The 72,089-nt window shown below is 40.2% G+C and overlaps 1 pseudogene; it reads right to left on the reverse strand.

Annotated features, from left to right (window-relative positions):
• Positions 1-21,765: 21,765 nt before the first annotated feature.
• On the reverse strand, positions 21,766-33,053 carry LOC139464633 (uncharacterized; annotated as a pseudogene).
• Positions 33,054-72,089: the final 39,036 nt, after the last annotated feature.

Here is a 72,089-nt window from a genome sequence, read left to right on the forward strand (position 1 = left end):
CAACCTTCCCCTAACAGGTCTTGGTTACTTCAATTACAGCGCATTAGCCAACAGGGCAACCTTCCCTTAACAGTTCCTGGTTAGTGGAATAACAGCGCATTAGTCAACAGGGCAATCTTTCCCTAACAGGTCATGGTTAGGGGAATTACAGTGCATTAGCCAACAGGGCAACCTTCCCCTAACCGGTCCTGGTTACTTCAATTACAGCGCATTAGCCAACAGGGCAACCTTCCCCTAACAGTTCCTAGTTAGTGGAATAACAGCGCATTTGTCAACAGGGCAATCTTCCCCTAACAGGTCCGAGTTAGGGGAATTACAGCGCATTAGTCAACAGGGCAATCTTCCCCTAAAAGGTCTAGGTTAGTTGGATTACAGCGCATTAGTTAATAGGGCAACCTTCCCCTCACAGGTCCTGGTTAGTGGAATAACAGCGCATTAGCCAACAGGGGAACCTTCCCCTAACAGGTCTTGGTTAGGGGAATTATAGCGCATTAGCTGACAGGGAACCTTCCCCTATCGGTCCTGGTTACTTCAATTGCAGCGCATTAGCCAACAGGGCAACCTTCCCCTAACAGTTCCTGGTTAGTGGGATAACAGCGCATTAGTCAACAGGGCAATCTTCCCCTAACAAGTCTTGGATAGGGGAATTACAGTGCATTATCCAACAGGGCAACCTTCCCCTAACCGGTCCTGCTTACTTCAATTACAGCGCATTAGCCAACAGGGCAACCTTCCCCTAACAGTTCCTGGTTAGTGGAATAACAGCGCATTAGTCAACAGGGCAATCTTCCCCTAACAGGTCTTGGTTAGGGGAATTACAGCGCATTAGCCAACAGGGCAACCTTCCCCTAACCGGTCCTGGTTACTTCAATTACAGCGCATTAGCCAACAGGGCAACCTTCCCCTAACAGTTCCTGGTTAGTGGAATAACAGCGCATTAGCCAACAGGGCAACCTTCCCCTAATCGAATGAATAGACTGCTTGAGATAGTGGTATCCAACTCAAATCCTAACGGGACCATGACTTAATTTAGAATGTGACCATATAATTTGATTATTGTTTCAACGTCATTTAAGCTCGTCTGCGATAGTGATTTCCGTTGCCATGAGTGACGACTGTAAGCGGGATAAACGTTGTTTTGTTCTGAAGAAGAGGGCTCCGTTGCAATTAATCAAATCAGTGGGGTTTTAAAAAAAGAAACATACCAGATGATCAATCTCAGTTTCGTGCGAGGATTTACTTTTTTTTACATCGATTCCCATCTCTTGATCGGCCCCAGCTTCTTTTTTTAAGATTAACAATTCTTAATATACTTATCACAGCCTCATGTCAAGTAATATGATTGTTCCTCCCGCTCCCCTCAGCTTCTACGAATCACGTCCAATAAGTGAGCCTTGCATAACAGAAACGTTGAATCTAGCTGTTAGCTCCGACACAGGTTAGGGATAAATGTCGCCATACCGAAATACCTCCTGTTATATCTATCTACCTTAAAGATGGGCATGACGCTAATGTGAATGATTCAGAAGTAAATAGCATGTCTAGTACCAGTCTGGAATTCCCGAATAGACGCATTCCCTATAATTCAGCAATGCCAACTAAAAGGCAGTCGCTTGTTCAAAGATTGTAAGATATTTCAGGATATGGTATCTCCGGACTATTACCCTATTAGACATGCGTACTTACTGTGTGGGATGGACCAGAGGCCTTTCAATAATCAACACTCCCTTTAAGTCGAGTAATACTCCAGCAGTTTACTTCACAACGCTGCGGTACAATCGAGCATGCTGTTTCTACGAAGATTTCAAAGAGCGCCATACGACTCTTGCTAAAAAAATGTTTATGTAAGGTTCCATAATTCTAGGCCTAAATACGTTTTCAATAAGTTTCATGTTGAAGGCATTTCCAAGTCATGACGCTTCAGACAGGGTAACAAGTACCATATTTTAACGTCTTTTGGAAAGTCGCGGCCCTTCTGCTCTCCGGGCGGACGCTCTTACACTAGACCACGGAGGCGGTCTGTGGTATAGTGTAGGGGGAAACCAGAAATATTGTAGGTCTTAAACGTTTACCATTTTGATGACACGAATACAGGCATTTCATCTCATTCGACATGGCCACTCGTGCCTTCTCTACCATTATGATCACGCATTCACTATTCCACATACATGTAACTGCAGTTCAAACTTTCGATGTCGGATAAAGAATTGATTCCTTAAAGTTCCAGACATACCCACACGCCTCCCGAAAGACCCGTGAAGATCCGGGCTAGAAAAGGTCTTCATGATCAGCAACCCATGCTTGCCGTAAAAGGCGACTATGATTGTCGTAAGAGACGACTAACGGAATCGGGTGGTCAGGCTCACTGACTTGGTTGATGCATGTCATCGATCCCAATTGCATGGTTGATGCATGTCAACGATCCCAACTGCGTGGATCGAGGCTCATGATGTTAATCACTGGATTGTCTGGTCCAGACTCGATTATTTACAGCCCGTTGTCATATAGATGGAATATTGCTGAGTGCGGCGTTAAACAACAAACCCAAACCAATTGCATGGATCGAAGCTCAGGATATCAATCACTGGATTGTCTGGTCCAGACTAGAAAGAAGAAAGTGTCATGGTAGGGGACACCAGAATTAAGGGGAAATGAACTTTGGCATTTTGACGTGACGAGCGAACAATAATGCTCCTCCTCCACAACAGAATTCATAGAACCAATTTCTGAACAACTCCAACACAAAAACCAAACTATAATGATTAGAACTGATGGTTATTGAATGGACCAACTAATAGCCTCACATTGAAGGAGACCTTTCAGACCAGTAGGTAAACATATGTTCGAACTCATACCATGCTTGTCGTAAGAGGCGACTAATGGGATCGCGGAGTCAGGCTCGCTGACTTGGTTCATGCATGGCAACGTATCCCAGTTGCGTAGATCGATGCTTATGATGCCAATCACTGGATTATCTGGTTCAGACAATCGTACTTTTTTTAAAGACCACCGTCTTATAGCTGGAATATTGCCGACAACAAAGAAACAAACAACATGTACATGAACTTAGTGAGATCTAAGTTAATCATTGGTCAAGGGCCATATTCATATTCATAAGATTTCTAAGATTAATCTCAAGTCGCCTCTTACAACAACAATGGGTTGCTGCAGGCCATTTCTAACCCGGATCTTCACGTGACTCGGGTGACAAGCACCCGAGTGTCTAAAAGAACCTAACTTTTCCATTATGACGTGGGTAGGTGACAACTCACTTATTTCACCCGAAGTTTGCCTTTTGTGTGAGTGTGTGTTTGTGTGTGGGTAATGTAGAAAGTATCAATGTATGTACTAATAAGATATAGACATATATGAAATGATTAATGTAATGACATATAGATGTATTGTAAATTATTCATAATATTATTCACTAAAACATGATTTTCCTGAATGAATCTAGAAGCAACCCACATCAAGGGGCACGGGTTGCCCAGTCGTCTAAGGCGCCGCGATTCGCTGTGCAGAGTTGCGTCCCTTGGGCACGCCAAAAACCTATGATTGTGGGTTCGAATCCCGGTTCGCCCCGATTATGTTTCTAGGTTTGTCAGCACCATACCCGTGCTCTTGGGTTTCACCGAAGTGGTAAACGTCTGAGACCTGCATCACTTCGGGCTTTCCTCCCACATTAAGCTGACACGCCGCGATATAACTGGAATACTGTTAAAAGCGGCGTTAAACCCAATTCACTCACTCACTCATGGGGAACCACGCTGATCGTCAAAGTTTAGAGAGGAGTGTTGATTGTAGCACACTGTCATACATGTACACTCCTACATCATTATTTTGTGACTGTCCATAGCCAAACACACACTGCAATTGTAAGTGAATTTATTACAAAGGCCATACATAAACACTGTGATAGTAGCCAGAAGTATGATGGTCATTTTGAAAAAAAAGAGAAAGGGATGTAGACAATTCAATTCACAAATTCAGGTTAGATATAACTGACGGCCAAAAGAAACGTTACCAACGAAATTTCTAGAATAAAATATGACCAACACAATTTGAAGCAGCAATAACAATTGTATTGTAGAAATTCATCATTCAGAACATTAAAATGCGAATTTACTAATTCAACAACAAAGTCCTTGACCTCCAACAGGGACATTTCTTGACAAGGGGTCATTCGTCCAGTATTCGATCAACAACATTGGTTACAACTTTAAGGTGACGACGGCCCAGACCGTTCTATACGGGATATGACCTCCATGAGCGGCAATGCATCTTCGAATGCGGCGTCGAACTGAGAAGACAAACGTCCTCACATCGACTGCAGGTATTCGATTCCATTCCTCACGGAGTGCAACGATCAACGCTTGTCTCGTTAAGGGAGGCTGTTGACGTTTCCGAAACCACGCCCCAACTGGTCCCAGAGATGTTCTATGGGTGACAGATCTGGTGATCGAGCTGGCCACGGCAGGACAGTCACGTTGTTGGCGTTGAGGAAGCCTCTAGTAATACGGGATTTATGGGCTGTGGCGTTATCTTGTTGGAACACCGTCCGTTTTCGACGCTGGATGAAAGGAAGAACCACTGGCCGTACGATATTGTCAATGTAGCGTTGTGCTGTCAGATTTCCTTCGATGATGACAAGTTCCGTCTTCTCGTCCACGCAAATGCCGCCCCAGACCATCACACTTCCGCCCCGTAAGGTTCCACCTCCTGGACACAACAAGGAGCCGTACGTTCACCACGTCGTCGATAAACTCGCGTCCGCCTAACAGGTTTGAAGATTTGGAACCTGCTACACAGCACTCGCCGCCATTCCCTTTGTTGCCATCGCTGAGTTTGCCTGCACCACTTCAATCTGGCACGTCGATGTTGATGGGTCAATGTCATGCCTTTTAAAGGGCGATAAGCCCGGAGACCATAATGTTGTAGTCGTCTGGTCACTGGATGTCCGGATGTCCTAAGTTGTTGGCAGCCGATGACGTCACAGTAAAAAATCTGTTCCTCAGATGAAGTACCCGTAAATAGCGGTTATCCTGCGGGGTCGTGACCTTTGGTCTGCCACTCCGTGGTCCGTCTGCGGTTCTGCCAGTCTGTCGGAGACGTGCGACCAGTCTGGTAATGGTCATCTTGGAGCAGTTCATGTTAATGGCAATCGCTCTCTGTGTCGCTCCCATCTGCAGCATACCCATTCCTCTCTCCCTCAGGACAGCGGTCAGTCTTGGTATGTTCATTGGTGTTAATCATCGCAACCAATGATAGGGAACAGATGCGTACGTAATTTATACCCGGAAATTGCACGATAATTTGGGAAAGAATGTTTTAAAAAATTGCTGAAAAACACCAATATCTCCCAAAATCCGCAAAGCAAGTGCAAAGAACGACAGAGAACATGACGGCTGTATTCGTGAGTTGTGTTCTTTACTGTTCTTGAACAGGTTGGTACTTTTGTTTCAAAGAGGCAAATCAGTTAATATTGGTAACGTTTCTTTTGGCCGTCAGTTTAGATGTTCCATTAAAACCTGATACAACGGGGCTCAGTGTGGCTCTTTGTCTTGATCAATGTAGGATCAATGCATGCTTCCTGCTTCTATGAGTGAGTGAGTTGTGTTTGACGCCGCTTTTAACAGTATTCCAGTTATATCACGGAGTGTCAGCTTCATGTGGGAGGTAAGCCCGAAGTGATGCGGATATCAGACGTTTACCACTTCGGTGAAACCTATGAGCACGGGTATGGAGCTGACACACCTAGAAACATAATCGAGATATTCAAAGATCAATAATGGTTAGGAACAGCAATTATAGCTACAGCGCTTGACCGATGCTATACAAACCTGCGGTTTCTGGGAGCAGAACAACGACAAGACATCGAAAACAAGATCATTGACTTGATGTCTACTCCTATGATTGAAACAAACAGAGGTTCAAGTCAAAGAAGATCCAGAGTCCCCTGCCAAGTTGTAAGTTCCAGTTGTGCGAGAATGGCAATGCCTTGCCATTCTTGCTTGGGGATGTCATCGAAATACACGACACCGCTGAAAGGAGCTCAAGTGACGAGTACCACGCCTTCCTCAGTGCGCCAAATAAATTGAAAGGTCCTTCAACAGTGAAATCTATGACGCTTGGATGGGGGAGTGAGAATGAGTATGCATTTCCACGACTTGCATCTCAAGCTAAACAACACCTATCCATACCTGGAACCAGCGTCCCATCTGAAAGGACTTTTCCTGTGCTGTCCTCACCATTTCAAAGGATCGAGCGTCGCTTGATCCGAATACAGGAGATGCAATTATATTTCTTAACAAAAACTTCCGAGGTCCTTTGAATTCACTGACCGTCATCCCCTATCACACAAGCCTCATGCTCAACTGCAGAAATCGCCGTCAAAACAGAACCAGAGCTGTCTACGTCGACGTCTACAAGCTTGTCTGATATGACAAGTGAATCACAGCTTCCACGTTTGCCTGAACTATGATTCTGCAGTATGATTTTGTTTCTTGGTTTGTTGTTTGACGCTGCACTCAGCAATTTAACAGCTATATGACGGCGGTCTGTAAATAATCGAGTCTGGACCAGTCAATCCAGTGATTAATATCATGAGCATCGATCCGCGCAATTGGGATCGATGACATGCATCAACCAAGTCAGCGAGCCTGACCACCCGATCCCGTTAGTCGCCTTTTACGACAAGCATAGTCACCTTTTACGGCAAACATGGGTTGCTGAAGACCTACAATTCTACCCCGGAATCTTCACGGGTCTCTATAGTATGATAATATAATTCCAACACATTATGACATTTTGTCTTATGACTGTCATTTCAAAACTTCTTTTGTGTTTTCGTCTCATGTTCGATAACGAGTTTAATTAAAACGTTATAAAACTATTAGTTTTTCTTTCACTCTTTTAGTTATTTGATATTTACCAGAATATGTTTCAGAAATAGGAAACAAACACCAATACCTTTAACTATATAATATAACCTGAAAATTAAGAGTTATTTCAGTCGAGAAATCCTCTGTGAAGATATTAAGTTTAAAGATAAATTTGTATAGGAATCGACTTTCACTAAGTTAATAGAAACGTGTCTTATGTAACTTTATCATGAGTAATCAATTAAATCAAATACAAGTGCCAATAGCTTTTGTTTCAAAACAATACACTTATTTACAACCATTTCATTAGGACCCGTGAAGATCCGGGGTGGAATAAATCTTCAGCAACCCATGCTTGCCGTAAAAGGCGACTATGCTTGTCGTAAAAGGCGACTAACGGGATCGGGTGGTCAGGCTCGCTGACTAGGTTGATGCATGTCATCGATCCCAATTGCGTGGGGCCCGTGAAGATCCGGGGGTAGAATAGGTCTTCAGCAACCCATGCTTGTCTTAAAAGGTGACTATGCTTGTCGTAAAAGGCGACTAACGGGATCGGATGGTCAGGCTCGCTGACTTGGTTGATGCACGGTCATCGATCTCAATTATTTTGATGCTATGTTCTGTAAATAATACATATTTTAGTATTGGTAGCGGAAAAATTGTTAACTGAGATTGTTTGTGGCTTTACCCTTGATGGGGGTTTAAGTAGTGTAAAATGATTGTCCCCCTGAGAGGGTATGTCAGACCACGTCATTCAAAGTAATGTTTTTTCACCACAATTTTAATCGTAGAATATATGTTCATTTATTCTGGCTACATTTGTCATTAATCGCCATCAGCGGAAGGGATGATGTAAATCCGGCTGGGGTCCATGCAGGTAGCAAAAGTACTGTAAGTCCCCATGGACCCTAGCATGGTGATCTACCTTCAGCTGCTGGCGATCTATAGCCCTTTTTTATATTGTACAGTTATATATATCTTTTATAGTTGTATGCTAGTTTTACATATTAATCTGTCATATTCTAGTAATTTTACTGTCCATCGTTGACAGCTTTTTATATTGTATACATTTCTGTATTATTACTGTACTTCTCGTCACGATATGGCTGAAATACTGCCGATGTGACGTTAAATGTTAACTCACTCACTCACTCAATTATGTGGATCGATGCTCATGATATCCATCACTGGATTGTCTGGTCCTGACTCGATTATTTACAGACCGCCGTCATATAGCTGGAATATTTCTGAGTGCGGCGTTAAACAACAAACCAACTTATTTCATTGAAGCTTCATCAAATCAGCATACATATTTCAAAGGAATTTTATTTGATACGCTATCACATAGGTTTTCTTAGTGATCTACGATGTCATTGTGACTCTTTCATTTTGTATGCGATAGGATAATTGCCAATTTTATTGAACAGATGTATAGTTGCGGGTGCTCGAGCACGAGCCGACTCGCACCCCTCGTGTACTCGAGTCCATATTTCTTTACCCGTTGAAGCCCTCGTTGCCACTTCCACCAGTGATGAAGTGAATATGGTGTTCACATTTATGTTTGTGAAACCACGCCTGAACATGAAATGATTATCACAGATCTCATGGCAATGAATAACATTTAGTCGTCACTTTCTTCACTTAGATATATTACAACGAGAAAACCCATATTCAAATCCATATTCATCAGAAAGCAGAATTTGTTTGCAATTCCGACAGTGATGATGCCAGGTGTTCGCGAAAAGGTGAGCGTATCCTTCCCCATATGATAGTTCCAAGGTGGCATATACCCATATTAGAATGGCTGTCATTTTCAAGGATTAGGGTCATGATTAAGTTACTAAAACTCCCCTTTGAAAACTTTTGGCATGAGAGTACTCTTAGTTCTAAAAGTGTTCATGGATGTGACTTCGATGTGACATTCAATTCTAAGAAAAAAAAATTTCCAAGAATCTTCTCAAGACTTCTTAATGTATTTATATGCACACGTACACAGGATTTTCTAAGTTCCGTTATAACAGGCATTTCTGACAAATATCTATTGGCGTTTAATACTGCTCGTTGTGGAGTGCTCACCTCTATTATAGGAAAGTGTGCACCTCTCCAGTACATTATGCCTTACATCAAAGGGAGCATTTGATAAGAAGCTTATTTCTGAGGGCATACTGGCTCATTGTTTCCTCTTGAGCCAGTTGCTGTCAAGCTTATTTCAGAAGAATAAATCTCAACACAGCTGTTTATGATTTGGAAAACAAAGGTTTCAAACCGTGCTAAAGATATCCTGTACACACGATGGGCATTGTGAAACGCCGGCAAGATTGCATCGTTGACGCGGCGGGGGTCACAGAAACGTATTTGACACATTGTACCCTTTCAGGGTAAAGAACTAGAGCGAACGCTTCAAGCACCAAGTCACTCCATCCATCTCTGATTACATACAAAGCCTTTAATTATGATAGGGTCCGAAAAACAAAGGTGTATAAACATCTTTCTGTCTGCTACTTTTAACTGCAGATGACCGTCATTGTTGAGGACATGGCTTCGGAAGTATTCACGAAAGGGTCAACAAACTTAATAACCTTAAAACAAATGACATACATATATTGCCACAGACAGGAAGGAACGGCAGAGATCCTCAATGTTAATCATCAAAGTTCGGGATAAAGTAATTTGCATATGAGGCTTCTCGGGTCTTGAATGGTCTGCCGAAGGTCAAAATCATACAAAACCTTTTGCAGACAGACCCAAAACTGGAGGATTCCCATAGGCAACAATTTGCAGATACAGGAAATGATTCCCCTGTTTGCCCCCCTGCTATGTTATTTAGTTCTTATTCACAGTGTCATATTCACTTTTTGTTTTTGTTTTGTTTTGTACATACTCTGTCAAAATTAATGTTTTATGTTATGTCGGAAAAATAGTTGTTAACAGCTATTGTTATAATTTTATCTCAGAAGTTGTCTAAATACTCTTGTTTTTTGTATCTAGTCTTTTGACATGATAATGAATCCTTCCTATGTGTATTGAATGTGATGCCCGCTGGATAGAAATGAATTATACGAATGTACAGCCTTAACAGCGTATATCACTTTCCAAGGAAATGTATCAGATTCCACACCTGTCTCCACACTGATATCAGATTCCACACCTGTCTCCACACTGATAAGACCCGTGAAGATTCCGGGGTAGAATAGGTCTTCAGCAACCCATGCTTTCTGTAAAAGATGACTATGCTTGTCGTAAAAGGCGACTAACGGGATCGGGTGGTCAGGTTCGCTGACTTGGTTGAAGCATGTCATCGATCCCAATTGCGTGGATCGATGCTCATGATATCAATCATTGGATTGTCTTGTCCAGACTCGATTATTTACAGACCGCCGTCATATAGTTGGAATATTGCTGAGTGCGGCGTTAAACAATAAACCAACCAACCAACCAACCAACCAACCACACTGATAACCAATCGATCGACTGGTATGCCACCGTAAAGCAACAGTGTAACCATATTCCTTGGAGACTTCCAAACACGTCAACGTAACCAATTCAAATTAGCTACTTATTAAATCGTGACGTTATTTCCTTATTCATTGATTTTCAGTGATCCATTTATATATTTAGTTCACACAATATTAACTTTTACGCCACATGGAATCGAGGTTAGTTATTCTTTGCCTATGATATAGTTATTCCAACATGACATTCAACACGCCAATCGTGTGTCCATTGGTACATTATACGCGCATAGATTCTGAAAGGGTCGAATGTGATTGAAACTTTTACGGAATGCCCCACAATGGCATATACACAAAAATGATACGGGAATACGGTGATTCAGTTAACCGATAATAAGGGCGGTCGGGTAGCCTAGTGGTTAAAGCGTTCGCTCGTCACGCCGAAGACCCGGGTTCCATTCCCCACATGGGTACAATGTGTGAAGCCCATTTCTGGTGTCCCCCGCCGTGATATTGCTGGAATATTGCTAATAGGGGCGAAAAACCTTAATCACACACTAACCGATAATAGGTTCAGTAAATATAAGAAAATTAATTACGTATTGCCATCTTAATTAACAGAATTGCAAATTTCGTCTTAACGGAAATATGTAGTCATTGATTTTCAGTGATCCATTCATATAATCTGAACCATTACTTTAACCTTTATGCCCAGTGGGATCTGTTTCGTTGGACAATGGAGACGATGACGGTTTATATATTTGAGCGTTGCTCTGTTGAACCAAAACGGAAACCAAACAAATAATAGAAAAAGTCAAATGAATGTTAAGTAAAAGCGACAAAACCCTTTCCATAATTAGAAATCTCCATTGGACAATTCTGACAACACCGTGAGCGTGTGTTTATGGTGAAATAGTCATGATACCAGGTGTTTGCGAAAAGGTTAGTGTATTCTGCCCAAACGGTGCCTCAAACACATGCAAAGGCAAGACAATAATTCACCTGAGAAATAACATAGAAAGATATGTCAAAAAAGGAATTGTACCGTCATTTTGTCACTGATGCGTATAATTTGGAAATCTGCCATAAAACTTTTTGAAAGCTTTGCTGAGGCCTTGAAAGTTGTAACCTTGATCAAACAACTTTTCAACAAGAGCCGTATGACGATTTTTGAGATCTGAATACACGTGATATAATGTTTTTTTTATGTTGATGGGGCGAGCAACGCTTGTGACAACATAAGAAAGCTAAGGTAATTACAAGTCAAGTACGTGGTACTTTAAGCCAAAATTCTTAATCCAATCCGTATGCAAAAAAAATAAAGATGAGTGAGATGTAAGGAAAAACTGTCTTCTTTCTTCGAACTGGGGAAGATTAACACGATACATATCTTGGTCCCAACGTCTTTTGTACAGAGGAGTAAGAACGTTAGTTTCACAGTTGCTGGCGTAACCCGATGGATTACATGCACACCACGAGAAATCAAGTTTCTCCTTCCACAGAAATGTGTGTGTGTGTGTTAATGTCTGCTTTGATAACGGTAAGGCATGAAGAGTCGACCTTCTACTTCTGTGAATATCTAACCATGCGGTGGTCTTTTATCTTGTAATTAAACACATAAAATATCAGAGCGCCTTAAAACAAAGCTTTGTCTCACTCCTCAAGGTCTTTTGAACGTCACTGATAGACTAGGACATGATGACCTGGTCGTCAATTCCTGGATGAAAACCTCATAACTACTTTAAATAAAACAAGAAGAAAGAAAAATGTCAGACTGAAGGCTTGTTCCTGTTAAAATGTCAATTGCTTCATTATTAAGGAATAGAAATGTTATACTTACTCATCCATTTAAACGTCATTGCTGAGTATTTTCTAATATTGGCTAATATTGTGCACAACCACCAGTAGCTAAAGTGATGACGTAAATCCTGCTGGGTATCATGCAGGAAGTAGAGGTACTGTAAGTCCCCATGATCCCCAGCGAGGTGGCCCAGCTTCGGTTGCTGGTGGCCTATAGCCCGTGTTTGGAAACTGTATACATGATATTGTTATGTTGAATTATGTTTCATAAATTGTTTCTGAATATATTATGTTGAAATATGTTCCATGAATTGTTTTTAAAAATAACTTTGCATAAAAAACTAAATAGTGAATATATGAATTTGGTGTCGTCACTATATGGCTGAAATAATGCCGATACTTCGTTAAATCTTTACTCACTCTAAAAACATTGATTCAGAGACTCAGTAAACTGCGTTTCTTTACCCAGTAGTTTCCAAAGAAAAGTGTTTTAAGTTTGAGGTTTTGAATGGGTATGTGCCTTCACACGAAGATCGGTTTTCATTGTTATTTTAAAAACTCAAGTGTTGCAAGTTCAGTCTGAGAGAGCAGGTTCCAAGCGTACATTGTTTGGACCCGGAAGCATATCAAATTGAGGGGAGGCCTGGAACCAAAGGAAATAAAAACAAGCATATGTGAAGTGGTGGCCAAACCTCGTTCAATATATCTTTCAGGGAACATTGTTCGTTTGTTGTTTAACACCGCACTCAGTAATATTCCAGCTTTATGACCGTGGTTTGTAAATAATCGAGTCTGGACCAGACAATCCAGTGATTGATATCATGAGCATCGATCCACGCAATTGAGATACGAAGACATGCATCAACCAAGTCAGCGAGCCTGACCACCCGATCCCTTTAGTCGCCTCTTAGAACAAGCATAGTCGCCTTCTACCCCAGATCTTCAGGGGTCGACAGGGTACGGAAGCGTAGTGGGGCCACGGTGATTTTGTTTGATTTCTTTTGTCTAAGTATCTCCTACGTAGGACTTAGTATCTCCTACGAAGGACTTACGATCTCTTACGTAGGACTTACTAAGGTCTAGAATCACTGTCTCCTGTGTAGGACTTAGTATCCTCCACGTAGGACTTAATATCTCTTATGTAGGACTTAATACTGATATAAAGTGTGTTCTACTCAAGCTTCATTGATGAGCTGCGGAATGGAGAAAGCAATTTCTTTGTATTTTTGCTGGGTTTAGGATACAATGAAATCCTGACGTGTCTAGCACATGTCAATGGAATCATTGTAAGCAAGAGAGAGATCCCTGAAAAGAATGAATCTATATCGCCGTGGGAAATATAGTCATATTGTTGACATTGCTCTGACGTGTCTAGCACATGTCAATGGAATCATTGTAAGCAAGAGAGAGAGATCCCTGAAAATAATGAATCTATATCGCCGTGGGAAATATAGTCAAATTGTTGACATTGCTCTGACGTGTCTAGCACATGTCAATGGAATCATTGTAAGCAAGAGAGAGAGAGAGATCCCTGAAAATAATGAATCTATATCGCCGTGGGAAATATAGTCATATTGTTGACATTGCTCTGACGTGTCTAGCACATGTCAATGGAATCATTGTAAGCAAGAGAGAGAGAGAGAGAGAGATCCCTGAAAATAATGAATCTATATCGCCGTGGGAAATATAGTCATATTGTTGACATTGCTCTGACGTGTCTAGCACATGTCAATGGAATCATTGTAAGCAAGAGAGAGAGAGAGAGAGATCCCTGAAAATAATGACTCTATATCGCCGTGGGAAATATAGTCATATTGTTGACATTGCTCTAACGTGTCTAGCACATGTAAATGGAATCAGTGTAAGAAAGAGAGAGAGAGATCCCTGAAAAGAATGAATCTATATCGCCGTGGGAAATATAGTCATATTGTTGACATTGCTCTGACGTGTCTAGCACATGTCAATGAAATCATTGTAAGCAAGAGAGAGAGAGAGAGATCCCTGAAAATAATGAATCTATATCGCCGTTGGAAATATAGTCATATTGTTGACATTGCTCTGACGTGTCTAGCACATGTCAATGGAATCATTGTAAGCAAGAGTGAGAGATCCCTGAAAAGAATGAATCTATATCGCCGTTGGAAATATAGTCATATTGTTGACATTGCTCTTTTTTTAAACGGAGCAACAGCAGGGTCGTGGGAAATGTTTGGGGTACAAAATGATGAATCTGAAATGTATACAGAATGGACTGATTGTTACTCAGGAGATTGAGAGACAGCTCATGCAATTCAACGATCTCCAAGGTGTTAAACTGCGACGTCGTCATCGTCTTCTGAATAGAGAATACTTCAACTATGGACCAAACTTTCTCTTGCATATGGACAGCTATGATAAACTCAATCCATAGGGGATATGCATCAACGACGCACTTGACGGTTTCTCTCGATCTATTGTTTGGTTAGAGGCTCACAAAACAAGCAGTGATCCTAGGCTAATTGCCGGATACATTTTGCAAGAAGTAAAAAGGCGATAGGTTGTCCAACTCGTATTAGAGCGGATAAAGGCACCGAAAATGGTCATGTCAAAGAAATGATGTCATTCGTACGACGCAACGATCAAGATCATTATGAAAATAATTGTTTCTTGGTTGGATCGAGCAATCACAATCAAAGAATTGAACAATGGTGGGGAACTCTTCGGAAGATGAATTTTCAACATTGGGTAGATACTTTTGGGATCTTATGGGATGGACCGATTTTCCAGCTAGCACACCTACATCGGGCCGACGTTGGCTTTACATCGGCTACCGCCGGCAATATCAGCGGTCCGCTGTCGGGCCAATGCTGGTGATTGGCACTGACACTATATTGAACCTGATAGATGATTTGATTTTGTTATGATAACATAAAAGATATAACACATTTGCCGATTACAGTGTGACAAACATTAGATCAAATATATTTACTAATAATACAAAAAAAATATTCGAACTCAAAATATTAACTTTTTTTTTAATTTTTAAATTAAGTACATCAAGCACTTTCACTGACCGTTTTGGCTGCACATATTCAACAGACAGAGAAGATACAGACTGGATTCGTCACATCTTACAATTCATCCAGCAAAATAAAAGATGTTGGCAAAAGATTGGAATATCGCGATCGGTTATGTTACGTTGGTCCAACGTTTTCACAACATGCTTCAAGGGAAGCTACTCTTGTAATAGAGGGCGCTGTTACTAACGCGCGTCTTTTCAAGCAGACGACGAAAGGATGATGCGTGGAGGGCTGAGGGAAAATCTATTTTGCGGCAAGTGTTTACTTAATTACTGTATTTACGAGGTGTTTATTTCATTTTCAAACGTTACAATTGAAACGAGAAACAGTGTTCATTCAAAAGTGTCAACTTGAGTAGAGAAATCTAAGCCTATGTGTTTTGGATGTTAGGCTTAGAGAAACACTCCTGTCAATGTATCCTGCCTATTTTACGTCAGTGACAAACTCCGTGGACTATGTCGTGACACTGCATCCTCACTATTTATATTTTTAAACACCATATACATATTTTTAACAAAACGCGGGGACAAGGGAAAATGCAAAACATGACAAGATATGTTTTATTTCCATGTAGATTCTGCGATGTTCAACCCACGAGTCGCAATCTCGGGGTGAGAGGATGACAGCGGCAAGCAAATGAATAGCCAAACAATTACTTACACTGGTACTTCTGAATGAACATTGCTTCATTTGTCATTGTCGCAGTCGTATTTGTTAAGTGTGGGGATGGATGAGGTTAGGAAATTAATTACAAACTCGAATTTACAAGTCAATTTGTGATTGCTGTCAGCACAAAGAGGGTGAACATGAAATTCATAACGAGGTTTTTGGAAACTTTCAGTGTGCATGTCATGCGGTCTAGCTAATATTCCTGCTGATCGATGAACGGAGCTACACTGCCGAGTTCGGTTTTCGATCATCAAACAGCTGAAATAAAAAATTGTTTTAAAATTGATGTTTTTTGTCAAAGTTACTTGCGAACATTTTCTGGATAAAGGGCGAAATGAAAGGACAGCTCTTCGGGATGTTTATTTGGCTAAATAAATAGGGTTATATGTCAGTTATAAAATCTTTTTTAATTGACATAAGAAACAGATTAGGGACCTACCATGCAATATTGGGAGGGGTATGTTATTTGCATATATAATTACACATAATTCAATTTACTTATTTACACATATCATAAACTTATCAATTTACTTACTGGGTTACCGATAATTCTAAGGTGGGGCCTTTTGCTTTTAGCCCCTACATTTGGAAAAGGCCCACATTTTCAAATACAATGGGGCATTTTAACATTGTGCTGTATGGGCAAGTGCGGGTGTACCTAGAGAATATATGAAATTGTCACTTAAAGGGCCCATGTCAGAAAATTCCTTGAGTGAACCCTGTATTTATTAACAGGTGTCAAGACTTAAAATAATATATACACACATATGTAAGGTGGTGCATGTGAACAGGGTATTACTTATTCTATTATTCCATTATGTTATCAATAACTTGTTTTAACACACTTGTGAAGTCCATTACTTGTAATTGTCAGAGTGCATGCAATGACTTATAATATGCACACTGACATTTTTTGCTATCGTTTGTAAACAGTAGCTGAGGAGGAAGCCTGCAGCTGGGCTCTTACAAGCCACTGACAAGTATATGGTGACCCGTGTAAAAGAATGGCTTCGAGTTCAAGGAGCAAGGCTGAGAAATGGCATAAGGAAAAGCGTACTGAAAAACAGAGGCGCAGATAGAGAATCTGCAAACAAAAGTGCTGAATTGCAACGGAACAAAGAAATCCAAAAAGACGGTGTTGACAACACATTTTTCACAGGGTTATGACCCTTGTTTTTGAACTTGGTACATATACTGCCAGGTTCTCTTGGACACTACTGAAGTTAATAAATGAAACTTTCCCTGCTTATCTAAGGTACAAACTCCAAAAGATGGTTATAAGAACTTATTTTGTATGGAGTTATGGCCTTTGCTTCGTGCTTTTCTAACTTGATGGAATGGGGGGGGGGGGGGGGGGGGGGGGGACAAGTTTGTCTATATGTAATATATGTTTCACATCCGCCTTGTTGCAGGTAGTAACACTGTTTTCTTGTAAATAATAATAAATAAATAATAAAGTTTATTATTTTATTTTGCTCTTTGTGTTTAATTGTAAGTATTAACTACACATGTATTAGGGTACATAAAAAATAGTACTGTAACTAGTGTAAGCATTTCGATTGTTTTGTTCAGCTAGAAGTATAGTTCATATACATATTACTAGAAGTATAGTATATTCATATTACTTACTGTTGGTTTTCAAAGTATTAACTATGATACAAAATTAGTATCTTATTAAAAATTCAGTATTTTTTAGTTTTAACTTTTATCGTTGTAACTTTAACATCAGAGCTAGCTGCAGCTTATAGAAATGTTTAGATTTATGTACCCTAACACTACACTTGGAAATGTTCTATTGTGGCATCATTTACATGAAATATTAAGATGAGATGTTGTCAGTAATGACTTCTGCAGGCAACTATACTTTAGATGACATCAGCCTATTTAAGATAATGGGAGATGAAAAAACTAACGAAGCATTAACAATTTTAGTTTGGATGTTTTTGACTATTTGTGGAGATATCAATAATTGTAAAGGATTATTGCAAATTGTTAGCCATTTGTTTCATATTTTATGTATTTATTTTGAAGAAAATCAAGAACTGCCATCAAATATTATAAAAGGTAAAAATACTGAACATCCCAACTGCCATTGTAAATGAGCAACGAAGAGAAAGGGTAATGAAGTCTGAATGACTAATGCTATGGCTGAAATATTGCCGACGTGACGTTAAACTTTAACTCACTCACTCACTCACTCACTCACTCTGTAATTACTGTCAGGCCAATGTCAACCCAATGCTGTGCCGATAATTATTGTCGACGTTGGGCCGCGATGTCCATCCGATGCTGATTCCATAACAGTTGCCTATGTCTGGCCGATGGCGGGCCAGATAAATATTTACAACGTTGGGCCGATGTCGATCCGAGCAAAACTTCATGAAGTTTGCCGACGTTGGGCCGATGCAGGGCCATTGATGGCATGCTACCTGGGTTGTTGGAGGCTTTCTCGATAAATCATTGATTCAGTTTTGTTTCACGGACTTGATATAGGTAATTTTATCCTAATATTATATGCGTGCGTGCGTGTGTGTGTGAGGACCATACTCTGATTACTTTAAAAGTAAAGTGTTTATGTGGCACGATTTTATATAATCCATTTCTATAGCACTGAAGTTCCATCTTGACATATGATTACTGATGCTTTTATATTCCCTCGATCAGCATATTTCTTTCTTAATTCCTTAGGGTTTATTTCAACATCTATAGGGGCTTAGAGATCGCATTTACATTTCAGCCACGTCCAGATGGTTTATCCATTTACAGCAGAGTGGACAGAGTTGAGTGACAGCTAGATTGCATGTTTTGTCGCAAAGAGGTGTTTTCATGTGTTTGTGTTTCAACCATCTGGTTATCATAGAGTGGATGCGTGGATTGGTTTTAATGCATTGGAGTGTGTAGTGCATTCAATGGGTAGTGGCAAAACTACATTTAAGTTGGTTTCTTAGTTTATCGACAGCCCTGTCACTGACGGGAATCGAATTCGGGATCTCTGGTCTTAACTTACGCCACAAGGTCTCATATCATTGTCAGAATATACTCCCAAGGTTGTGATCACGTCAAATATGAGTTAAATTAAAAACCTTTAGGCCAATCATCACCATGGGTTTTCATGATTGAATGGCATTTTCTTTTCATTTCAGTCTGAATAAGATGAGGTTGTGAAACTCTGGAACACACACACACAGAGGATAAGACCAACAAAACACCTCCAGGCCCGAGGTGGGAGACCAGTTCTCATGTATTCATGTAGTGGCTTGTATGATGCTCAAGTCTATCTGTGTGAAGTTTCAGATCAAGAAGTTGATTTTTGTTCGGAAGAAAGTTGCCAGAAAGGGCCGTTCGTTCTGCTGCGACGAGACCGTGTTTGTAATCTGTCAGTTATTAATGGAAGAACATAGACGACAAAACCCAACTTGCATGGATTGGTTGGTTGGTTTGTTGTTTAGCAATATTCCAGCTATATGACGGCGGTCGGTAAATAATCGAGTCTGGACCAGACAATCCAGTGATTAATATCATGAGCATCTATCCACGCAATTGGGCAACTTGCATGGAAGACGGAACCCTCTAACATCAAACGATATACTATACGAATTAGACTAAATGTAACGGCACAAACTGGATGCAATATTTGCACGATTACTGAATTGGCTGGTTGGTTGTTTTTTTGTTTAACGTCCCACTCAGCAATATTCCAGCTATATGACGGCGGTTTGTAAATAATCGAATTCCCAAAGACACAATCTATTGTGTTTCTAATTAAGGCATATACATTTCCAATAATATGGAGCCGTCATATAGCTGGAATCTTGTGCGGGTTTATGTTTGTTTGTTTGTTAATTTTTTAACGCTCACTTAGCAATATTCCAGCTACACAATCGAGTCTGGACCAGACAATCCAGTGATTAATATCATGAGCATCGATCCACGCAATTGAGATCGATGACATGCATCAACCAAGTCAGCGAGCCTGACCACCCGATCCCGTTAGTCGCCTTTCACGACAGGCATAGTCACCTTTTACGGCAAGCACTGGTTGCTGAAGACCTATTCTACTCCGGAATCGATTACGGAATTGTGTTCACAAGTATGGTTTTTTTTAATCACATTGATTAAACGATTTGACATGGGTAAAGCAACATTTTAGTGTCATTCACTGTATAAAATCAATGGTTTCTGGTTGTTGGAACCTACCCGAAACCTACTGGAAATTTACCCATCAGTATGCATCGGTATCCGGAACCAGTTATATGTATCGTAGCTGTTACCAAATTCCTGGATATAGATGGGTAAGTTGCCAGTTGGTACCCAGCACCCGGAAACCAATGATTTCATGTAGTGATTTTGCTGACCTCATTGGAACCATTTGGACATCATAAGACTTATTTATAAGCCTAAATGACATACTGTTTTCGTTAATTTGCACAAACTTTGTTGAAAGTATGAAGTTTGGTATGATGTGATATCACCGATGTGTGTGGTGAGGTGAAATGGGGTTTAACATCGCGTCCAAGATTATTGCATATAGCGACGTGCATGCACGTGTGTGTGTGTGTGTGTGTGTGTGTGTGTGTGTGTGTGTGTGTGTGGCTGCTTGTACTAGTCCGGACTGATGCCGATTTATAGTGCTAGTTCACTGAGATACCATGCCGCAGTTTAACATGAATACCCCACTCAGACACAGTATACTGACTCCGAGCCGACCAGTCCTTGTTTTAGCCCCTTAATGCCGAGCGCCAGACAGGGTAACAACAAGTACCATCTTTTAACGTCTTTTGGTATGACGTGGTCGGGGATCGAACCCCGAACCTTCCGCTCTCCGGGCGGACGCTCTACCACAAGACCACGGAGGCGGTCTCATCGATATGTAGCCCTTAAAGTTTCAACTGAGCAGATGTGTATGGTCGCACTGCTGCATTCCTTTCGACAACACCATATTTCAATCACAACTCCATGGGGAACATACGATCCAGTGTACTTTCTTTTGTATCCTATACCCAGTTATTACAAGCGTTAGCATTACAGCTGGGTGGACTCACAAGTGTTGATCCACGGAACATTCTACATACACTGTTTGAACGCTTTGTATCTAGTATCCAAATCAAACGGGAACCTAATACGTATTTTAAGTTACCTATGTTATTTGTTTCAAGAGTCAAGAGGAATGTCGAATGAATAACTTGCTATAACATTTTTAGGCCTATAGCAGCAGCTAAACAGTAAAAAACTTAACCATTTCTGTTTCAACTTTGATTCTTAAAAATAGTAAAATTAAAACAAAATTCTTCCCTCTAAACATACATAATGTTGCTTTCTTCACTTTGACCAGTTATGCATTATCCAAACGTTAAACTATTTAAAACATCATCATTGTAGAAAGAACTCTTGGTGACCTAAGTTCACAACTCTTTAAGACTATCCATACCAGTTATAAACATGCAATAGTTATGTGCCCTTGATCATTATGAAATGCATCAGTGTTTCCCCAAAACCAAAAAAGATACTTCAGCAATTCAGGCCAAATCTATATATCAACTTGTCTGTACCTGTCAGATTTGAATACTACAAATAAGAATAGTACGTTGATATAACAATGTTTATGTGGTATCAAACTAACTCTGTATTGTAATCCTTACAATCTCTTGAAAAAAGGAAGCTAGTTTTTATAAACAAACTGAATATCACCAACATCCGAAGCAAACCAACCGTTATCAGTTATTCTTTTTGTGTAATTTAATTCACAAGACTCTGTCAAAATGAATTAAATTAAAGTACATCCTATCTGATATAAGAACAAATCCAAATGGAATTAAGAATTGAGGTCAGTTGTTTGAGTATCAATTAGTCTCTGTAAACAGTTGCACATTATCACAAATGGCAAACAGAAATATCATTCAAGATTTAACCAAGATCCATAACCCAAATGTTACTATCTAGAACTCGGTCAAATTCGCTTCTAAACTTCATGAAGTTGTCGTAATGGTTTGCTACTTGAAGCACAGATCCACATATGTGTCCATTCGGCTGACGTTGAGCTGCTTCATGGACATCGTCTCGTCTGTAATTATATCAACTATATAGCAGGTCTGAGCCAGTACAGTACCGCAGGAACAGGCGAAGTTTGGCTTGGTCGAGTTCCTTCACATATCTTCTCCGGTACTTGGCAACATCAGTCTCCAGAGGACCTTTGGCTTCTGGAAAGATCAGGATCCTAGCAACTTATTTGTTGGTGGGAACTAGAGTATTGTACAACTTCTCAAGGTTCTCAGGTGAAATACAAATGTCCTGAAATTCTCTCCAACAATCACAGACAAACATTGGTGTGTGCAGTAACTCTTTGTGCGCGATTTCTAGCAGGACTGCAACGATGTTCTCTGTGTTAACACGTGTTCTGGATTCATGTGTGTCGAGACATTCAATGAGTTCTTCAGAGTCAACACTTTTGAAATCTTCAATTCTTCTCTGGAAGACATCTCTTGTCGACAGATGAGATGAAGTCGTTGAAGCTGCTCATCAGGTCAACACTGCATATGGATAGATCAGGAAAAAGGCAGTAACGAAGGAGATCTGTGATAAGAGGACAGGTCAGTATCCAAGTGTCATCCATCCATGGACGAGGACTCTTCCATTCTTGTGGACCAAAATCATGGTGAAGACATGGCACCTTTACCTTTGTCCCAACCGTGCACTGACTGTAGAAATTTTCCCAAAGCTCTTCAAGTGTGTCTTTTAATACACCACCTGTTTCCTTTGCTTGCTCAAATTCGCTGTTTGAAAGAACACGCACAATATTGATTATCTTTCCAAGGATTGTAGGATCTTTGAAATGTCCACATAGCTCAAGGAAAGCCATAGATCCACAATGAATCTTCATTACCACAGCTTCAGGCTTCGGACTGTTCTGCGTTGTTCTCTGTTCTGGATCAATTCCAAAATTTAAAATGAATTCTTCATCTGTGCAACGGGGAGAGTATACTCATCGCTATCGAATCCAGCAACTGCCGCAACAGCGTCACTCAGTATATCATTGTCACTGTGATCCGAATACTCAATGATATTTGTGACGTCAGAGGTCGAAGGTGTTGGATCCAAAGATCTTGTGTTAGCCATACTTTTGTTAATATCAAGAGATGGTGATGATCTATCAGACTGTATAGAGGTTGCTCGCTTTGTGTTCACGGACCTCATAGTGACTCTGTTCTGACTTGGACGAGTTGAAGGTGATACCATCTCTTCTCCATCAGTTTGCTGATCCACTGTGTGGAGATAGAACGTGATGATCCCCGTCTTGAATAGTTCATAACAATCTGCAACTGTGACAATATCAGGGATCGGGATTTCCTTAAAATCAAGAATGTCAAACAGGACATTCGGTTGTGCCTTTTGTGGAATTTCCATTTGAAAAAAAGAGATCTTTTCCAATTTTCAAAAGATCTCCCTTTATTGCATTCCAGCCAACGTGTAGTTTCCCAGTGCCGCCACCAAGTGGTTTAGTACTTGTTTTTTGTTGTGAATCCATCCAAATTTTATGCGCCTAGTCTTTTTCCGCTCATGTTTTCCATTTGAACGATTTGGAGATCGCTGAATCGTCCGTGTTTGAGCTCTTCACGCCATTATCCATTCTGCTTATTTTACATTTCAGCAGTTCAAATAGGTTTGACCTCTTTGTTGCCTTATGTCTTGAGTGCTGGTTTCGCGAGCAGAAGTTCCTTAAGGCAACACGGTCACCTAGCAACACGGTCACCTAGTCTTGGAATAAACCCTGCCAACTTGTCATCATCAATGCTTAGGACTGTCTCCATCAACCTGAAATAGAAGCAACGATGCATCAAAATGATCCAGCTGTAACAGAGACAAAACCTATCAGTACCTATCCTAACTCAGAAAATCATTCACAGTTTGGAATAATTAGTTTACTATAGAGCAATCATGGTGGGATTCGAACCCGAGTTGCCTACATTCTATCTATATATACGACAGAATCAGACAAAATGTTTAAAGTTTTCAGATCAATCGATGACGTCACGCGTTTTACCGGACGACTGTCTCAAGGAATGTACTGAATTTCCGAGATATCAATTGGGTTTTCATACGATACAGCGGCAGCAAAGAATAGTATAAATAAAATATTCGTCTTGTCTTGTCGAATACAGTGTTTATCTCATCTCGTGAAGTAGAAAAGTTTAATATTTACTTTCTTGGCTTCGCCACTCGCGAAAATATAAACATTTCTACTTCACTGCACGTGATAAACACGGTATTCGACAAGAAAAGACAAATATTCTCAATTTCTCAAGATGAAACTCATCCCTCAATAATCATTACTACAAAGTATCAGAAATAGCAAATATGAACATGGAATGTATTATAACCACAAGGTAATTACAACTTTTGACAAAAATATCAAAACGGACCCGAGGGCCAGCTTGCTGCTACATTATGGCCAACAAACGGTTTCTGTACCAGTTTCTATCTCACCTGGACCGTGCTTGATACCACGGCAACCATATTATAACCACAATTATTACATGCTAAGCGGTTAAAGATTTTTCTGATACAAAGAAAAGATTTTCACTGCAATGAAATATGACTTTTCTCTTCACTGCAGTGAATTCAATTGTGCAATGTCAACACTATGACAAGTCCAGTCACCGAAACATCACTGGCAACTGAAAAGACGTCATGACAGATGTCATTTGGAGAAAAGATTTGTCTGATGAGCATATATGAACATGTTATTATCATGATAAGGAGTTTCAGTTAAATATCACGTACCCTTCACTTCTTGACATGTAAAAGTTCATATTTTCTATATGAACTCTTCCAAGTCCCTCGATGAGACATACATGATATTTAACCATAAAGACGACATATCCTCTTTATAGCTTTGTGTTGGTAAATTTTGTTTTCGATTTGCTTTTTAAAGTGATACAAATCGGAAAACTTCGCATCAGTTCATTGGGCCCGTTTATCATTTCTTTAATGAAAGGGGCAGTTGTTCTGTTATCTTTTTAAAACAGTTATTCTACCATATCACCAATATACTGACATATCTTACACACTGACAGATCTGTAAATAAACAAATGATAACTTACCTTTTCTGTCCGTAATTTATAGAGAACATGTTCAGGCACACCTCGAGAATGAATGAATTCGACAATTTCATCAACACTCATAGTAATGCACCTGTAAAGCACACAAAGTACATCCTGAAAGAATTGGCACATGTACGAAGCATGCTGCACCAGCTATAAATCATGCCCAAGGAGATATTAAGTCCTACGTAGGAGATAATAAGTTCTACTTAGGGGATAGTAAGTCCTACGTAGGAGATACTAAGTCCTACGTAGAAAGTATTCAATTCAATTCAATTCGGTTTATTTCGTAAGTGTAGGCCATCGGCCCATAGTTACATTTGTATTACAATGGACGTGATGTACACAGCTGTTATTGTTGTGACAATAATGTACTACGAAGTGACATCGCTTGATAGATATAGATAGCTACACGTTCAATTAATTTACAATCAGTTGTAGACATAATGATATTAAATTGTTTGTATGGTCGGATATTCATAAAATGTTTGTGGTGAGTGATCCATGCGTAGCTTGTTATAACCGGAGCAAACTAACAAAAAATGATACTCGTCCTCCACATACCCAGCATTACAAACACAACATAGTCTTCTGTTACGTGGGATATCAGCATATCTCCCATTTTCAACACACAGCTGATGCGAAAAACATCTAAACCGAGCTAGCGCCACTCTCAATTTACTGACGGTCACACAGCTAAGATACAACTCTGTACCAAACGATACCTTGAATAGAGAATACGAGAAAGATTTACTACCCTTTACCAGAAGACTATGCCAATCCTGTTCGTAACTACATTTCAGACGCGACATAAATTCTGTCAAAAACGAATGAGGATGACTTATACACTGGTTTTCCCATACAGAGCCAAAACCCAAACGGAACAATAAAGATTTACATTTTGATACCCAATTAATTTTACCGTTACTTTCTGCCTGAAGCATCATATAATAACATTTCTTTGGAAAGCGACAATCGGACATACTCAGTAACCTTATCCAATAACCAATAACTATTTTGTATGCATAAATATATAATGGATACCGCTCACATTCACCTCGAACCATGTTGCTGGGTGTTGACGAATTGACACCTAGAAAGCGCTTGCATGCCAATGTATGTATAGTTTCCATTTCATCATTCTGGTGTAGACCCCAGACTTCGGAACCATAGAGTAAAATTGGGACTATTTTCATATCAAATATTTTAAAATATAAGTCATATCGAAGAGGATGTATTTTTATCAATGACTTTAAAATTCCAAACATTGCTTTTTTTCCCTGTAGATCAGCATTAGACAAATGACTTGACCAGGACAGGCTTCTCGTAAAAGTAACGCCCAAATATTTATAGGAGGACACACACTCCAACTTTAAACCTTTATAGTACCAAATCTCTTTTCTTGACAACACTCCGCCTTTCTTAAAAACAACCACCTTCGTTTTATCCAAATTGACATCTAGATCATAATCATTACAATATTTTTCTAGAACATCAATACGCTTCTGAAGTCCACCTATAGTATCTGCGATTAAAATAATATCGTCTGCAAATAATAACGGGAATATCTCTGTATTATCAGGATGAAGTTGTATTCCTGGTCCAGAATTCTGTTCAACTTCAGCAGCTGGTTCGTTAATAAACATCGAGGATAAAAGGGGGCTTAACACACAACCCGGACGTACTCCTCTTGGACACTGAAACATTTCAGAAAATGTATGTTTAATTTTAACACTGGCCTTAACAGCTGTATAAATAGACCGTATAGCTTTTATCATTTTGCCAGCGACACCTTTATTAGCTAGTACTGACCATAAGTTCATCCGGTTTACACTGTCGAAGGCTTTTGCAAAATCGACAAACAAACCATATACCCTACCCTTACGCTTACTAATATATCTCTGGATAATACACTGTAATATAAAGATATTATCTATGGTGGAGTAATCATGACGAAAACCAGCCTGGGACTCTGCAATTTAACCATAGACCTCACACCAAGACGTGACCCTTCTGTTCAAAATAGAAACATACAACTTACTCAGTGCACTAAGGACTGATATACCCCTATAGTTGGATGGGGAATGGATGTCTCCTCGCTTATGTATCGGAACAATAATTCCCAAAGACCAAGATTCAGGAAAGTATGCATTATCAAACAACTTATTAAACAACACTGTAAGATACGGGACAAAAATATCATTCGCATATTTAAAAAATTCTGAAATGAGGTGGTCATTTCCTCCGGATTTATCAATTTTCAAAGAGTTGATGGCACAAAGCACCTCCTCTTGTGAAATGGGGGAGTCCAGAATAAAGCTACTCATATCATCATGACTATCATTAATAGTCGTGTCGGTGTTAACCATATCTTCATCTCTCGGATTGTCAAACACATCTTTAAAATGATCGACCCATTGATCTAGTGATATGTTAGGTACACGAATGGCCGTACTCTGAGATAATCCTCTTATGGTAGACCAGAAACATTTACTATTTGGAAGACGAGATCAGAAACATTTACTATTTGGAAGACGAGATCAGAAACATTTACTATTTGGAAGAGGAGATAAAATCTTATTACGCATATATTCATTATAACTTTTCTTTTTATCACGTAATAAACTTGTATAAGTATTTCTTGATTTTAAATAACCAACTAAGGTGCTATCATTTTTAAGATGTCTATATATTCTGAGACACATATCTCTCTCCCACCTGTAGTACCGACACACGCTATCAAACCAGGGTTGTGTGTGACTGTCGCGAGACTTACAAGTCCTTTTCATGCACTGAGCAGCTTTACAAATGGCGTCCGTGAATGAGTTAATAGCACCATCTATATTATCTGGTAGTAACAGAGTACATTGTTCAAAACAATCAACCACATGTGGCAGTTCAAGATTATCCCTGAACTGTTGTAGTTTCGTCATGTCCCACATATAGTGGTAGTTTTCACGAGGTGCACGTGCGGCCCCTGCTGTCACAACGGGAATCTCCAGGTCACGTGCTTGAAATGAACAAGATAGTGGAAGGTGTTACAGTGGAAGAATGGACTGTTGGATACAATAATGTAGTCAATTACACTGGAGCCTGAGTGACCGATGTAAGTATGATCACCTATACCTAAATCCGTACCACAGCGACCATTTAGAACAGACATATCGAGAGCGGCACACATATGTTTTCAGGCATTGTTTATGATGTTATCACATGGCACTCTATCTATGTTGATACTATCGGACGTAACTGACATATTCTCGTCACCTAAAACCTCGGCGATATCATCATCAATATGATCAGACAGTGTCCCAGTCCGGGCGTTGAAATCCCTGCCTATGAGGATGTGTATATCTCTGTTTAGTGACCCAATAACTTCTATAAGTGAGTTGAAGTATAAAGTCAAATAGTTAGTCCTACGTAGAAGATACTAAGTCCTACGTAGGAGATACTAAGTCCTACGTAGGAGATAAAAAGTCCTACGTAGGAGATACTTAGACAAGAAAATTCACCGTGGCCCTACTACGCTTCCGTAACAGGCAACATTGAGGGATGCAATATTTTTTTTTTCATGGAACATTGAGGGACGCATGAAAACATCATCACTGTAAGGGTGAGTGAGTTAAAATGTAACAATGTACGCTTGGGCCCTGCTGACTCACACTGAACTTGCAAAACTTCAGGTTTTAAAATAACAATGAAAACCGATCTTCGTGTGAATGCACATGCCCATGCAAAACGTCAAACTCAAAACACGTTTCTTTGGAAACTACTAGGTTAAATGAAACGCAGTTTACGGAGCCTCTAAATCAATGTTTTTAGAGTGAGTGAGTTAAAATTTAACGGAACAAATATATTCTCACCAGTAGAAAGGACGATTGTGTTGCATGTTCATATACTTGGCCAAAGCTTTTGATAGCTGACAATTTTCTTGTATGTCCAGCACAGTTAAATACGAGTGTTGTATCATGTTAAACTCACTCTATGATAAAGGTCGAACATGGGTTACCAATCTTAAAGCTATTATATTTACATTTAGTTTTGGATATGTTGGTGTTGGTGATAACCACCTATATGTGCACGATTTTAAACTTCGTCATTGAGAAAATCAGAGTCATTCTCTTACAGCTACAAACATCATTTACTCACTTTCAAATGTAGATAGTTATGTTTCCGTACCTATACACCTTTGCTTGAGAGAGAACTCCGCCCCCATTTGAGGAAAGTTTATGAATTTATTTATTTTTAAATGAAATATGTTTAATCAACCTTATGTTCGTGACGCTAATACCAAACAAAACTTGACACATATATTTGCCAGAAGAAATGAAACGATTCAAACAAGTCTATGCTACTTTTCAAATGTGTAAATAAACTCAGGACATGTATCATTGAGTTTTCTTTCCTTACATATATTTTAAACACACTAAACATCACTTGTGGTCTTAGTATTGAATAAAAAACAGTCTGTCTGAAATGCTGTACACAAATGCGTGAAATATGGTAACCGGGGTTGTGTAATTCAAGCAATATTTGTATGGGTTTTACAACAAATGCAAACGTCCATCAGTCATAATATTGACGATAGTGTGCAACAGGCGTATCCCATATGAACAAATATTGCCCGAGGAGAGACTCCCTTTAAGATAATATTTGGGTGTGATATGTGTTGACGCTGTTAATTAATATTGTCCTCGCCTAGTTATTATGAATCAACCCATGCTTGCCGTAAAAAGCAACCATGCTTGTCGTAAGAGGCGACTAATGGGATCGGGTGGTCAGGCTCGCTGACTTAGTTGATGCATGTCATCGATCCCAATTGCGTGGATCAATGTCAATCAATAGTTTGTCAGACTCGATTATTTACAGACCGCCTTCATATAGCTGGAAGATTATTAGCGTTAAACAACAAACAACAAAGAGGCTGCCGTTTACAACGTTAGGTTAAGTCTATATAAATACTGCGTACGTGATGGAACACAACCATCTTTTTACAGTACACGATCGTACACACACAAAACAAGTCGTAATGTGGCGATGTCGTTTTGGCCACAGCAGATATACACATGAAGATTTATTGAAAGGTGAGGATCCTCCGTTTTGTATCCCTTGTGATGAGAGAATCACGGTCAAGCATGTCCTACTTGACTGTGTTGATTTTGCCATCACAAGGTATAAATATTTCAACTCTACATCTGTCAAGGATCTTTTTGATAATATTAGTTCTCTTTTAATCCTTGTTTTTTTAAAGAAATAGAATTGTTTGAACATTTTTTATTAATCTGTTTTGCACAATAAATACATGTTGTTTTCAATTTGGTAGGTAAAATAAGCAGTTGGGATTGTCAGTGGCTGTGTCCTCGTTGGGGGTAAAAGCACTGTAAACTTATTGTCCCCCAGAGAGGGTACGTAAGTCCCACATCACTCGAAGTAAATTTAGGCCCACCTCAATTTAAATGGTAGTATATTTGTTAGTTTTAATTAATAGCTAAACTTGCATACAGTCACCAGCGGCTGAAGGGATGGTGTAAATCCTGCTCGGGTCCATGTTGGAAGCAAAGGTACTATAAGTCCCCATGGTCCCCAGAATGGTGATCAACCTTCAGTTGCTGTTGATCTTAAGCCCGTTTTTACAATGTACTGTTCTGTTTAGTAATAGCTTTTTTATGGTCACATATTAGTTTTAAAACTAGATATCTGTGATAAGTCTAGTAATTTTACTGTCCTTTGCTGACAGATTTTTATATAGTCTAAATGGATGTTTCTTAATTTATTAATTGCTTTAGTCACGGCTGAAATATTGCCGATGTGACTATGAATATTGACTAATACTTGCAGTCAGCGAATATCACATGTTCAATTGTATGATATATGTGTTCCAACATTAAGCTTCTTTTTTTTCAACAAAATGTCGTTTTCATACGATCATTATCGTTGGCAAGCATATTCACTGCAGCTCTCATGAGTCAGTGAAATGAAACCATTTTGTTGTTCAGGAAAAGGAAACGTCTGTATTTGCAATTTACGGGCTTGTAGTATTTATTTGCAGAAATGGCGTCCGATTTCTTCAGTGTTCGTTTTGGAATATGAATATCACAATCCTGAAAGTAATTGAAGACGTTCCCAGAATCAATATGAAATTGTTCCTGTTATTGTGCTAATGAGGTCACAGCTTGAGACTGAACTTGTCCTTGGTCAGCTCAATTAACGATCACAGCTTCGTGACTCGTACTTCGGAAACTCGGAAGAACAAGAGCGCCAAAAGCCGACAGTTATGACATCGCAGAGGTTGGTCCCAGTAATTACTAACTGACTAGCAAGACCATGCAGTGCGAAGCCGGAATCAGCTCAAGGCCCACTGAGATTTGGACATGGAATAATAATATGTCAAACATGTTTAGGAATGCTACAGCGAGTTTACTAATAACTTCCTGAATGTTAACTGTGTGGTGCATATTTATTGCTACAGTCATATCGAAGTGTTAATATCCGGGGAATGGTGCTGTGTGTTTGTTGTTTAACTCCGCACTCAGCAATACTCATGACGGCGGTCTGTAAAAATAATCGAGTCTGGACCAGACAATCCAGTGACTAAGATCAAGAACATCGATCCAATTAACATGTATCAACCAAGTCAGCGAGTCTGACCACCCGATCCCGTCAGTCGCCTCTTACGACAAGCATAGTCGCCTTGCCCCATGCTTGCCGAAGACTATTCTACCCTGGGTCTTCACGGTCTTGATAAGTATTCCTCAGTAGTTTCTTAGAAAACTTGTCCCCATTGTAGACACTTTGCACCAAGTAAAGTAACATGGATCAAGGGCCGTTACTCTGTAAAGAAATAATTCACGGGACCGACTTTTGAACTCTTGACAAGTATCTCTTACATAACTATGCAAACTTTCATTCATGCAACTTCAGTAGTTTCTAAGACACCTTGTCCATAATGCACGCACTATACACTAAGTAAAGTAACACGTGACCCGTGAAGATCCGGGGTAGAATAGGTCTTCAGCAACCAATGCTTGCCGTGAAAGGCGACTATGTTTGTCGTAAAAGGCGACTGACGGGATCGGGTGGTCAGGCTCGCTGACTTGGTTGATGCATGTCATCTTTTCTCAATTGCATGGATCGATGCTCATGATATCAATCACTGAATTTGTCTGGTCCATACTCGATTATTTACATATAGCTGGAATATTGCTGAGTGCGGCGTTAAACAACAAACAAACAAAGAGGTTTATACACGGGTTTTAGCGGATTATATCATTATTAGAGGCTTTGTAATTGGAATGTACAATAGATTTAGAGGGGAGTGAGCTGAACGCGTTTCAAGTCTATTTTTGATGTCCCCAGCCATGATGTTGTTAAAGTATCGGTAAAGGCGGCCTACTACAATAATCATTGATCCGGACACCTTTCCTAGTGCAGGCTGTTTATAACAAGATTTGCAACCTTTGTTTTCCTGATCACAAGCAGCTGTATGGATATTTGATTTTCTGCAATATGCCTGACAGGAACCGGTTCATGGGGAAACGATGCACCAGCATGCTCCCAGAAATAAGCTCCTCATCACATGCTCGGCTTGATATAAGGAATAGAGAACCTGCCCATTGTACGCTTTCGACTATATCATAAGCACGTGTTTATCACTCTCAAACAGTGATGATGCCAGGTTTTCGCGAAAAGGGGTGCGTATACTGTCCCACCAGCTGTATCCATCACAAACACATGTAGAGGCAAGACAAGTGGTCAACTGAACAAACACGGGGTAGTGACAACACTGTAAAGACCTGTAAATATAATTGGTCCAAAGGCTGAATAACAACCTTGACACCAGCGGGAAATGACCTCAGCATTTGGCACTTGCTAGTCTGGCACGTCAGCATCTGGCACTTGCTAGCCTGGCACCTCGGCATCTGGCACATGCTAGCTAGACACCTCAGCATCTTGCACTTGCTAGCCAGGCACCTCAGCATCTGGCACTTGCTAGCCAGGCACCTCAGCATCTTGCACTTGCTAGCCAGGCACCTCAGCATCTTGCACTTGCTAGCCAGGCACCTCAGCATCTGGCACTTGCTAGCCTGGCGCATTTGACCGCTTCCCCACTCTGAACACGATGGTCCTGAGTGTGAGCAGATTTTGGTTGGTTAGCTTGGTGTCTTACGCTGCACTCTTACGGAGGTCTGTAATTAATCAAGTCTGGACCACAGTGATTGACATCATGAACATCGATCCACCCATTCGGGACCGATGACATGTATCAACCAAGTCCGCGAGCCTGACCACCCGATCCCGTTAGTCGCCTCTTACGACAAGCATGGGTTGCTGAAGACCTATTCTACGCCGGAACTTCTAGGATCTGGAGAGGCGATTGAGTTTCATGGTGAATCGTTCATAACACTCTGTGTGGTATCCATTATGCGCTGCGGTAGCATCCGCTATAAGTTCATATGTCATCGTCATTCGATGAACTGAGCCTGGGGGTTGAGATCTATTCTTGCATATCTCCTTCAATTTGGTCAGTCAGTTTCGAGCATCTAATAGTTGGAATGTTCCATATTGCAATCCTGTGACGTGCACAAGGCATACAGGCTTTTGCTTCGCCTCCTCCTTACCACTTGACCAAACTTGACGTTTGGGTGGTAGCCCGACTTCCTCACCCGTCTCCAACGCGTCTCGCGGGCACGGGTGGCCCAGTCGATTAAGGCGCCGCGATTCACTGTGCAGAGTTGCGTCCCTTTGGCACGCCAGAAACCTATGATTGTGAGTTCGAGTCCCGGTTCGCCCCGATTATGTTTCTAGGTTTGTCAGCACCATACCCGTGCTTGTGGGTTTCACCAAAGTGGTAAACGTCTGAGACCTGCATCACTTCGGGCTTTCCTCCCACATTAAGCTGACATGCTGTGATATAACTGGAATACTGTTAAAAGCGGCGTTAAACCCAACTCATTCACTCACTCGAACGCGTCTCTCGTTTCACTCACACTGAGTTGACATCAATCTGCATTATCTAGGCATACACATAAGTTAATGTATGGATATTCTTCATCCACTTATTTAGGTTGTGTCTAGGTCCAAATTAGACTGCAATATTATACTTAGTTAAATTGTGTTGGTGATTACTGTGGAAGAATATAATATAGCTTGTGCTGCGTTGCGCTGCGAAAAACAAAACTTACATAAAGAATAAAGTGAATGGCCTGAATAATCTGAAAATTTATATTATTCAACAAACACAAGGAGGGATGATAAAATCATTTGGCTTTTTAATAAGCTTCCACCAATCAGCAGGATTTCATGTAACTCTGAAAATGATACATAAGAGTACATGTACATGTATATGATAAGTAGTTTTCTGTTATGAATGGGGGCGGTCAGGTTAAAGCGTTCGCTCGGATAGCCTAGTGGTTAAAGCGCTCGCTCGACACGCCGCAGACCCGGGTTCGATTCCCGACATGGGTACAGTGTGTGAAGCCCATTTCTGGTGTCCCCCACCGTGATATTGCTGGAATATTGCTAAAAGTGACGTAAAACCATACTCACTCACTCACTCTCTGCTGAATGGTGATGTTAGCGGGGAATAACTATCTGCGGTTTTAATTCCCATAAATCCATATGATATTATCTTCATTTCGCTGCCAATTAAAGTTCAATGCAATAGGTTCTTGCCTGTAATTGTTTGTGTAAATATCTTCAAAGTACACTTGCATAAAATAGAAATAATGGAAAATCAGAGAGATCCGCGTGGAGTGAATATACAAAATTACGTTATTGTAACTAAACGTTTAATAATTAATACAATGTCTAAGCTATCATAATGTAAATCATTGCAATCAGAATAACTTCAGCATGATTTCAATATAATACATATGAAAATAAAAGATTTGTTAAGGCTTCTTCTATGGACCTTCTTTCCTTAGATAAAAAAATGACGCTTGACGCGATCGCGAAATCGCGAAATGGCAATTGTAGTGTACCTCCATGAATAAAATTATTGTCCCCCTGACTGTGGCACATAATTCCATCTATATTGAAGTAATTAATATCAACTAGTGTTTTAATTCCTTGATTGTGTTTTGATTTTTTAATATTGGTTAATATTTCATACAACCACTCGTGACCAAAGTGATGACATAAATCCTGCTGGGAATCATGCAGGAAGCAAAAGTACTGTAAGTCCCCATGATCCCCAGTTAGGTGGTCTAGCTTTGGTTACCAGTGGTCTATAGCCTGGTTTTACTTTCTAATAACTAATACACTGAAAACTTCTTTGTTTTAATATTGCTCAGGTAAGTTTTATGTCTACACTGTGATAATTACCTTACTGTTTTACTGTCCTTTGTCGACAAGTATTTTTATAATAATAAACTTGTTCTCATCGCGATATGGCTGCAATATTGCCGATGCGATGTAAAATCATAACTCACTCACTCCATGAATATGATCAAAAGAGACAGTGCATCCCTTTATTTTCAATGTTAACATTCGATTTCATGTTCAGGACATGCAGGGGCAGCGGAAGGGCGGGGTGGGTGCACGGTGGAGCAGAGTAGCCCATAGCTTACATGCATTTCTACCTTATTGTCATATATGAACGAAACGAGGATGTACAATCAGGTATGTAGCGAACGTGACCTGTATCGGTTGTTGCAATATCGTGATTGCAGAAATGCTGGGAGAAGCAATTTGTGAGATTGCATTAGCTGATATTTACATGGTTTTAATAGGAAACTTACCGTAATGCGTTGTGTTTTGACAAGAGGCTCCCTCGAGTTCGATGTAAATATTTAAGAACGCGAATTAATTCCTTCAAATGTTACTGAAGACCTCTAAGCTGAGACCAGCACGGACGTTTTCGTTCGAAACAATCGTTTTGGATTAAACGAAGAGACCATACTTTAGTGTTCGATTTTAAGCAATATCTACTCATTTATAAAATACAAAGTATTTCTTGTATTACGTAGGAGTGGCGTAGATACTTAATGTTTTATCACAATGGTTTGTGAGCTGGCTTGCGAGCTGAGGCTTATTATTTACAAACATCGAGACAGCTTATTCAGCAATGCAGTGTCTATGGTTCCCTTCATATGCGAAATGTTTGTTTGTTTGTTTTGTTTGTTGTTTAACGCCGCACTCAGCAATATTCCAGCTATATGACGGCGGCCTGTAAATAATCGAGTCTGGAACAGACAATCCAGTGATTAATATCATGAGCATCGATCCACGCAATTGGGATCAATGACATGGATCATCCAAGTCAGCGAACCTGACCACCCGATCCCGTTAGTCGCCTCTTACGACAAGCATGACAGTGCCATGACGGAGAATGGATATCATTCGGCAATAGTGATATGTTCATGCAATTATCAAACACAATGATGCTGGAAAAGGCCTTTCATGTTATGGAACAGGTGCCCGAGAGCTTTTCCAGGAATTGTACTATTGGTTGAAGTAATCTGCATGCAGACAGGGGGACTTTGTTGATATTCAGCAAGGTGTTGATACAGAATTTCCGTCGACATGTGACTACCACTGTTGTCAGCTTGTCAACAGATATCTCTAATGTCTAAGTATTTTGAGGAGTTGGCAAAGCTAGACAAACATACAGAGAAATCTGAACGATTAAGAAGAATTCTGAAACGCCTCCGTGATGCAGACACTTTGCTTCAAGAAAGCCTTCCCTCCTTTAATAACGTCCTGCAAGGGTTCCAGTTTGAAGGTCCAATGGTTCACAAGTTGCATATCTCTATGACTGATGTTCTCAAGGTACGGATGCGGAGATTTATGCCATCCAAGAGTTTAAAGGAGAGGAGCTTGTCAACGGAGATCTGGGAAACACCTTAAACCATCTTACTATCTCAGTGACAGTCAAGTAGAAGTTGGGGCAACTACAAGAAAACACCTCAGAATAATTAACCCTTACAACGAAAGGCGTACTGTTATTAGTATCAAGGACTTATGAGCTTGTTAGAACATCTTCAGAAGAGACTGACCTTGTCAAAAGCACTCCTACAAAACATGTCTGTTCTACATCCCTGCATGCTTGGCGTTGGAGGCTCAAGTAGACACTTCAGGGAAGTAGCAAGAACGATACCACAAAAGATTAAACAGAAATTGCCCTGGCCATGGATAAGTGGAAGGTCTTAGAAAGTGATGACATTCCAAAGGAATGGTCTTATCGCAAACTACAGGGATTGAGAAAAGTATTGGGAAAAGTGCTTGAAAAGCAGCCCTAGGGAGCCTTTAGTTTGTTTGTTTTGTTTTTTTGTTGTTTAACGCCAAACTCAGCAGTATTCCAGCCATATGACGGTGGTCTGTAAATAATCGAGTCTGGACCAGACAATCCAGTGATTGACATCATTAGCATCCATCCACGCAATTGGGATCGATGACAGGCTTCAACCAAGTCCGCGAGCCTCACCACCCGATCCCGTTAGTTGCCTCTTACGACAGACATAGTCATCTTTTGCGGCAAGCATGGGTTGCTGATGATCTATTCTAAACCGGATTTTCACGGGTCTAAGGAAACCAAAATGTAGGTATCTGCCAAGATAAGAATGACAACGCTGATGTCGAAAGACGTCGTGAGCCAACCAAAAGACAGTTACTCCCAGAGAGATACCGATTATAAAAAGAGCATATTTGCCCTGAGAATTGTGAAAAATGAATAACGGTATCACGGAGGTGCACACAGAAATCCAATTACAACTCTATATTCATCACTGTTTCCATGTGCTCCACCAGTATCAGACCCGTGAAGATTCCGGGGTAGAATAGGTCTTCAGCAACCCATACTTGCCGAAAAAGGCGACTATGCTTGTCGTAAAATGCGACTAACGGGATTGGGTGGTCAGGCTCGCTGACTTGGTTGATACATGCCATCGATCCCAATTACGTGGGTCGATGCTCATGATGTCAATCAATGGATTGTCTGGTCCAGACTCGATTATTTTACAGACCGCCGTCATATAGCTGAAATATTGCTGAGTGCGGCAAACAAACAACAAACAAACAAACAACCAATTGGAAATTGGTGATTTTATGTAACATTTTCCTCAAGTATTCTAAGCTCACAGCCTGTATATCATTCTTATAGCTACAAACATTATACGTTACTTTAAAAGTAGAGGGTTCTTTGTCTTTAACTGTACCAATGTATTTGAAACCATTGGTGGCTAGGTTCTGATGCAGTAATTGAGCTCACACACAAAGACTGGAAGATTTTCACCCCATTTGAAGAAAGAGTATGGATTTATTGAAAAAACAATCTCATTAAAATCAGATCTTAGTTCTCGCCATCGCTAAACAAAGATCTGAGGACATCCCATTATGGGTCACGACAGAACAACCTTTCATCCAACCAGTCAGAGCGTCGCTAACCGGATCATGAACGTGACGGACGGAATGTGTTTTCTTATCATGCAACCTCGAAAGAATTAACAGGGGGTATTCCGAACGATAGTTACGGGATTTATTATTATCTCCATACAATCTAGGCCTTCTATAAGCCATTCCAGAATGCTCTTTTTATCAGTTTTAAAATTTTTAATCGAAAATACGTCAAATTGTTTCGGAGCATAGTGGCCAGTTTGAAACTTCTGTCGTAAAGCTCGAGAAAGCTCCCTTCTGATTGGCTAATGTCGATCACTTGTCAGTCATTGGTCGGTCAAAGTTCGCGTAAGGTCGTTCTGAGATGACCCGTAATGGGATGTCCTCAGATCTTTGTTTAGTGGTAGCGAAAACTAAGATCTGATTTTAATGAGATTGTTGAAAAACAAAAGGTTATATATTTATTTAAAATTAAATATATTTGTAAATTGTATTTTAATGTGAATAAAATGAAAGCGACGAAAAAATACACCGTATCTCTATAAGAAAAAAAGACACTCTATGGTAACACTTAACTGATTGTTAGTTTTGTCATTATGTGGGATACATCTGAAACATCCTGTTTTGACATACATGCTTCCATATATGTTACTGTGGTTCGCGTTCCTTGCCGATGAGTATACATGTTAGCAGAAATGAAACTATTCAAACAAATATATGCTACTTCTTAATTGTGTAAAAACAGTCGAGAAAGTTATTATTTTGTCACACAAGAAACCTGAAATTTCTTGAAAATATTTTATGTGCACTTGAAACATTATTGCAATGACTATGTATTTTGCTGTGACCTAAAAAACTAAAAACTGAATAAAACTGTCTGTCTGAGGTTTTGTAAGCAAATACATGAATCATGGCGACGGGGCTGTGTAATTTAAGTCATATTTGTTTGGGCTTTACTGAATATGCCAACATTAATCGGTATTGATATTGACAATATGGTGCAACAGGCATTCCCACATGAACCAGTATTGACCGAGAGACTCCCTTTAAGACGCTATTTCAGTGTGATATGTCTATGCTGTTAATCGATTCTGTTCTGAAACTTCTTGAACCTATTTGTTTAAGGCTAAAATACACTTCACCACATAACACGACCTTCGACTACAGCTGATTCCATGGTCGACATTCTGCAACCTTGGGTTACGGCATGAAATATACACATTGTTCACGTGGTGGAACACAACCATCCTTTCACAGTACACGGCACATGGAGATGTCACTGGTGCTGATCTGTATTAATTCACCAGCTGCTTAGTCATCAGATGCTACGATCATGATACGATATATGTGTTCCAAAATGAAGCTTGAACGTTTGTATCATAATGTCGTTTTCGTAGGATCAATATCGTTGGCTAGCACATTGACTGCAGCTGTTATATGGGAGTGAAATTAAACGACTTTGTTGTAACTCAAATATTAGTTCTTCAGCGAATGGAAACATGTATTTCATTGCATAAATGTTATCAGAAATGGCGACCAGTTTCTTCAGTTTTCGTTTTGGAATATGAATATCATAATGCTGAAAGTATTAAAGACGTTCACGGAATCAATACGAAATCGTTCCTCTTATTCTGCTAACTATAACGAACAAAAGCGCCAAAAGCCGACACTTATCACGTGGCAGAGGTTGGTCCCAGTAATTACAAACTGACTAGCAAGACCATGCAGGGCGATGCTGAAAGCCCACTGAAATTTGAACATGGAAAATAGGTCAAACATGTTTAGGAATGCAACAGCGAGATTTCTAATAAAACCCTCAATCTGAATGTACGCTATGTGGTGCATTTTTATTTATTGCATTGGCCATGGGGGTGGTGCTGAAAAATTGAAATGGTCTGATGTGGTTAAACCTTTGATAGCATTCTAGTCATATCCTGGCAGTTCAAATTGCCCCTCGTGTTGGCCGGACCTTCTTAACATATTGGACATTCTGGATGACAACATTTAGATATATTTTTTTAATGTGAAGTTTACACGATATAAGGCTTTTCCATTTCCACACATTTTGACGTTCATACGTTTTTTCATGAGACTGTATTCTTGAAATGGCGTAAACACTGACCGACTTCCACATTCGTTGGGGAATCCATGTCTAAACTGACTAGTTCCAGTATACAGCAATCTACAAATTTACTTTGTATCTATTTGACACCTCTTAACAATCACTTTTCAATGATCGGCCAATTGATCAGTGATTACTAACACTTGTAACTGCCACAGGTCAATAAACAACTTGGGAAATCACTCCCGTCACGTTTATCGCGTCGGCCATATAGACTTCTTGTACTTCGTGTAAATGTGTTACGTTTCACTGTGATTGTGACTGTTTGTTTGGGTTTTTTTGTTTAACGTCGCACGCATCAATATTCCAGCTATATGACGGCGATTGTGACTGACTTACTGAGTTTCTTAGCAGACTTTTAAACCTCAGTAAGTCAGTCACTATCGCCGTCATTTGTCATTTCATACACTTTTGATTCCCTACATAGTTGAAATATTGCAGGGTCCAGCAAATGTACCAACAAGTCCCTGTCCCAAAGAGTCCTTATTGCAATCAAGTTGGGACCTTCACAGAAAGTATTTGAGACAAGTGGAAGTATTACCCAGTGGATTCTCAATAACTCAAATCTTTGCAAACTCAGAAAAGATTCAAACGTGGTGAAAACATCAGCTGTTTCACCTTTGTGCACCACTATCCCACACCACAAAGGACCCGTGAAGATCCGGGGTAGAATAGGTTTTCAGCAACCCATGCTTGCCGTGAAAGGCGACTCAGCTTGTCGTTAGAGGCGACTAACGGGAACGGGTGGTCAGGCTCGCTGACTTGGTTGATACATGTCATCGATCCCAATTGCGTGGATCGATGTTCGTGATATCAATCACTGGACAGTCTGGTCGAGACTCGATTATTTACAGACCGCCGTCATATAGCTGGAATATTGCTGAGTGCGGCGTTAAACAACAAACAAACAAACAAAGACAAAGGTAAGAGCAACTGCATTCCGTTATCAATGCATGTCACTAAACGTGATGACCATAGATAAAGTTACATCTCTATCTTCAAACTTTCAAGACAATTTCTCATAGAACGAAGCAAATGTTATCTGTACATTTACTGAGAAAACAATATGTGAAATGCTGGACTTCCTGATACATTATGTCTATGTGAAATATAGAGGTAGGGTGGGCGTTCCTATGGGCAGCAAATGTGTTTCCCTCCGAGCTTATCTGTTTAGTCATGCACGTAATTCGGAACTTCTGTTCGGATTGGCAAACTCACAAGATGGGAATTTGGCCTAGAAGGTGAACTTAACCTTCAAGTATATTGATGATCTGACATCATTCTATAATGATCAAACAGACCATTTCCTTCCACAGATTTTCACACCTGATCTAGAAACATGAAAGAGACGACGAGACGGCGTCAGCTGCTTTTGTATTCAATATATATAAAACGTGCAAGAGAATAACTAGTCTTGATTAACAGATTCCATTTGGCAAAAAGGTCAAACATAGTTGTGAAAATTATAGGAATAGATCACTGAACATGTACGACACCAGGTGTTCTCTAAAAGGCCTTTAAAGACGTGTGGTAGACATTTCCAAATCTTACGGACAGTGACCGAAATAATCTTCGATGCAATTCCCTATTTTGACTTTTATTTACAATTTAGACGTTCCGATGTTTTTTCAGGTGAACAATTGCTATGCTTTGCATGTGTTTGTGACCTGGTATCATTATGTCTCCCCCAGAATGGAGGGAGACATATTGTTTTTGGCACGGTTCCCGTCGGCGTCGGCGTCGGCGTCGGCGTCGGCGTTCCCACCGTTTCCGGACCATAACTCAGAAACCGTTTAATATTTTTTCGCGAAACTTTGTATACACATTAACCCAGCACTGAAGTGGTGCCTTTTGCTATTTAGAGATTTTTGACATTTTTATTTTATCTCGTTTCCATGGAGATAAGTTGAACATAGGCTCTGAATGTGGGTAAGCTTTGTTTCCTGACCATAACTCAGAAACCGTTTAATATTTTTTCGCGAAACTTTGTATACACATTAACCCAGCACTGAAGTGGTGCCTTTTGCTATTTAGAGATTTTTGACATTTTTATTTTATCTCGTTTCCATGGAGATAAGTTGAACATAGGCTCTGAATGGGGGTAAGCTTTGTTTCCTGACCATAACTCAGAAACCGTTTAATATTTTTTCGCGAAACTTTGTATACACATTAACCCAGCACTGAAGTGGTGCCTTTTGCTATTTAGAGATTTTTGACATTTTTATTTTTTCTCGTTTCCATGGAGATACCTTGAACATAGACTCTAAATGGGGGTAAGCTTTGTTTCCTGACCATAACTCAAAAACTGTTCAATATTATTTCATGAAGTATAATTACCAAGTCCTGAAGTGGTGCCCATTAGTTGTTTGAAATTTCTAGGAGTTCTATTTTTGTCTCTGTTATTTAGTAATGGAGGGTGGGAATGAAGAGATGGGGTTTAACGTGAAGTAAACGAAATCAATGAATGGGGGTTAGGGGAGTGGGGGGGGGAGACATATGTTTTTACGAGTAAAAACACTTTCTAGTTACTATTTGATAGTGATTCATAAACACATGCTCATGATATAGTAGGAAATCTACAATCAACTCCTTTTTTGGCAGATGTTTCGTATGAATATCGAAAGGGTTGTGTCGCGTTTATTTGACAGGAAGTACTTGAGACAAGTGGAATTAATACCAAGTGAAAAAATAAAGAATTCGATCAGATCAGATATTTGAAAACATTTGACTTTTCAACTCGTGCACCTCTATCCACGGATGTGACATTTATACCTCAACTATATATCCACACGGGAAACTTTTGTGTCCCACTCCATACTGTTTAGCTTTGTATATGATTTGAAATCCATGCTCGGAGTGACCACAGTTTGCCAAGAAGTTTAACTTGGGCTTCGTGTGTATCGATGATCTGATATCATTCATTAATGATCCAATAGCCAATTCCTTTCCACTGATTTACAGGGGCGGTCGGGTAGCCTAGTGGTTAAAGCGTTCGCTCGTCACGCTGAAGACCCGGGTTCGATTCCCGACATGGGTACAATGTGTGAAGCCCATTTCTGGTGTCCCCCGCCGTGATATTGCTGGAATATTGCTAAAAGCGGCGTAAAACCATACTCACTCACTCCACTGATTTACCCAGCTAAACTAGAAATATTAGAGTACAGCAAAACCGCCTCATCTGTTTCATGTTCAGATCCATGCATAACGATTCATGGTGACAACTATCAACAGGACAGATAAAGGGACAGAAATAGTTTGACTTGTACCGTATGATCCCGTGTTTGTTCAGGTGAACACTGACTTGCTTCAACATATGATTATGACGGGAGCCACCGGTAGGGCAGGATAAGCTAACCCTTTGGCGAACACATTGTATCATCACTTTTTGATGGGGATAAGATCTAGTGGAAATCGTACATTGAGCAGTGATTTCTTATGATTATAGAAACTTTGACGTTTTTTTCTTGTTTTTATATTTACATCAACCAATAATGCCAGAGGAAATACTCCCTTCATTGGCAGTGCGTTTCAGTGTGCTATGTCAACGGTGTCAATCGAGGTTTTTTTCTGGCGTACGCAATTAATATCAATCAGGCTAATTTTTGTTTAATGTAAACTATAATTTTGTTCAGATATTACATATTTTTCCGTACATTCATGTCCTTCAGTGACAAATACGAATACACCTAAACCTATTTCGTATCAAGCTACATACATACCTTGTCTCTAGATAATGCAGCCTTCGATTGGTTGGTTGGTTGGTTTGTTGTTTAACGCCGCACTCAGCAATATTCCAGCTATATGACGGCGGTCTGTAAATAATCGAGTCTGGTCCAGACAATCCAGGGAATGACATCATGCGCATCAATGCAAGCAATTGCGCATCAACCAAGTCAGCGAGCATGACCACCTGATCCCGTTAGTCTTCTTTTACGACAAGCATAGTCGCCTTTACGGCCAGCAAGCCTGGGTTGCTGAAGACCTATTCTACCCCTGAGAACTGTTCAAGCAAACATGCCCTTACGTTGGAGGGAAAACGTGCAGACCTGTTAAATGAGAGCTACATATATGAAGAGATATGATGTAACTCATAACGTGTATTGAATTAAAGCTATCTAAACCAAAGTTCAGGACGTTCTAAGTTTTGCTACTTAGTGATGTATGGCGCAAATTACTGCTCCCTGTTGGAGTGGTACCCCGCGGCCAATTAAATGAAACTGTGCACCGTTCCAGTACACTATACCTTATATCAAACAGCGCATGTGATAAGGAGCTTATTTCTGGGAGCTTACTGGTGCATCGTTTCCCATTGAAACAGTTCCTGTCGGGCATTGTTGCAGAAAAGCAAATCTCCATGCAGCTGTGTATGATTGGGAAAACACATGTTGCAGACCTTGCTGTATAAAACAGTTGTTTCAGGGTGACTGAGTTTTTTACCCGTGTAGTAGAACGAACACGTTTAGCTTTTTCCCCTCTGAATATATTGTACATTCAATTCAAGTCCTCAAACTATGATAGGATCCGACAAAATGCTGAGGTGAAGGTGTATAGACTTGCAGATGATGGCATTTTTCTGGAGAAGTATCTTCTTTCTGTGAGCTAGGATTGGTTGGTTGGTTGGTTTGTTGTTTAACGCCGCACTCACCAATATTCCAGGTTTATGACGGCGGTCTGTAAATAATCGAGTCTGGACCAGACGATCCAGTGATTAATATCATGAGCATCGATCCACGCAATTGGGATCAATGACATGGATTAACCAAGTCAGCGAGCCTGACTACCCGATCCCGTTAGTCGCCTTTTACGACAAGCATAGTCACCATTTACGGCACGCATGGGTTGCTGAAGACCTATTCAACCCCGGAATCTTCACGGGTGACCACCCCCCAGTAGTAACACTGTGATATCAATGCAATAAATAAAAATGTGTGTGTGTGTGTGTGTGTGTGTGTGTGTGTGTGTGTTCATGTCTGCTTGGATAACGGCGAGACATGAGAAGCTAGCCTCCGACATCTAGAATATCTAACGATTCGATTGTCTCGTAATTACAAAATATAAAATCAGGGCGCCTTAAACAAAGGTTTGTCTCACTCCTCAGGGTCTTTTGAAGGTCACTGACAGGCGGGGGCATGTTGACCTGGTTGTCGATTCCAGAATGAAAACCACAAACATCATTTGAATATAAACACAATGACAGAGCGATGACGGGCTGAATGATTGTTTTCCCGAAAAGCGTTTTGCGGGGGATATTAAAATGGACACCATCCGTCCGTCCGTCCGTCCGTCCGTGCAAGACGTCGTTTCCGGAGCTGATATTTGAAACCATAAAATACTTCTTCACAAAACATCGCACCTAAATACGTCTTGTGATGAACCCGTGAAGATTCCGGGGTTGCATAGGTCTTCAGCAACTCATGCGTGCCGTAAAAGGTGACTATGCTTGTCGTAAAAGGCGACTAACGGGATCGGGTGGTCAGGCTCACTGACTTGGTTGATGCATGTCATCGATCCCAATTGTGTAGATCGATGCTCATGATATCAATCACTGGATTGTCTGGTACAGACGCGTTTATTTACAGATCGCCGTCATATAGCTGGAATATTGGTGAGTGTGGCGTTAAACAGCAAACCAAAACCAACCAATCGTGTGATGAACTGGTGCCTTTTGATAGCTTTGGACTTGAGGCATGGGATAGCAAAGCATTTTTCGAGTTGCATGGCAACAACTTTGACTGAGGCTGAAAAACTAGTTTATCATGCCATTGATTACAGACTCAGTAACGTGCATCAAGACATAGTGTTTGGTATTGTTTTGTCCTGTTGAATTTAATTCATACATCTCCAAATATGCACGTGCACTCACACTGAGGCCGCACTCAAATGAATTATTTTAAGGAATATGGTGACTGGAGCAATATTCGTTTATGCTTTACTGCATATGCAGACATTAATCAGTAATATTATTGACAGTGGAGTGCAGCAGTCATTCTCGTACAAACCCGAGAAGATATTCTCTTTAAGATTGTATTTCAGTGTGTCGAAACTGTCAATCGATTTTGTTTTGACGTAATTATTATGTATCAGCCTCAACGTTTTGAATGTAAACTACACATGTGATCCGATATTTTGTATTTCCTCATAACATTCGCTTGATTAAGTTACAAATACGAAAATAAAAATGTTTAAGGCTAGAATCACAATTATCCACATACTGCGGACCTCGGAGAAAGCTGATCTCAAAGTGTCCTTTCTTCAGACTCGGTTTAAACATTAAATATACACATAGTGCACGTGATAGAAAGCAGATATCCATTCATAGTAAACGACACATGTATAACTGACCAGAACTGATCTGTATACGTGTACCAGTTGTTTAGTCATCACATGTGGTATGAGACTCCATTATATATATTTACTTTTCAAGAAAGTAAACGTCCTCACCTGACTGAGGCACATGCGGAATCGTCTGATATGGTGTCGTGCCCGTAGTCGAAGGAACTTGGCCAACTGGAGTAGGATCCATTGGTCCGACGAGTGTCGAATGCTGCTACGAACTGTTGATGGTCGAATACGTGTTTGGAGGCAACGTAACACTCGTTTTGCACCAGGGAACATCCAGAAGACCTTAGCATGTGGCAGGGGGTCTGTCATGACATGGGGTTGTGTTCCCTTCGGCTGCAAACTTCCGATGGTGACAATTCGTTGAAACCTGAATGGCCAACAATACCAAGATGCCGTTCTTCGTCCAGTGGAAGTCCCTCATTTTGACAACCATCCTCTTCAGACAAGACCTGTTTACATAGACGACAATGCTAGACCACACAGATCTCGGGCAGTTTTGGCTTATTTGCGTAAAGAAGCTATTGTCACTCTTCCTTGGCCGGCCTGTAATCCGATTGAGCATCTCTGGGACATCTCTGGAAAATCAGACATCGTGATCGCCCAAATCAAAACTCGCTGGACTTGAAGCCGCACTTCATTAAGAATGGATCAGTTTGCCTCAGAGAAGCATTCAACGACTTGTAATGATTATGAGGCGTAGGGTTGAAGCTGTGGTCAATGTCCGTGGATCATACACACGTTAATAACGTTTCTGTCTTTCAATAGACTCTGCACTCCCTAGGGTGTCTATGTGACACTTGATATGGTCTGCTGATATCATGACAGTTACATGACAAAAAAAAATTTCAATGTTTTCTTATCCTTTAATTTCTGGTGTTCGGTAAAATTACTTTCTGCTCATATTCTTTTGAAACACAAGATAAACTTGCTTTGGGACAACTTTTGCATCACATGAGGTTTACATATACGGCTTATAACAATCGTACATCTCGTTATAATAGTCATCATTAAGTGCCAAAAGTAACAGCTCACAAATATGGTGGGTGGCGCTTAACTTTTGTGCATGTGTATATAAAATGTACTTAGTTTTCATGAAATGTATATTCATACCATTTTATATATTATGTTGCTTGTGTACAGATTGCCAGTGATCAACACTGACCAATTACACACTTCACTTCACATTGTCTATATGTAAGCCCTTGTAAGCTCACAGCCAAGTAAAGGCTGATGTTACGGTATTGTAGATTGGCTCTTGCTCGACAGCAAGTGAGTGAGTGAGTTGGGTTTTACGCCACTTTTATCAGTATTCCAGTTATATCGCGGCGTGTCAGCTTAATGTGGGAGGAAAGCCCGAAGTGATGCAGGTCTCAGACGTTTACCACTTCGGTGAAACCCACGAGCACGGGTATGGTGCTGACAAACCTAGAAACATAATCGGGGCGAACCGGGATTCGAACCCACAATCATAGGTTTCTGGCGTGCCCAAGGGACGCAACTCTGGACAGCGAATCGCGGCGCCTTAGACAACTGGGCCACCCGTTCCCCCCTGGACAGCAAGACAAAGTGGTCAGTTCCCAGGTCGGGTCTAGGTGTTAAACTGACATGCCATGTCGGCAAGATTTGAAACTTTAATTATGTATACCATGTCAGCAAAGTGTGAACTATGGTGAATTATGGATTATATGATACATTCACTGGATCTGATGGAAATGATAGAATATTACAGCATAAAGTAAGACTGTTTTTATTGTGATTGATACTTGCTATTGCTGTTTGTGAATAATATGAAGCTGGATTAGACTGCCAGTATTAAATTGTTTTTAAATTGTTGTGTGATTTCTCCTTATGTATGGGAACTGTATAGTGGGTCCACTCGTAACACATGCTACAATCACTGTATGACACATGTTTCCTCTGTATTATTTTGATATCTAATATTGATATATATGGAAGTATCATCAAATATCGCGATAAGAGTAAATGGCATCTCCCACATCAGTAAGGTTAATATGAATCAAAGGACCACATGAATACTTTATTTACACTTAGCAACTTCTGATCTTTCCATGTAAACCAAGGATCAGAGTCGCTTTTATACAGGACACTTAAAACTGATAAGACGTACATGTTTGTTATAAAATGTAATGTTTGAATAAAACATTTCTACTCTGGCATCAACACACTTTGAGTTTTAACCTATGGACAGTAGATTAAATAAACCCAATGTCGTCTTCGTCTTCGGAGATGAATAAATGGTTTAGAAAAGGACTGCGGAATATTTTATATCATATTACAGTCACTTATTTGTGAACATTTGTATAAGAGCCGCCATATTGTCAGCTGCCATTACTTGGTATACTGATTGACACATTTTATACACACGCGCATATACACAAACATATACTTACACCAACCCCAAATCTATTAAGACATTCTAGTAACAGACATACCCTCAATCCAAATCAGGAAGCACCTGTATCGAATTTTAAAAAATATAGAAAAAAAACCATTGGAATTTCAAACGATATCGTACCAACAGTCAACACAGAGCACCATACCTTTGAATGTGCCGTTTGAACGTGTTTCCTGTCCTCAATTTCATTTCATTACAATTCAAAAAGGCTTTTTACATGTTCTCGAAAATCTTTGGCTAAAAATAGCTAATGCTCGTACCTTTAAGTTTCGTCATAATACTTTCACGAATTTCTTCCTAATTGCCATATATGAAGTATACGAGTATGTACATAGCGTATATGACCTTAATCGGTTGTTACAGTGCCCTGACCGGCGAAATTCTGAGACTGTCAAATTATTAAAAACTGCTGACATTTTAATGGTTTTAATATCAATATTCAACGGAGGCTGACTGTAATCCGTTGTGTTTAGATAAGAGATATCCTCGAGTTTGATGTAAATATCTTTATTAAATCATTAAGAACGCGAATGTACCTAAATACCTCCAAGTGAAACAAAGAAGGACATAGAGGGTTTCGAAACAATCCTTTTGAAATAAGGACATAAACAAGAGAGATCATACTTCAGTCTTTGTAATGTTAACCATCTACTCTCATTCAAAATACTGTGTTGTTGATTCCCAGTATTATCTGTCTTGTTTATAAAATACAAAGTCTTTCTTGTGTGGCTAAAGGACTGGATGGTTAAACACAATAGCGTGTGGCCATACATACTTGCTTGTTGATGTTCATAAATACATGTAGATTGCCCCCTTTTTACAAATATTTATGAACACCGCTAAACAAGCATGTCATATTTACCTTTCTTCAAAGATAAACAATCTTTCTGTTTGGTTAAGACTATTATGTCCATTTATGCACTCGCAATACAGTGTTTATGGCGATATGTAATCAATATGTGTTCAAAGATTCGTCAGATACATACACCTTCAAAACAATATACTCCCATTTGCAAAATGTCATCAGTATTTCAAGAATCACCAGAATAGCTGTTTTGTTTGTAAAACAGATGTAGAAAGCATTTTCTACATGTACAGTGAACCCTGTTGATCCGTTTTGTGCCGTTCCAATTCTGAATTAAGAGAAATGTCAATCAAAGTTATTCATATAAACGTCACGCCCATGAAATCGATTACAGAATTGGTAAAATGCATCAGAAAATAGTTTTTGGAATTATTTTGTCTCGTTGATTTTATTTCACAGATAACTTCAAATATGCATGTGCTTTTATATGGAGGCTATTTTGTAAGTATTGTAAAGGAATATGGTCACTGAAGCTGTCAAACTAAAGCAGAAGTTGAATGGGCATTACTGCACATGCAAACGTTAATTAGTTATGCAACTGACAGTAGAAGCCTTATGAAGATCCGGGGTAGATTGCGGGGATCTATGCTCATGATGTCAGTCACTGGATTGTCTGGTCCAGACTCGATTATTTACAGACCGCCGTCATATAGCTGGAATATTGCGGAGTGCGGCGCAAAACAACAAACCAACCAAACAACATACGGCGGACCTGGGGAAAAACTGATCTCAGGGTCTCCTTACTTCAGTCTTGGTTTTAACATTAAATATACTCATGGACAGTCATGGTATATGTGTAGGAAAACAGGTATCCATTCATAGTAAACGACACTTGTATAACTGACCAGTACGGATCTGTATACACGTACCAGTTGTTCAGTCATCACATGCTACATCCTCTGTATTGTCTTGATATCTAATATTGCTAGTATATATTTTGGAATAATCGTAAAATATCGCCATAAGAGATTTCTTCAAAAAGTAAATGGCATCTCCCACACCAGTAAGATTAATACGGATCAAAGGACCATATTCATACTTTATTTACATTTAGTGGCTTCTGATCCTTCCACGTAAATCAAAGATCAGTGTCAATTTTAACAAGACAATAAGACGTCCTCGTTTGTTACTTGATATAGTGTTTGAATAAAACATTGATACACTGGCATCAACACACTCTCATGTTTAACCTACTGACAGTAGATAAAACCAAATGTCTATGGGTGAATATATGAATTAGTACAGGAAAACAGAATATTATATTATAACTGCCTGCACAGCAGTCATCTTACTGTCATTTCGTTCTGAACATTTCTAGAAGTGCCGCTGTATTGTCAGTCGTCATCTCATTACCTCATATACTGATCCACACAGTTGATACACATGCGCACGCACTCACACACTAACACGCACACGCACGCACACACACATCAATTCTATTAATACATTCTAGTAATACAATTACCCTCAGTCCAAATCAGTAAAGGATGCGAATATACAACAAGACCTTCAAGTGAAACAAAGAACGAGATGGAGGGTTTCGAAACGATCCTTTTGAAAGAAGGACGTAAACAAGAGAGATCATACTTCAGTGTTTGTTATGTTAACCATCTACTCTCATTCAAAATACTGTATTGTTGATTCCAAGTATTATCTGCTTGTTTATAAAATATAAAGTTTTTTTGTGTGGCTTAGGGACGGGATGGTTAATCACAATAGTGTAGTTGATGTTCATAAATACATATAGATTGCACTCGATACGTTAAGATCCGGGTTAGAATAGATCTTCAGCAACCGTTTGTTCGTCGTAAGCGGCAACTATATGCTTGTCGTAACCGTCGACTAACAGGATCGGGGATCAGGCTCGCTGACTTGGTTGATGCATGTCATCATATCTTAATTGCGTGGATCGATGCTCAAGATACCAATCACTGGATTGTCTGGTCCAGATTCGGATTATGTACAGGATTTAAACAGGATAAGTTTACACAGGTGTGGTGATTATTGCTTAATGAGTTCATTAGGGCCTAAAGGTGTAGTTTATAAAATGACTGCAACTGCGGACAATCCTACGTAGGTGAAACATTCCGTCCCATCAACACCAGAATCAAAGAGCACAAAACCTCAACCATCAAATCAGACAGTAAATCGGTCATCTTGGATCACATCAGCAACTGCCCCAATCACAAATTCAACTGGGAAAACGTCCAAATACTCCAACAACCTCTATAACTTCACTTAAAGAAAATTAACAGAAGCAGTCCACGTTCACCGCCACCAGCCATCAATCAACAGAGATCAAGGCTATTTCATCCAATCCGCCTACTACGAACTCATTTAGCAATAATCACCACATCTTTGTAAACTTATCCTGTTTAATTGGCTTCATGTCTCATTGGCTTTCACCTATGTGTCCCCTGTCAATCATTTTCTGACAGTATTATCCTTCTGTTGTCACGATCATTACCTACTCATGTTATCCCTCTCATGTATGCAATTGTTGCTCCTGTTAATCCTCTACTATTAATCCTCCACCCACTATATATATTCTGTACAATGTTCCTCATTCAATCTTGTTTGACAAAGGTATAAGGATCTATACCGATACGTCGCCTTTACAGTATTAAAGAAGTTGTTATCCATAAATCTGTGTCTATTTTGTTTAGCAAATTCTGTGAACTTCAACTGTATTACAAATGTTCATGTTCACGAGCTTTGACCATCTTCCAAAAGCAAGGGTGTTAACTGACTTTAATTGTCCAGTTTCCACCCATGCCGAACTAGGCTGGATTTCGATGTTCGATGGTTGCCAGTGTTTATTACGAGTTATACACCTTCTATGTCCCACAAACTGACCTATCAGGTTCCACCTCTCGTATCACTTGCATTTGCTTCAAACAAAATATCGTCGCCGTCAAGACGATCTGATCGATACTCAAGATCTATATGGTAATAAAAAGGGTCTGTACCTCACGAAGTGCATCAAATCTCTTGAGCACCTTGATTAAAACATGAAAAGATTTGCAAAATATCTGTTGACGCTTAGTTTACTGTACACATGCAAATGGCAAATACTGCAGTCAACCGAACCCTGCACGTTGAAATCCATGATGTTTCACGAACCGGATGTCTAGTTCGTCACGGAATTTTGATTGGAAGATGCATATAAACTCATTAGTCCCGCTAAAATGTCACTCCGGAATTCAAGCCGAGTTCGGCAAGGATGGAAAATGGACTTTTATGGTCAGTTAATACCCCTGCCTCGGGAAGATGACTTTGACCGGTGAGTAACCGATTGAGTGAGTGTGTGAGTGGATTGAACATCTCTTTGAACAATATTTCGGTGATATCCGAGGTGAGCATGTGTTTAAAGGGTATAGTGTAACAATCCAAGGTGAATCCTGGATTCTAACCGACTGAACTGAACTTTATTTACACCCAAGGCTACATAACATAACATATTGAGGATAACAGAGAACCTAATAATTAACAATGGCGATCTATGTTTATTTTGTACAATCATTGTAGGGTGAGGGAATTCCATATATCACTTAAATATCTCTTAATAATGATTTTGTAGAATTTGGCAAGTTTCATAAGAACGTTTACATTTTTACATTGAAACATATACATCATTTTATCGACAGAAGGAAATTAGGTAAAGTCGAGACGTAAGTATAATTTCCGATGATAACTAAAGTTGTCACATATTAACAAGTATAAATTTATAATATTCGTCGCCTAAATCAGAATTGTTACAAAGGTTACATTTTCTTTCAGAAACAGGTTATTCGTAATTTGGACGATTATTGGGTCATATCATGGCTGCGGTACGCAATTCTACACAAGAACAAAAAAATTATGTTTCCCAAAATGCTTGAAAAAAATCATTCTTCCTTGTTTGTATAAAAAATTATAAATCCTCCAACAGGCATGCTCGATGGCCAGAAAATAATGTGCTGTTTGTCCCTAAAAACTTCGAGGCAAAAAAACGTACGTCTTGAAACTCTGACTTAAATGTATTGTCTCAAACAAAAGTGAGTTCTCATGGAATGTGACCGTAATAATTTAATTATTTGTTTCAAACCCATTTACTCTCGTCTGAGGTAGTGAACACTGTTTCTATATGTGCCAGCGCCCCGAGATAAACATGCTTTGAAAAACTGGGCTCGGCTTCAATTAATCAAGTCAAGTTTTTTTAGAAAACACACCAAAGGATCAATCTGCGTTACGTGCAGGGATTTACTTATTTTTACATCGATTCACATCTGATGATCGGTCTCAAGCCTCTTTGTAAGATTCGCAATTCTAAATATACTTATCACGATCGGATGTCAGGCTACATAACAGTCCTTCCAGCTCCTCTCTGCTCCGACCAATCATCCAATAAGTCAGCCATGCATTAGCCTTCTGTCCTGCAGAAAAACTGCATCTTGCTTTAAGCCTCGACTCGGTTCAGGGAACAATGTCGCCATATCAAAATAACTACTGGTATATCTATCTACCTTAAAGATGGGCATGACACTAATGTGAATGATTCAGAAGTAAATAGCATGTCTAGTACCAGTCTGGAATTCCAAAGTGGACGAATTCCCTATAATTCAGCAATGCCAACTAAAAGGCAGTCGCTTGTTCAAAGTGTGGAAGAAAGATTGTAGTATATTTCAGGACTATTTCCCTATCAGACATGCGTTCTGTCTGCTTTTGATCAGATGAGTGAGTGAGTGAGAAGAAATCTGATTTTGTTTGTTTGTTCGTTGTTAAACGCCGCACTCAGCAATATTCCAGCTATATGACGGCGGTCTGAAAAATAATCGAGTCTGGACCGGACAATCCAGTGATTGACATCATGTGCATCGATCCACGCAATTGGATTCGATGACATGCATCAACCAAGTCAGCGAGCCTTATCACCCGATCCCGTTAGTCGCCTTTTACGACAAGCATAGTCGCCTTTTACGGCAAGTATGGGTTGCTGAAGACCTATTCTAACCCTGAATCTTCACAGGTCTAGAGAAGAAATCTGAAGTGACGAAGGTAATGGTGGTTTATTTTTCCAGCTAAGTCTGCTAGTTTCTCGGTCTGCGGTCTGTCAGCATGCCCTTACCCATTGGCTTCACCAAAGTGGCACACGACAAGCGTCACCCTCATCCTCATAACCTGACACGCCGTGATATTACTGAAATAATGTTCAAAACGACCCGTGAAGATTCCGGGGTAGAATATAGGTCTTCAGCAACCCATGCTTGCCGTAAAAGGTGACTATGCTTGTCGTAAAAGGCGACTAACGGGATTGGGGGTGGTCAGGCTCGCTGACTTGGTTGATGCATGTCATCGGTCCCAATTGCGTGGATCGATGCTCATATTGTCAATTACTGTATTGTCTGGTCCAGACTCGATTATTGCTGAGTGCGGCGTTAAACATTAAACCAAACCAAATCAAACCATTTAACACACTCACTCACTTTGTTCAATGACATCGTTGTTTTCTAAAGAACACTATTCTTTTTCTTGATTTATGATCAGGTGCACGTAAAATGGCTGAAGAAACCCTCACATCACATCTGTAAGAACGACATTGACAAACTTCATATATGTGGGGAGTCAAATATTCAACAAAGGCCGCGAACTAAAACCGTACTCTCAATCTTATTGATGATCTACATGATTGACAACCGATGACGTGATCCAGCTGTTACAATGTTATACATAAATATACAGAAGCATTACAAGCAACATTGAGTCTGACAAATAATGTTTAAGCAGTAATACATTCTGGATAACTTTTTGTTTTGAAAATTCCGTAAATCATGCAAAGAAAATGATTCATTTTCTATCCTATTCATGGAAAGCTAGGTTACATACTGTACGTGTGTAATCACTTCGGATGTGCACAAAGTGACATCTCTGATAACACTGATTTTTTCTTTTCAATTTTGTTTGTTTCAAATTGAATTTTGATATCAGTTACTTGGCTGATTTCTACGTACTATCGTGTCTTCCGTGAAGATCCGGCGTAGAATAGGTCTTCAGCAGCCCATGTTTGCCGTAAAAGGCGACTATGCTTGTCGTAAGAGGCGAATAACGGGATCGGGTGGTCAGGCTCGCTGACTTGGTTGATGCATGTCATCGATCCCGAATGGGTGGATCGATGTTCATGATATCAATCACTGGAATGTCTAGTCCAGACTCGATTATTGACCGACCGCCGTCATAAAGCTGTAATATTGCTGAGTGTGGAGCTCGTGTTAAACAACCAACCAACCAACCAACCATCATGATAATAATGACTGGATTGTCTGGTCCAGACTCGATTATTTACAGACCGCCGCCATACAGCTGGAATATTGCTGAGTGCGGCGTTAAACAACAAACCAACCAACTAACCAACCAACCCCACCCCCCACCGAGGACTCATGCAGTTACGTAATTTGGGATCCCGTCGGGGATACGGGGTTAGAATTTGTCTTGCGAGGGGACTTAAGGTATAGAAGGGTCAGAGGGCGTGTCATCGAAAACCAACGCTCATGATATCAATCACTGGCTTGTCTGGTCAAGACTCGATAATATCGGGATTATATCATGTAGCTGGACTAGGGCTCAGCCGCTGTGTCGTTGAAAACAACAAACGTAATTTGGGATAATCCCAAGGCCTGAATGTATGACCCGTGAAGATCCGGGGTACAATATATAGGTCTTCAGCAACCCACTCTTTCTGTAAAAGGCGACTATGCTTGTCGTAAGAGGCGACTAACGGCATCGCGTGGTCAGGCTCACTGGCTTGGTTGATGCTTGTCATCGATCCCCATTGCGTGGATCAATGCTCATGGTGTCAAACAGACGAATAGAAAATAGTCGTAATGCAACACAACTGTTGTGATATCGGCGCATCCAAAGTAGCAATGTTTAAACGCGGTTTGGGGTGATTAGAGTACAAGGGACGTTGTGCTAGTGCCCTCTGGCCACTTATAGATAAGGCTGTGCGGAAGCAGGTATATATGCTACGCCTTTTTCTAATTATCTGTAGGGAAATAAAGAATAAATTCGGCTACCAAATTGATTTGACCGTTATTGTTTGTTTGTTGGTGTGTGTGTGTGTTGTTTAACGCCGAACTCATGATCAGGAACTGTCCTGCTATATGACGGCGTTCTTTAAGTCATGGAGTCTGGACCTGGCATTCCAGTTATTGAGCATCGATCTACGCAATTGGACCACGATGATATGCTTAAACCATGTAAGCTGCCAGAAATGAATATGCGAAGAATGAAAGATTCTTTCGAAATGTTGATGCTATGTGAATATGAGGTCTTTGAGGCATTTAGACGTGATACACGTAAGGAAGAGTATATATGGATGTCAACTTCTATATTATCAGGAACTTCGTAAAAGGCGACCAACGGGATCGGGTGGTCAGGCTCGCTGACTTGGTTGACACATGTCATCGATCCCAATTGCGCGGATCGATGCTTATGATGTCAATCACTGGATTGTCTGGTCCAGACTCGCTTATTTACAGACCGCCGTCATATAGCTGGAATGTTGCTGAGTGCGGCGTAAAACTACAAACAAACAATCAAATATTATGAGAAACACAACATTTCGGAGTATGTTATCTAATTAATTTTGTTGTCCTTACATGTACATATATATGCTTTCTGTCTCATGGCATTCATTCACCTGATGAAGGAGTAAGCATATACTTCAAAACGTTGAATTGTGTTCCTCATAATAAAGAAGTTGACATCCATAAATTCTCTTCCTCATGTGAATATGAGTTAAGATAAGACTGAGGTCATTACTTAGCGAATATAAGCGCATGAGATCGAACGTTCAGAGGACATTAACATTACAAACGAACACGACATCGTAAAATACCAATCTAATTTCTCTGACAGGCATCATTTAAAAATGAATAAAAGATTATTCAAATTTAACCACCGACAGCATTTCCTGCTAACGGATGTCATTCCATGCAAACGTGTTTTGACGCTTTTATTTCCAAAAGCACATTCATTCCAAATTAGAAAGTATAAAGTTCCTTCCCAGGTGTGCCTCTACTGTACAATATACATCACGGCAAACAATATAATCCCATGCCGTCAAAAACAATGCTCCAATTGAATTATTATTGGAAACGAAGTTCAACTCCTGAAAATGACTGAATTAGCGATCACTCTACACATGGACATCTTGAGCGTTGCATTTCATTACATGTTCTTTCAAAGATAGGAAAGAGGGCTTTTGTTCTGTGGCTGCGTTTTTGTCTGACCGCGTTGTGCTTAAGACTGGCTCATGGGTCGCATACAAGGCACAACGATAACTCGAGTCCACAGAATTACACCACACTGCTGGAAATGCTTTCGAAGCTTAATTAAGTTTGAAGCTGCGTAATCTCTGTTTTACCGTCAAATGATGTTTTCATCCCAAACCAGCCTTTAACCAAGAGTGTGGTTCATGCACATATGAAAAAGTGGCAACGAACGCATCAATTCAATTCACATTTCAAGTTTCATTTTCTATAAAATCTATTCCACAAAAACAGGAGAAGTGCCAAAATGAAACAAACCATTGTACTGCAATATTATAATTAATAAACTAAACAACATAGTAAACAAAAATAATTACTGATAATAAGCCATAAATATATATGACTGTACACGCCAATCTGAAAGAAATGATCAAACATTAGAAACAAAATCAAAATTATTCCCTGAAAAAAAAGATATTTTTGATATTTCTTTTTTATCATTTTTAACCATATTAAGTTTGTATAATTAGTGTAAGAACTCGTTTCCAGGGATTTCCATATTCAAGAAACAGCCATAAACGACACACGGCATTCCATCGCAGTAACAGGAAAACCCCGGATACGTCGTACGTGTTTCAGCTGCTGATTGCTAAATACCAGCCGTGATCACTGGGGGAGTACCTCTAACGACAGTCACTGATTATGATAAGGGATTAAGGGCAAATGGTTGACGCGACCCTACACTCTATGCCAACATATGGATCGAGGACAATGAAGTAGCATTTCATTTAATATGCTAAAGTCCAATCGACCAATAACCGCCACTCCCTTGATTGCTTCTTTTAAACGGGACACGATACGTTCAAGATAAATGCATCGACTTATATTTATGACTGGCAGAACGGCGAGAAGACTGGGTGACTAGCTGAGAGGTATCCCGCGCTGTTAACAAGCGTACATTTCTCTGGATCTTACCATGGCTGCTGCAGCTGGAAACGAAACCGGTGGAAATTCCACAATGTACCATACCATGAGTGTGGAATACTGTAGGAACTACTTGCTGGCATTGATGGGACCTATAAGGAAAGGTAAGTCATGTTTTATGTAAACCTCTTTTGGAACTTTTACTCGTTCTAAACCTCACATCTAAACCTTAAAACATACATGAGCTTATACGGCGACCGGTCATTTGTTATTTCAGCTGCCATTTTATCATAAATATTCTTAACTACTATCCAGTATATTATTTGTTTTAATTGAAAACAAAAATAGACACGAAGAATACCATTATCATAAATTATCTTCATTGTTGTTTTGCAGCTGTTGCGTGTGCATGGATGCTTATTGATATCGGTTGCTGTTTTGGATAGTGCTTATCAAAATAAATTTTGATTTAAAAAATTTTCTGAGAATAAATGAACATTTAACTGACAGATGGCAGGTACGTCACGTTCCATTTACGTGCTTCCTGACGATAATATACAAAATTGATCACAAGTCTTTGTCACAGTTGTAGATGTACATGTACAAGTATAGTAGAATATATACTATACTATACCCTTGTATTAATCTAATGCTTTGCTTTACCAGCAACATGGTATATGTTCGGCTGAGGCCTGGGTTTTTACAAAAATTGTAAATGAACTGTTATGAATATTGCAGGAATTGCTGCAATAGAGCAGTGCCTTCTACAACGAAACGTATTTAATAAACAAATATGACGTCAGCATTTATATGTTGTGAAGTCATAATCTATCTAATCCAAATAGTTTCTGCATTACGCCATCAACTCTTAAAATTTCGTTTCACGCTTTTCTTATGAATAACAATACCTTTGATATATCTTTGTTTTAACCAAAAATTGCAAATGTAGAGAGAGCTGGAGAGTATAGCTTAGTAAATAAGTTGGGCCGCCAGTGGCCCAGTGGTCTAAGGCGTTGTGTTTGTGCCAGGATTCGCTGATCCGTGGGTTTTATTCCCCGATTCTAGTTTTGTAAGAAATGCATCATGATTGTGGGCTTATCTCCAAAGTGATAAATGATTACGAGCTGCGTTACTTAGGGCTTTCCTCCTATCATGGATTGGTGTGACTGAAATACCTTTCAAAACTCACTCTCCTACTTATTCAGAGTAAGTTTAGTGTCATTTGTAAACAACAGCTACATCACATCATAGAACATGGTTTGAATGAATGAGTGAGTGAGTGAGTACGGTTTTACACCGCCTTTAGCAATGTTCCACCAGTGAACCAGACATCAGCTTCTCACATTGTACCCATGTGGAGAATCGAACCCGGGTCTTGGGCATGACGAGCGAACGCTTTCACCACTGGGCTACCCCAACACCACATGGGACATGGGGCAATCAATCAGTGTTGACCAATTATGAACGCTGGCGGGATGCTGTTGTCGATGACGAAACACAAAAGGCCGATCCACTGCCGGGGATGTGTTATCAAGTTGTCTTCCAATATTCATTAAGGCCACATGAACCTCATATAGTCACCTTTTAGTTGAACAAGTACTTTCGGCCTTTTGTGCCCAATGGAGATTTGTTCATGACAAGCAAACTGGCATGTCATATAACAATAGGGAAATATTGAATCCACACAATCTGTTTCATTCTCTGCGTATTGTTTACGCAAGGCCAGTGGTATTGACATTCAAGGTTTTCCCGTGGATAGATACTTGTATTGTTTGTTTTAGATATGCGATTGTTACTGACGATTGAGTTATGTATGTTCAACACTTCGCATCTGGTACTCAAAGGCATCTGCAATGGCTTTTGTCCACGAAGTATCATTAATGTTCGGCGTGCGTGAACTCAAACAGACTCAAACAGACATGGCGTCACTCTGGACATCAGTGCTTGACGTCATATTCTTCCGTGCATCACATGCAGAGGATGAAATCAACCAATACGAGCTTTCATATCCATCAGACCCGTGAAGATTCGGGGGTAGAAAAGGTCATCAGCAACCCATGCTTGCCGTAAAAGGTGACTATGCTTGTCGTAAAAGGCGACTTACGGGATCGGGTGGTCAGGCTCGCTGACTTGGTTGATGCATGTCATCGATCCCAATTGCGTGGATCGATGTTCATGATATTAGTCACTGGATTGTGTGGTCCAGACTCGATTATTTACAGACCGCCGTCATATAGCTGGAATATTGCTGAGTGCGGCGTTAAACAACCAACCAACCAACCAATCATATTCATCAAAATGATGATACGTGGAACAGGTTAAGCACATCCGAATGTTCAAACTCATTTTGTGACTGAGAAAAAAAATGACATGAGAAGATGATTCATACTTCGTGGAAGGCACGGGAGATTTATTGCTGAGTGCTGCGTTAAACAACAAACCAACCAACTGGCTCTAAGTCTCATGTAACAATTTAATCAAACCACCAGCATATTGCACACCTCATATGTTCTTTATATTAATCATATGTATCGACACGTGGCGACTATGATGGATAATAGTTCCAATATCAAGGGGCGGTCGGGTAGCCTAGTGGTTAAAGCGTTCGTTCGTCACGCCGAAGACCCGGGTTCGATTACCGACATGGGTACAATGTGTGAAGCCCATTTCTGATGTCCCCCGCCGTGATATTGCTGGAATATTGCTAAAAGCGGCGTAAAACCATACTCATTCACACTCCAATATCCAAATGTCCAACTCATTTGGTTATCTTTAAATCTCTAATTGAACTTGAATGCTGAGGGATGTATTGATGGTGATGTCGACCAGATCTGACTTCCGAAATCCACATGTTCCCAGTAGGAAATTACAGATGATATCCGATACATTTTGTTTGAGATTGTGTGAGCCAGCTGTTACGATCATGAAATAACAACGTACTGCAAGGCTGTAATATTCAATTAATACCCACCCCCCGGTTATAATGTTTGAAGTAAATTGTTATTGTTATTGATTGTGAAACTTCTAGAACTGGAACCTTATCGCGATATATCGTTAAGGACATTACGATTTGGTACTCATCCAGACAGACTTCAACGACTATGTGTGCCACAGAGTACACGGTACCAGGCCTTCGAATGGGCGTCGGGGCGGTGGGGTAGCCTTGTGAATAAGGCGATTTAAGTGTACAAATATTACCATTTTGTTCATAATATCGTTGTGGATACCCTTACGTTGCGTTATTCCTACGACAAATAAATCATGTATGTACATCAAACGTATAACGTATTGATAGTTGATACCAAAACGGGACGCTGGGGTAGCCTCGTTTGAGCGTTCGTTCGTCACATTGAGGACCCAAAAGTGCACGATGTGTGAAGCCCATTTCTGGTGCCCCCGCCGTGATATTGCTGGAATATTGCTAAAAGCGACATAAAACCATACTCACTCAGTCACTCATTCGAGTGGGGGTCGTTAGGGGCGGTGGGGTAGCCCAGTGGTTAAAGCGTTCGCTCGTCACGATGAGGACCCGGTTTCGATTTCCCACATGGGTATATTGTGCGAAACCCATTTCTGGTGCGCCCGCCGTGACTTTGCTGGAATATTGCTGAAAGCGACATAAAACCATACTCACTCAGTCACTCATTCCAGTGGGCGTCGTTAGGGGCGGTGGGGTAGCCCAGTGGTTAAAGCGTTCCCTCATCACGCTGTGTGAAGCTCATTACTGGTGTCCCCACCGTGTCTTTGCTAGAGTATTGCTAAACGCGGCGTAAAGCCATACTCACTCACTCACTCGAGTGGGCTTCACTTTTATTTCACGTTTACATGTTCGAAAAATAATTTGCAAATCATGATGCAAATTATGGTTGTGTTTATGTTTATGTGATGATAATGAAAGAACAAGTTCCTATTCAATATTTACAGAACTGACGGTGAAGTGAAACTGATTAAATTGTTATGCTCAAATATGTTTCATAAATTGTTTTTAAATATAGTATGCATGAATTGATTTTAAATATTCCTTAGCTTAAATGACTCAATTGTTAACATATTAAACTTGGTCTCGTCGCTATATGGCTGAAAAATGCCGATGCGACGTTAAGTTTTAAGTCACTCACTCACTAAAACCGTCACTGGGACCGTAGAGGATCAGACATTGTGACGTCACACCTGAAAACACTGATTACCTTTCCAAAAGACAATTTTCCTCGTCAGCATGGACACGTCTGATAAGGTTTTATTTATCCTCTCAGCGAGATGGATGGTCGTTTAATGGGTTTTTTCAGAAATTATGTCCAAGAAACTATGATAAATCCCATTTGTATTAACTTGATAATGCGATTTGTTAAATCGAAACCATGATACGTTTTATATTTGATGCTTCGATACACCGTTTCTGACGAACGTATTACAAATACTTTGTTGATGTAAACACTGGGACGAGTTAAGTGATTTGACATTCGGCAGCACTTCACGGGTTTGTATACACTACGTATACGCTCCTCTATCACCTGTGATATAAATATAAGCGAGAAACCCATTTCCATGGTGATATGAAATATCTACTTACAAGAGAGAGAGACATGAGATATTGAGAGGTAGGGAACAGACAGAAAGAATAGAGTACGATATAAGTGCTCTCAGATTGGGATCTCTGGAAGGTCAAACTCCAGTGGAAGTCATAACTCGTTTTCTGGTAAATAACTCAAGATTTTACCCCATAACCTCTATCTAACAAATTATGGCCACCCATGGAATAACAGCTTATCGTTCATGTTCCTCCTACATGGGGGCAGCGATTTTAATGAGCGTAATAAAACCTCTTTTATTGCGCCTGACAGCAACTGGCTAACCCTAATATGCTCCCGAGTTATCTTCTGTTGACCTTGGTGAGGCAACCAGTGGATTGGTCTTTCGATGCCCATGTCGAACCCATTGGGTGATGATATGAAAAATCTGATTACATCAATCATACGATTCCGACCATATCATGAATCACCATCAAATAGTCAGCATTCAAGGTGTTCGCGAAAAGGTGAGTTCATCCTGCCCATCCAGTGGCACACATCACAAACGCATGCAAGGGGAAGTCAATTGTTCACCTGACAAACACGGGACATATGGTAAAGTCAAAATAGGGAATTGCATCGGACATAATTTTGTCACTGGTGAGTCTAATTTTGAAATGTACTCCACATGTCTATCATTAACGTTTTGGAATCTTAACTAACGCCTTGGCTAACGAAACAAGGGAGAACATAGTTCTAGCGAGAGAGAACCTGTACACATCGCACAAAGTTAGTTGCTTCGTTTGTTGTTTAACGCCGCACCCAGCAATATTCCAGCTATATGACGGCGGTCTGTAAATAATCGAGTCTGGACCAGACAATCCAGTGATTGATATCATGAGCATCGGCCCACCCAATTGGGATCGATAAATGCATCAACCAAGTCAGCGAGCCTGACCATCCGATCCCGTTAGTCGCCTTTTACGGTAAGCATGGGTTGCTGAAGACCTATTCTATCCCGGATCTTCAAGGGTCTCACATTAAACTAGATCTGACCAGGTCAACCATGTTAATCATGTGAAACTATGTGGTTGAGTCGATGATCGACACATTTACTTTCAAATTGTAAATAGAGTAAACTACGGTTATAACGAACACGCTTATAACGAACTGACCAATATGACGAACTTATTTTATAGTCCCGACCATTTGTTGCATATATATCTGCTTATAACGAACTGCGGTTATAACGAACTAAAATTAGTGGTCCCTTTGAGTTCGTTATAACCGTAGTTTACTGTACATACATTCAAGGAAATGGTTTTCGCTTGAGATGTGTAAATACATAGAGTAGGGCACACTCGACTTCCGTGAGAAACACGAACTACTTTCATTAGCTGACTAAACTTAGAAACACCTCACCACTACACCACTGGATATTGGATAAATTTACGGGTGATGAGTGAACGTACATCAAGAGCGGATCCAGCAGTTAAAAGGGGAGGAGGCAAAATATCAAATTCTTCTCTCATTCAGTTTTACATCTCACTCTCTTGTCTCTGGAAGATGTCAGTTTTACTGCCTACAACAAGATTGTACATATGGTTTTCAAAAGGGGGTCCGGACCTCCTGGATACCGCCTGTTGATCCGCCTATGGAGATGGATGTTGACATGCAGTTAAAGACAGACTATGGCCGACTAGCAGTCCTAGCATGTTTGCTTCAAGTTATTCAAGAAACAAGAAATATGATATCCCAGTTACACTGTACATACAGAAAATATTAATGTCTCCGAATCGTGGGTCATAGTCACGCTATAAATAATCCTCGAATCCTGATTGTGAACATCGAGTAACCGGTGACTCGACTGTTTTCAACACACACGACCTGTGAAGATCAGGAGCAGAATCAGTCTTCAGCAACCCATGCTGGCCGTAAAAGGCGACTATGCTTGTCGTAAAAGGCGAGTAACGGGATTGGGTGGTCAGACTCGCTGATTTGGTTCATGCATGTCATCATATCCCAATTGCGTGGATCGATGCTCATGATGTCAATCACTGGATTGTCTGGTCCAGACTCGATTATTTACAGACCACCGTCATATAGCTGAAATATTGCTGAGTGCGGCGTTAAACAACATACAAACATCACACACACACACACACACACCTTGAACAATATCTTAGTTTTTAACTGTGGAGCAAGGCCTGAACTGATAAAGGTCGTAGATGACAACTCAAGGATCATTTGCAAGGCGAGAACGAGCACTGATCTCATAATGAGGTGATTCTAGCACGACTAGCTGTGCACTGCATAGACCGCCTGTTCACCCATAATCCCACTTGAGATAACAAACACATCTCTTTCGCAAAAAGTAAGAGTGGTGCTCGACGATGGGAGGTTACTATAACCCCAAACTTGAAGAAAAGATGATGATGATGTTGCGTTTGGTTTGATGATGTAGGATGTTTGGGATTAATTATCCAAGTTTATCTTCACCCAGAATATATTATTTTAGCAACGGATTCGTGTAGGAAAGATCGATATGAATGTATGAATGACCGGATATATGTGAATGCCATGTTTTCCAAATCACCACGAGGCATATGCTGTAAACACGTGTTCATGCCACTTACATCCGGATAAGGCAATCTGAATGTGGATATGAAACTCACGTTGATATTTTAAAGAAAAACAAGTTCCACTGCACAACTGATGTTCCTTGAATGACCAAGCAGAGACCAAAAAACTTTACACATTGAACTACATGCTGTAGTCTATGAAGATCTCAACACAAAATCAAACGGCCCATTATTGGAACTGTTTGTTTGTTGTTTAACGCCGCACTCAGCAATATTCCAGCTATATGACCAGTGCTTAATATCATGAGCATCAATCTACGCACCTCGAATCGATGACATGCATTTGATTGGTTAGTTTGGTGATTTACGCTGCACTCAGCAATATTCCAGCTGTGACGGCTGTCTGTAAACAATCGAGTCTGGACCAGACAATCCAGTGATTGACATCATGAACATCGATCCACCCATTCGGGATCGATGACATATATCAATCAAATCAGCGAGCCTGACCACCCGATCCCGTTAGTCGCCTTTTACGGCAAGCATTGGTTGCTGCAGACCTATTCTACCCCGGATCTTCACGCGCCTCACATTAAACTAGGCCTGATCAGGTCAACCATGTTAATTAAATTAATTTTTAATAAGTAATTTAGTGAAACTATATGGTTGTATCGAAGGTCGCCACATTTACATTGTAAATACACATCCCCATAAGAGTTGACTATCAGGATTGCTGCTGCAATATTTGCAATAACCTGAGAAGAGCCTTTTCAGTCCTTCAATGCACTTCATTTTCTACGTCTATCAATAAGAAAGTTTCTGTAAACTTCCATTCCAAACTACCACATCTAAAACTTGCCAAACTTCCACCAAAAAGTCTTTTCAACTGACTCCCCAATCTGAGTATAATATCTTAAAGTTGAAAGTGATTTATTTGGTTTCGGAACGTATTGAAACATTGTATTGAGGTTTGTTTATGTAAAGCCGAATATGCCACCGCGATTGGATTCAAGTGGCTGGGCGCCTGGGGTAACAGACAACCGCCAATACTGTCTATATGATAGCATACAGATGCCACACTTCTGATGCCTATATACCAGACGATTTTCTGAATTAAGTAGGGCTAGATCAGAAGTGTAAGGAGGCCTCGCGCGTCTATCAGGATCTCCATGTAATAGTATAGTCTTGTGAGGGACGTCGTGACGTGGTTTGAAGTTCAGTGTTCAAGGATCTAAAGAAATACGAAGGGTCTGTTTATATGTTGTAGCATCAGACACTTTGAAACGTTTGTCTTGCACGGGGAAATAACTTTTTCAAACTTTCTTAGATCTTTTTCGTTTCCACCCCCAAAATCGATAAGTTGAGATTGTAAACGGAGATTAATGTCTTTAATGTTATAAGAGTCTGATTGAAATTATGGTTCTGTATTTCAGAGGGCTCGGTATTCTGAAGGATTACCACTGCAGTTTTGAACGACGCTTTCCTGTTGTCACATTTACGTGAGTGAGTTAGGTTTAACGCCGCTTTTAACAGTATTACAGTTATATCGCGGCGTGTCAGCTTAATGTGGGAGGAAAGCCCGAAGTGATGTAGGTCTCGGACGTTTACCAGTTCGGTAAAGCCAACGAGCACACGTATGGTGCTGACAACCCTAGAAATATAATTGTGGCGAACCGGGATTCGAACCCACAATCATATGTTTCAGGCGAGCCCAAGGGACGCAACGCTGAATCGCGGCGCCTTAGCTATAGACGACTGGGCCACCGCGCCCCCTGTCACATTTAATATAATAAATTAATGTTTTAGGATCTTTCCTCATTACCATGTATTAAATGTCCATCTACGATATGCCTGTGACGAGAGAGAAATTTGAGAGACATGAGATATTGAGAGGAAGGGAACAGACAAAAAAATTAGAGTACGATATAAGTGCTCTCAGATTGGGATCTCTGGAAGGTCAAACTCCAGTGGAAGTCATAAATCGCCTTCTGGTAAATAACACCAAGGTTTTACCCCACAACCTCTATCTAACAAATTATGGCCACCCAAGGAATAACAGCTAATCGTTCATGTTCCTCCTACATGGGGACAGCGATTTGTGTGTGCGTAATAAAACCTCTTTTATTGCGCCTGACAGCAACTGGCTAACCCTAATATGCTCCCGAGTTATCTTCTGGTGACCTTCGTGAGGCAACCGGTGGATTGGTCTTTCGATGCCCATGTAACATCAAGAGAGACAGAAGTCCTTGCCCATCTACTTCATTATTTCTGCCTAATGCTACTGTTATACAAGAACCCTCCTGGCTCAGTAATTCCTGGCAGTGACAAGTAGATCTGGAGCCGTGTTACACAAATCTATAACCACGGATATGTCCTCTGCCAGGATATTGATGTCTGGTGAGCAAGAGCTGATAGGGTATTACCATGCATTGCTGACTTTCTATGCATAATAACACCATTCTCCACATCATGGTGTATGACAAGCATGGCTGGAATCGTTGAATTACGGAGACCGTTATGATCCAGTAACTGTCTCAAGTCAATACTCTGAGAGTTAGCATTGAAATTGAACGAACAGTCGCAGAGCTTAGTTCATGGCTCGTCATCCACCGAGTCTATTGCTGAGGGCAATACTTGCTTTGATCGTGGAGGGGTGTATAGCTGGAAAGAAGATGAGGTCAATTCTTTGGACATGTTATCCGTTGGTTCATTGTTGCTTTGATTCACGAAGGAGTCTGCTTATTGATGAAGACGAACGTATTTAGCAAAACACAATCAGGTTACGTTTTTAGACTCATGATATGACTTGACCCAGACAAGCTTTGTTTTGTTTTTTGAACTTATGGGTCAGTTGTTAGACATAAGGTAAAAGGGTTCAGACTGGAAATTTGGACTTCTTTTGAGAGGCATACATCTGGAGATGATCTGTCTGCCCAAGGACGAGAAAGCTAAAAGTGAAGTCTTCGGTGAATTCAGAGACGGTAATCACGTTTCACCAAAGAGATGGTTAACGGTCCTTTTAGCCTTTTTCACAAATATTGTGAGCTTCATGCATTTCATAACCCCAAAGGGAACGTAGTTCAGTCTGAGGGGCGACTATATTGTAAGCTCTTACCACTGGGCCTCTAGTCCCCACTATTAAAATACAGATTCCATTGGGTTTGAAATAGTGAAGAAAAACAATGAATCGATCACTCCATATAAATTTGGACACCAGGTTAAAAGGGTCAGCATGTCCTGGAAACACTGAATTTAGGGATCGACCAATTGATATTATGTTAGTGTGTGTGCGTGCGTGTGTCGAGAGATCCTTGATATTTTATTTATTCCACGACGAACTGGATATATAACAATTTGAGGTTTTGCTTTTTGCTCATTTGTGTACATACGAGGGCTGGTCAAAACCAACAATTGTGAAAGTGTTTTTAATTTTATTTTTCAGCATAATCTCCCTGCTTTCCAATACACTTTAAATATTGATGGAAATTCCAGTCAGGAAGAGGTTTTCTGAAGCCACCTCAAGACAGCTTTGAGATCATTGTTGTCGTTTTTCTTTCAGTTTAGGAAACATGTCGAAATCAATTGGTGCCAGGTCTGGCGAGTATGGAGGGTGAGGACATTCTTTGAACCCACATTGTCGCACAGCAGCCTTTGCAAGTCGCAATGTGTGAGATGTGAGTGGCATTGTCGTGAAATAGTAGAACTCCAGCAGTCAGCATTCCTCGCCGCTTTTCTTTGGTAGCATATCTCACACGATGAAGCAAATAAGCATAGTTGGCACCGGTAATCGTCTTTTGACTTCAAAGTAATCAACAAGGGTCACACCCTTTGCATCCTAGAATACAGTGGACATAACTTTCTTCACTGATCTTGAAGACTTGAATTTCTTCGGTGCCCGAGAAGTGGAATGGTGCCATTCCATGGATTGACGTTTTGAGTCGGGATCATGGCTTAGACATGTGTCTTTCCCAAGTTCAGCGATGGTACGACGTCTATCTGACTATATAAAATTATCTCTTTGATTGAATCTTCACTGATGGAAGTTGAGGAACGTCCACACCTAGGGTCATCTTCAAGGCTTGTTTTCCCAGCCTAAACACAGTTGCCCAACGTATAATAGTGGAATAGTTAGCACACGTATCGCCATACACTTGTGACATGCGGCCATGAATTTCTTTTCTCTAAAGTCAAACACTTGATAACTGCTCGGTACTCGTTCTTATCCATTTATGTGTCCATTTGGACCCCTATCACGTTCATCTGGATATCACTAATATACAAACAGCTTCAACAGACAACATACACATGCAATGAACTTCTCAAACAATGTACGACTTTGGACTAGTTTGACGCTGGCCCAGAGTTGAACTTTCATCAGGCATAGAACTTTTTGACCAGCCCTCGTACAAGCAGAGTAGGCTTGGCTGGTCTGGTGGTTAAAGCGTTATTTGTCAAATAGTTTCCAATGGTGAGGTCTTCTTTTGCTTTAATATTGCTAAATACTGCTTAATACTGCATATGGCCCAACTGCATGCGCACAGAATATTAAGGCAAATTCGTATAATTGAACAGCTACGCTAATCCTGATATACAGTGCCTAAGTGATGATGAAGGCTTTGTCTCAGAGTGATCGATGCCTCTATGAGAAAAGCTGATCAACAACACGAGACTGTACTTACACTGCTTTGATCAAGTATCCAGTATCTCTGCTTCAACCCAATACAATTTAATACAAACTAGCACAGTCGGGGCCATTCGTATGTTCCTCTGTGCATGTGTTTGTGACGGGTGCCACCGATGGGCCAAGATAAGCTCACCTTATCGCGAACACCTGGTATCATCACTAGTTGATGGTGATTCATAAACACATGATTGTGTTATGGTCGGTTGGTTGGTTGGTTGGTTTGTTGTTTAACGCCGCACTCGGCAATATTCCAGCTATATGGCGGCGGTCTGTAAATAATCGAGTCTGGTCAAGACAATCCAGTGATTAATATCATGGGCATCGATCCATGCAATTGGGATCAATGACATGCATCAACCAAGTCAGCGAGCCTGACCACCCGATCCCGTTAGTCGCCTTTTACGACAAGCATAGTCGCCTTTTACGGCAAGCATGGGTTGCTGAAGACCTTTTCTACCCCGGATCTTCTCGGGTCGGCTGTCAAATAGCTGAAATGGCCGCGGCAATACAGCACTCATTCGCTTACCTGTCTCTGTCACTTGTCTATATATGTCAACGCACTGTCGATTTTAATTGATGATACCAGACTATATACAGATGTTCGTCGTAGATCAACTAAGCAGCCACTTTCGGGTCAAAATGTTTCACTGGGAAGGTACATGTTTAATCCACGATGTGTTTGATTGTTAATATTGTTCATATGAATAACGAACAGACACAGCGAAAGTCTTTGATGAACCCCTTAATTATACAAATGGGAGTTAGTGAATATTGCTTTATGCCACATGAGCAATTTTGCAAGGATTCTCTTTTTCTTATGTACAGACAATTGACTTTTGCTGACGAACGTCTTTCTACAATCATTATGTGACAATGTGTTCCAACATGTAATGAAAAGTTGATTTCAGATATATTCATTCCATTATTCCCCAATTATAGTACTTTATTCATTTGCATTCGATTCGTAATGACAATGTCTCTTTATGAGATGTATGTTTTCACATCGATCGTTTCTTTGGTTGTTGTACATCTTTATTTTTTTCCAGTGGAGATCTATTAAACCTTGAGATGTTGTCAAACATATAATTAAAGTAAAGATGTTGAC

This window comes from Haliotis cracherodii, unplaced genomic scaffold, assembly GCF_022045235.1.
Source record: "Haliotis cracherodii isolate W230 unplaced genomic scaffold, xgHalCrac1.p SCAF_17, whole genome shotgun sequence".
Classification (NCBI taxonomy): Eukaryota; Metazoa; Mollusca; class Gastropoda; order Lepetellida; family Haliotidae; genus Haliotis; species Haliotis cracherodii.